Here is a 72,089-nt window from a genome sequence, read left to right as displayed (position 1 = left end):
CGATTATCTCCTTTGTTTTGTTGACATTGAGTGTGAGGTTATTTTCCTGACACCACACTCCGAAGGCCCTCACCTCCTCCCTGTAGGCCGTCTCGTCGTTGTTGGTAATCAAGCCTACCACTGTAGTGTCGTCTGCAAACTTGATGATTGAGTTGGAGGCGTGCATGGCCACGCAGTCGTGGGTGAACAGGGAATACTTGCAGCAAGGCTTAGTGCAACATGGCAGTGTTGCCATTGTTTATTAAAGATTTTCTTTGTAATGTAAAAAAAGACGTCTTCAACCCCCATATCACACACTCACAAACTGTAAATATATGTGTGTATGTTGTACTATCAATTGGTGAGAGAGAGCCTCAAATATCACATTCAATTGTACATATCCACTGTACATGAATCACAGCAATGTTGGTTCCTGTTTCAATCACATCTTTGCTCATGTTCTCGTGGGTCAAACAAAAACACCCTAATGATTGGTTGACCCACAATGCAGGTGATGGCTGCAGGATGAAGTTGGTGAAGATCAACTGAAGAAATTTGCAGTCGATTGCAGTCATGACCTTTGATCACATGCTTTTTGTCAATTTCATGCAGTTGTGGAGTAGGCTCAAGGCTTGACAAAAGGGATCTGCATAAACGCACTCACTCTTTTCACGACACTTCAAGACAGCTATGACTAAAAGTGATTTTCGTAGCAGGTTAGGAGAACATTTTCGCTAACCCTACCAAAGTAGGCAATGAAACAGAAACCAACTTTGCCACAATTCATGTATGCAGTGGATTATGGACAAATGAATGTGATATTTGGGTCTCTGTCACCAATTGATTGTACAGTACAATGTACACATACACTCCGGGGTGCTGGCCTTCTAGCCTTTCACGCCTCTCTAGCCCGGGTCCGGGAGCACCCACCACCCCCCCCACACTGAGTAGCATCGCTAGCATAGCGTCACAATTAAATAGTAGCATCTAAATATCATTAAATCACAAGTCCAAGACACCTAATGAAAGATACAGATCTTGTGAATAAAGCCACCATTTCAGATTTTTAAAATGTTTTACAGGGAAGACAAAATATGTAAATCTATTAGCTAACCACGTTAGCAAAAATCACCATTTTTCTTTGTCCACCATTTTTTCTCAACACCAGTAGCTATCACCAATTCGACCAAATAAAGATATTGATAGTGTAACAGATGTATAGTGTACTCTCCATGCGTTGTGTTTTCTCATAATAAATCACTTCGGCCAGTGGTCCCAGTTGAGCATCATTTATTTCTGCTGTTAAATGGGAAACAGCACGTTAGTTGTGCAGGGCTTAATTAACAGTGTTGATGGCTGTCGATGACAAAATCCCTTGCATCACATTTTCATACTGGGCGAACAAAATACAAAAATACAATACAAAATATAACATGTGTAAATACCTGTTGTTAAATGGGAAACAGCACGTTAGTTGTGCAGGGCTTAACAGTGTTGATGGCTGTCGATGACAAAATCTGTAGCATGAAGACAACTGTGTTAGCCGTGGCTTATGTGACCATGACATCGGTGTATGCTAGCTAACACAATTATTTACAGCAATCATATGCCAAAGCACATCCCAGAAAGCCCCTCAATCCCTAACAGGTACCATATACCCACACATGTATAAAATCAGTAACGTACAGCAAACTTGTACACATTGTAAAATAGAAAACAGTATTCAGAACGTGACCTACCCCTTGCATCACATTTTCATACTGGGAAGACCTGACGTTCGCGATCTCCCCCTATCTGCACGTGGGGCCAATCACAACACACCTTATTGTCATCAGAATTGAACTAACCAATAAGAATGCTTGAACATCAAATACACATTTCTTTAGAGGCAAGTGGAAACATAACCAACCCTGTTACATTAGCCACTAACCAAGAAAAAACCTCATCAGATGACAGTCTGATAACATATTTATGGTATAGGATAGGTTTTGTTAGAAAAATGTGCATATTTCAGGTATAAATCATAGTTTACAATTGCACCCACCATCACAACTCGACTAGAAAAAATACAGAGCAACGTGTATTACCTAATTACTAATCATAAAACATTTCGTAAAAATACACAGCGTACACTAATTGAAAGACACAGATCCTGTGAATCCAGACAATATTTCAGATTTTCTAAGTGTCTTACAGCAAAAACACAATAAATCGTGATATTACCATAGCACATGTGCAAACATTACCCCAGCATTGATTCACGGCAAAAAGAGCCACAGCATTATCACCACCAAAATGTATTAATTTTTTCACCAACCTTCTCAGAATTCTTCAGATGACACTCCTGTAACATCATATTACAACATACATATAGAGTTTGTTCGAAAATGTGCATATTTAGCCACCAAAATCATGGTTAGACAATGAGAAAAGTAGCCCAGCTGGTCAGAAAATGTCGTGCGCCATATTAAACAGTGATCTAGTCTTATACATAAATACTCATAAACTTGACTAAAAAATACAGGGTGGACAGCGATTGATAGACAATTTAATTCTTAATACAATCGCTGAATTACATTTTTAAAATTATCCTTACTTTTCAATACAGGTTGCGCCAAGCGAAGCTACACCTAACAAAATGGCGGCATAAGCGTTTAACATTTTTCGACAGAAACACGATTTATCATCATAACTTGTTCTTACTATGAGCTGTTCTTCCATCAGAATCTTGGGCAATGAATCCTTTCTTGGGTCTAATTGTCTTTTGGTCGAAAGCTGTCCTCTTGTCTGTCGAAATGCCCACTAACGTTCGACCGGGACCCCGAAACGTGCCCGGCGCTTCAAAGTGCACCACAAAGCAATGCCTCAAAATCGCACTAAACGGATATAAATTGCTATAAAACGGTTCAAATGAACTACCTTATGATGGTGTTAACACCTATAACGAGTAAAAACATGACCGGAGAAATATTACTGGCTAAACAACAGGTTGGAAGGAGGCGAGTCCGACGTCCTTCGTGCGTCAGGCGCAGGCAGCAAAAGGAAGATACTTCCGGTATTTGCTGTTTTATAAAGGCCCTGATTGCGCAATCGACTCCATTCAAAGCGTCACCACGTACTGACACCCAGTGGAAGACGTAAGCAGTGTCTGTTTCTCCATAGCATTTACAGGGACCTTTAAACCGACCCCAGATCAGGGGCCAAGATGTCTGAAATCAGACTCCCTGTCATGAAAAGTGCTGTAGAAGGAGTTCTGTTTCACTCAGAGACAAAATTCCAACGGCTATAGAAACTAGAGAGTGTTTTCTATCCAATAAAAATAATAATATGCATATTGTACGAGCAAGAATTGAGTACTAGGCAGTTTAATCTGTAGAGCAAATGATGCTAATGCGAAACAGCACCCCCTATATTGACAAGAAGTTAAGCAGAGTTGCAATAAAAATAAAGATTAAGATGGGCAAAATAACACAGACACTGGACAGAGGAACTGCCTAGAAGGCCAGCATCCCGGAGTCGCCTCCTCACTGTTGACGTTGAGACTGGTGTCTTCCGGGTACTATTTAATGAAGCTGCCAGTTGAGGACTTGTGAGGCGTCTGTTTCTCAAACTAGACACTCTAATGTACTTGTCCTCTTGCTCAGTTGTTCACTGGGGCCTCCCACTCCTCTTTCTATTCTGGTGCTAGACAGTTTGCGCTGTTCTGTGAAGGGAGTAGTACACAGCTTTGTACGAGATCTTCAGTTTCTTGGCAATTTCTCGCATGGAATAGCCTTCATTTCTCAGAACAAGAATAGACTGACGAGTTTCAGAAGAAAGTTCTTTGTTTCTGGCCATTTTGAGCTTGTAATCGAACCCACAAATGCTGATGCTCCAGATACTATTCTACAGAAGGACAGTTTTATTGCTTCTTTAATCAGGACAACAGTTTTTAGCTGTGCTAAAATTATTGCAAAAGGATTTTCTAATGATCAATTAGCCTTTTAAAATGATCAACTTGGATTAGCTAACACAACGTGCCATTGGAACACAGGAGTGATGGTGGCTGATAACGGGAAACCGTAGATACTTCATTAAAAATCAGTCGTTTCCAGCTACAATAGTCATTTACAACATTAACAATGTCTACACTTTATTTCTGTTCAATTTGACATTATTTTAATGGACAAAAAATTTGCTTTTCTATCAAAAACAAGGACATTTCTAAGTGACCCCAAACTTATGAACGGTAGTGTATATATTTTCAGTTTGTGATATGGGGGTTGGAGAAAAGGTTACTATAAACAATGGCACATTAACTTGTTGCACTGAGCTTTGCTGTTGGATAACCACATCAGTATCCGACTAGCAGCTGTCGCAGATGAACCTCCCCCCAACTTCACTCCTCGACTTTCGTCTGGAGTCGGTTGCTTTCACCTTACCAATCAAACTGGCCCAGTGTTTCTCTTTCATTCCATAGAGGAACGAGCACGTGAGGGTATGTCTTCCGGAAATCAAAAGTGATCGAATCCATGAAATCCATAACTAAATGTATTAGTTAGTCTCGAGCCAACATTGAAAACACTAGTGAATGTCCAGAACATTTGATTGGTCTTGTACAGTCCTACTGTAACAGGGTGGATGTGCCTCTCTTCTATGGCAGCCAAATGTCTGAGGGGGCACGAGTATGTGAGTATGGCTGAGGGATGGTCCAGAGTTTTTTTTTCTTCCAACACCTGAAACAGCTTTTCCTGCAATCTAGACTAATAATCATGATTTATTTTATTTATTAGGATCCCCATTAGGGAAAGGGAAAGGCGGACACCTAGTCAGTTGTACAGCTGAATGTGTTCAACTGAAATGTGTCTTCCGCATTTAACCCAACCCCTCTGAATCAGAGAGGTGCGGGCGGCTGCCTTAATCGACATCCACGTCATTAGCCGACGCCAATGGCGACTGGTTACAGAGAGAAGCTTCCTCTTCGGCGGACAGCTTGATGAAAACCAGTCAATGTTCAGGTCTCCAAGAAAATAGACCTCTCTGTTTACATCACATACACTATCAGGCATTTCACGCTTATTATTTAGCACTTGTCAAGAGAAGAAAAAAAGCAAGAGAAAAAATATACATTCAGTAATCCATGAATCAGTTGATGTGTGTAAGTGTGTGTGTGTTCTGCGGGGTTGAAGCTTCGAACCCATAGATGTGGCATGCTCATCCCTTCCAGGCTTTGGGAGGGAGGGTGGACAAGGAGCCTGTCATTCCATTTTCGTAACATTGCAAAAATCAGAAACCTTTTATCCAAAAATAATGCAGAAAAGCTTATCCATGCTAAACACTAAACACAATCCATGCTAGAATCCTGACTAGAACCAAAAAATGTGATGATATTACTCCAGTGCTAGCCTCTCCACATTGGCTTCCTGTTAAGGCTAGGGCCGATTTCAAGGTTTAACTGCTAACCTACAAAGCATTACATGGGCTTGCTCCTACCTATCTCTCCGATTTGGTCTTGCCGTACATACCTACACGTACGCTACGGTCACAAGACACAGGCCTCCTTATTGTCCCTAGAATTTCTAAGCAAACAACTGGAGGCGTTCTCCTATAGAGCTCCATTTTTATGGAATGGTCTGCCTATCCATGTGAGAGACGCAGACTCGGTCTCGACCTTTAAGTCATGACTGAAGACTCATCCCTTCAGTAGGTCCTATGATTGAGTGTATTCTGGCCCAGGGGTGTGAAGGTGAACGGCAAGGCACTGGAGCGACGAACCGCCCTTGCTGTCTCTGCCTGGCCGGCTCCCCTCTCTCTACTGGGATTCTCTGCCTCTGACCCTATTACAGGGATGAGTCACTGGCTTATTAGTGCTCTTCCATGCCGCCTTTAGGAGGGGTGCGTCACTTGAGTGAGTTGAGTCACAGACGTGATCTTCTTGTCCAGTTTTGCACCCCCTCGGGCTCGTGCGGTGGAGGAGATCTTCGTGGACTATACTCAGCCTTGTCGCAGGGTAGTAAGTTGGTGGTCTGTTAATATCCCTCTAGTGGTGTGGAGGCTGTGCTTTGGCAAAGTGGGTGGGGTTATATCCTGCCTGGTTGGCCCTGTCCGGGGGTATCGTCAGACGGGGCCACAGTGTCCACCGAACCAACACCTGTCTCAGTCTCCAGTACCTATGCTGCAATAGTCTACGTGCTGGGGGGCTAGGGTCAGTCTGTTATATCTAATGTAATTATCCTGTCTTATTTCGTGTCCTGTGTGAATTTAAGTATGCTCAAGCTTCAACTGTTCTGCCTGCGGCTAGGGACCCTGACCTGTTCACCGGATGTGCTACCTTGTCCCCGGACCTGGTGTTTTCGACTCTCACTCTACCACACCTGCTGCCTGAATGCTCAGCTATGAAAAGCCAAAAGCCAAGCCGACATTTACTCCTGAGGTACTGACCTGTTACACCCTCTACAACCACTGATTATTATTTGATACTGCTGGTCATCTATGAACATTTGAACATCTTGAAGAACAATCTGGCCTTAAATGGCCATGTACTCCTATAATCTCCACCCGGAACAGCCAGAAGAGGACTGGCAACCCTTCAGAGCCTGGTTCCTCTAGGTTTCTTCGTAGGTTCCTGCCTTTTAGGGAGCTTTTCTTAGGCACCGTGCTTCTACATCTGCATTGCTTGCTGTTTGGGATTTTAGGCTGGATTTCTGTATAACACTTTGTGTCATCTGCTGATGTAAAAAGGTCTTTATAAATACATTTAATTGATTGATTGATAGCGGATGTAAGCAATGTCCCCACGTCCTCTGGCAGCTTTCATGTCTGGGATCAATTCATTCCTCTTCTGGACAGTCCTTGTTGGTGAAGATGTATGTTCCTCTCAAGTTCTCGGCACTTTGCATAACAGATACCTTGTCCTTGAACCTCAGGAACTTGACCACTATTGGCATGGTTCTGTCACCTGGGCCTGTGGTGAGGTTTCCAGTCCTGTGGCCGCACTCCACCTCAACCTCCCTGTTTTCCATCTTCAGTTTTTCCGAGATCATTTTCCTCACTTTATCCTCAGACTCCATCCAGGTTTCATGTGGAGATTCTGCAATTCCATCCACAATGTTGATCCGCCTTGATTGTCCCTCGAGATAATCAGATTTCTCCGTCATTGTTATCATGGATTCACATACAGAACTGATGTCCTCTCTCAATGACTTTGCTGTCATCTTGCCATTCTTAATTAAACTCATCGAGCTGTCCCTAGGAGAACTGCAAACAGTTCTTCAGGTCCTGGACCTCTCTGGTCAGGTCGTCCATTCTTTTATTAGTTGACTCCACCAGTATTTGGACACAACATATGAAGCTATTTATGTTTGTTTAAAATAACCTTCTTTTAGGTTACGCTGTTACTCCTTGCAGTTCCAGACAGGGCAGGTCGCAGGGAAGATTGGAAACAACAACAACAAACAGCAGCGATCTAGACAGCCATAAGCCCGGGATAAACCGCGCTCCTAGCCACAATGGCTAACTGCGTTGCGGGCTGCGTTCAAGCCCTCTAGAAAATCCAGCTAGCTTGATCGGCAACTTGCTAGCAACTAGGCTAGCTTCTACACCAAGCAGACCTGGTATTGGTCAGCAGGATAACTGGACAGATAGTAGCTGTCCCAGCAACTGATGCCAACCGCATGGCGCGATTCAAATATTGGTAAAATATTGAAAGGAATGCAAGTCTTATTCAGTAGACTTAGTGATGGCTTACTTTTCTAAAGTCTACTAACCTTGTTAGCAGGCATGCCAGCTAAGATAGTTAGACAAGCAAGCTAATCTAACTTGATTGATAGCCTAAAAATGTATTCTTGGTAGCTAGTTATGACGTTGGGAGATTGGGAACCTATCTGGGCTAGCTAAGCCATCTTCATAAAATTGCTAGGTGGCTAGTAATGTGACAGGTCTTCAGGGTCTCTTGAGAACCTTGATGATCTCGAAATGGAGTCAGTCAGCAGTGGTGAGCGCTCTGAAGTTGAGCCAGTTCAGGATGTAGTGGGTCTACCCGCAGCAACAGGTGTGGTAGAGACTTCCAACGTTTGCCCTGAGAATCTTACCAGATATGATTTTGGGCCGGTAGGAGTGAGACTTTTGGAATGAGTGGATTCCATTTCCTGCCTTTTGGCCAACCCATATGTTGTGTCATGCTGGGTAAAGGACAAACTGGAAATGGTTACATCTGTGAATGTTTCGAGAAGTAGAATTGTTTAGATTTTTTGTGTATGCCAGAGCCGTCCGCCAGACAGGAGCTGCCAGAGCCGTCCGCCAGACAGGAGCTGCCAGAGCCCTCAGCCAGCCATGACCTGCCAGAGCCGTCAGCCAGCCATGACCTGCCAGAGTCATCAGCCAGCCATGACCTGCCAGAGCCGTCAGCCAGCCATGACCTGCCAGAGCCGTCAGCCAGTCCGGAGCTGCCCCTCAGTCCGGAGCTGCCCCTCAGTCCGGAGCTGCCCCTCAGTCCGGAGCTGCCCCTCAGTCCGGTGCTGCCCCTCAGTCCGGTGCTGCCCCTCAGTCCGGTGCTGCCCCGTAGTCCAGTGGGGTTTATATGGAGGGTCGCCATAAAGAGGAGGCCACGGAAGCGGGGATTAAGGAGAAGGGATGAACAGGCTACGGGTTCAGGAGAAGGGGTGAACAGGCTAAGGGTTAAGGAGAAGGGATGAACAGGCTAAGGGTTAAGGAGAAGGGAAGAACAGGCTAAGGGTTCAGGAGAAGGAATGAACAGGCTAAGGGTTCAGGAGAAGGGATGAACCGGCTGAGGGGAAAGGAGAAGGGATGAACAGGCTAAGGGTTCAGGAGAAGGGATGAACAGGCTAAGGGTTCAGGAGAAGGGATGTAAAAGCTAAGGGATGTAGAGATGGAGGAGTTTTCTACTGGGGATGATAGTGAGGATAAACAGGACGTAGAGATGGAGTTTCTACTGGGGATGATAGTGAGGATAAACAGGATGTAGAGATGGAGTTTTCTACTGGGGATGATAGTGAGGATAAACAGGATGTAGAGATGGAGTTTTCTACTGGGGATGATAGTGAGGATAAACAGGATGTAGAGATGGAGGAGTTTTCTACTGGGGATGATAGTGAGGATAAACAGGTTGCAGAGATGGAGTTTTCTAATGGGGATGATTGTAACGGCTGTCGACCTCCTCGTCTGAGGAGGATAAGTGAGAAGGATCGGAGGACCGATGCGCAGCGTGGTAATTGTTCATCTTACTTTAATAAAGGTGAACACTCAAAATACAAAACAACAAAAAGTGACAACCGAAACAGTTCTATCTGGTGCAGACACACAAAGACTGAAAACAACCACCCACAAAACCCAACACAAAACAGGCTACCTAAATATGGTTCCCAATCAGAGACAACACAAAACACCTGCCTCTGATTGAGAACCATATCAGGCCAAACAGAGAAATAGAAAACATAGAAATACAAACATAGACTGCCCACCCAACTCACGCCCTGAGCAACTAAATAAAGACAAAACAAAGGAAATAAGGTCAGAAACGTGACAATTACACTTTTTTATTTTAGGGTTTTAATATAGTAAGATACAGAAAATACAATAGCACTGTTTTTATTATGGGGTTTCAAAATAGTATATACAGAAAATACAATAACACTGTTTTTATTTTGAGGTTTCAATATAGTAAGATACAGAAAATACAATAACACTTTTTTTATTTTAGGGTTTTAATATAGTAAGATACAGAAAATACAATAGCACTGTTTTTATTATGGGGTTTCAAAATAGTATACACAGAAAATACAATAACACTGTTTTTATTTTGAGGTTTCAATATAGTAAGATACAGAAAATACAATAACACTGTTTTTATTTTGAGGTTTCAATATAGTAAGATACAGAAAATACAATAACACTGTTTTTATTATGGGGTTTCAAAATAGTAAGATACAGAAACTACAATACGACTGTTTTTATTTTGGGGTTTAATATAGTAAGACACAGGAAATACAATAACACAGTTTTTATTTTAGGGTTTCAATATAGTAAGATACAGAAAATACAATAACACTGTTTTTATTTTGAGGTTTCAATATAATAAGATACAGAAAATACAATAACACAGTTTTTATTTTAGGGTTTCAATATAGTAAGATACAGAAAATACAATAACACTGTTTTTATTATGGGGTTTCAAAATAGTAAGATACAGAAACTACAATACGACTGTTTTTATTTTGGGGTTTAATATAGTAAGACACAGGAAATACAATAACACTGTTTTTATTTTGGGGTTTCAATATAGTAAGATACAGAAATTATAATAACACTGTTTTTATTTTGGGGTTTCAATATAGTAAGATACAGAAAATATAATTACACTGTTTTTATTTTGGGGATTCAATATAGTATTATACAGAAAATACAATTACACTGTTTTTGTTTTTTGAGTATTCAATATAGTAAGATACAGGAAATACAATAACACTATTTTTATTTTGGGATTTCAATGTAGTAAGATACAGAAATTACAATAACACTGTTTTTATTTGGGGGTTTCAATTTAGTAAGATACAGAAAATACAATAACACTGTTTTTATTATGGGGTTTTAATATAGTAAGATACAGAAAATACGTGTTTGATACCATTCCACTTATTCCCCTCCAGCCATTACAAGCCTGTCCTCCCCAATTAAGGTCCCACCAACCTCCTGTGGTACAAACACAAACAGTAAAATATATCATAAAAAATGCAAAGTGGTAAAAGATCAGAAAAGGAACCAAAAGGTTCAGTCATGTTCTAATAGTCTGATGAAAACAGTTTAGGTTGATGATTTAACAGGCAGATAGAACTGGGATAGAAACTGTTCTAGAACCTGTGGTCCAGAAACTGATTTAACAGGCAGATAGAACTGGGATAGAAGCTGTTCTAGAACCTGTGGTCCAGAAACTGATTTAACAGGCAGATAGAACTACGATAGAAACTGTTCTAGAACCTGTGGTCCAGAAACTGATTTAACAGGCAGATAGAACTGGGATAGAAACTGTTCTAGAACCTGTGGTCCAGAAACTGATTTAACAGGCAGATAGAACTGGGATAGAAGCTGTTCTAGAACCTGTGGTCCAGAAACTGATTTAACAGGCAGATAGAACTGGGATAGAAACTGTTCTAGAACATGTGGTCCAGAAACTGATTTAACCTGTTTGGGCTGCAGGGGCAGCGCTGCGGAGTTAAGCCGGTTTGTCGAGCTAAGTAATCAGGCTATTCCTTTGGTTCTCAATAGACTGGAGGTCCGAGCCACCCGCTCTGACAAACGTAGGTTTGCAGCTCTCATGACCAGCTGGTTGGCCATATTTAATGTCAAAGGCGATCCCCAGTCACCATGTTCAGTGAGAGGGATTTTACGGAAGTAACCCCGGAAAGTGGGGGATACCAGCTGTGCTTTGCAAGCCACAAAACAGACTATAGCTTCGGGGAGTGCAGAATTGTGATGTCGGAGAAGGAATACACTTGGCTTAAACAATTCTCATCTGAGTGGCATGACCTCAGACACAGAGCCGTTCTTTTTCACGTCCTGTGGCAAAACGTAAGATAATCTCGGGGAGTATGTGGGCCAGATATTTGCCGAGTTCGGCATTGGAAGTAAAGTGACCTTCGGTACACTTCGAAGAAGTGTTGCTACAATGAACTTGAATCAAGAGTCGGTTACAGACCGCGTAGCCGTGGCTGACCATATGTGTCACTCCCTGGAAACGCAGGCACGGCACTAACGGTACCATAATTTGCCTCATAACGCCAGCCGGGCCCGGTCACTAATTGAGGGACAAATCAATCTATGATTCACTGATGAATAAAGTACATTTCTTTGAAATTCAACCTTGTATTTGTGTGTCATTTGGTCACGGTTGAGAATGTATGGAGGCCTGGGGGTCTGAATGACCAGGGTGTTATAGGATACCAGGTGCACCGAGCTGAAGTGACAGGCCGAGAGAGAGGGCAGGCAGGCGGGCAGGCAGGCAGGCAGGGCAGAGAGAGTATGCCCAGAGGCATGGAGATCTGGAGACACCTGGTAACCTGTTCAATCACCAGATACACAGCTGGACTTAGTCTCTAGAGTGAAAGCTGGACTTTGTCATTTTTCAGCATAGCTCTGTCATTGCATTACATTGGGTTCCCAGGTGCCCTTGGTGGGGGGTGTGGGGCCCCCCTATGGGGTCTCCCCAACCCTTGTATAGAGCCCCAGTCCAACCTTGGTGGCTCCAGGAGCCATCTCCCCCATCGACACCTGGTAACCCATTCAATCACCAGGTGCACAGCTGAATATAGTGCAATGAGAGAGAAGTTGGACTCTGTCATTGACTTACATTGGGTTCCCAGGTGCTGGTGATTAAAATCGGCTTAAAATGTCCAGTGGCACTCCCTTGTGTCCAATCCCGGTTGGGGGGTGCTCCCTACCCAGGCATGGAACACCCATGAAGGCTTTAAAAAACATTTTAAAATCTGCACCTGGTAACCCGTTCAATCACCAGGTGCACAGCTGAACATATCACAATGACAGAGAAGTTGGGACTTACATGGGAATGCGTGTCTATTGTGCCCTTTCGTGCAAAAAAGTTTGGATTTTTACTTTTTGAGTTATTAACGGTTAAAGACCAAAACGGGGGTTGGGGGACTTGACACCTGACGATGGCGCAACACTGAAGCCCTGTGGGAGACAGGGCTTATGTCGATAATGTACCTAGTCCGGTAGTGTACACACTTAGCTCCGGGTTGACTAGACAGGAACCGGACCGATTTGAGAAACCTGGGTTTCGACAAACAGATAACCATGTCCTAGAGATCCGGAGACGGTGGCAAACCTCTAGGCCCATGCAGATATTTAGAAACGAGCTGTTTTGAGGGTTCTGGTACCTTCAGAACCACGGTGCTAAGCCTCCGAAGGTGACCATCCCTTCGGCGACCGATTGGAGGTTGTTTAGCCCCGGGGAGGGACTGGCTTTTGAGCCCATGTTCTGGATTTTAAAAAGGCTGGGTCTTTTGTCCCATTTGGTTTACCAGGCGGAATCATTCCCTGAGTCCCAGTCAGAGTGCCTCTTGTCAGGCATAATGTCAAACGTGTATAGTCCTGGAAGACCATGAAAGGCCCAGGGCAGAGCTGGGCCTTTTGTCCCATTTGGGCTTTGGGCTTTGGGCCTTAAATCTTGGGCATTGGGCACATTAAGCACATGTTTAGGGTTAGGGGCTAATGTTTAGGGTTAGCATTAAGGTAAGGATACGGGTTAGGGTTAGGTTTAGGCTTAGGGGTAAGGGAAAATAGGATTTTGAATGGGACTGAATTGTATGTTCCCACAAAGTTAGCTGTACAAGATTGTGTTTGTGTTTGTGTGTGTGTGTGTCCAGTGTGTGTGTGTGTGTGTCCAGTTTGTGTATGTGTGTCCAGTGTGTTTGTGTGTGTGTGTGTGTGTGTGTGTGTATGTGTATCCAGAGTGTGTGTATGTGTCCAGTGTGTGTGTGTGTGTGTGTGTGTGTGTGTGTCTGTTTGATGACTCTGGGAAGACTGACCACTGAGAATCTCTGACTCTGATCTCTCCTGTTGGTTTCTGTGGACAAAACATGAGATTACATCTCCTCATCCAGGGAGTACACACACACGCACACGCACTCACTCACACTCACACTCACACTCACACTCACACTCACACTCACACTCACACTCACACACAAACACACACACACACACACACACACACACACACACACACACACACACACACACACACACACACACACACACACACACACACACAGGGAGGGAACGTTGTGTTTGTTTAATATTGTTTTAGGACTATGAAAATGGACAAAAGGATTAGCCTATGGATTATGAAAACAACCAAAAGAAATGGGAAAATGGGAGAGGAGAAATGACTAGAGACAGTGTTGTTTAACTCACTGACCATCACACATGAGTTCTTCTTACCTATGTTCAGTAGAAAAGTCTCCCTTTTTAAAGCTTAGAGGTTGATGCATAGACATGTCACTCTTCATGGACACACAGCTGGGTACAGGGGAGGCTGGTCTGGTAAATGTTGGTAAATTAGCTGTTATTGTTTAAAAGAAATTAAAGAGATTGGTGTGTTCTCACTAGCTTATCAGGCATGCGATTGTTCAATGACAGACATCTATTTGCTTAAAAATCTATCACTTGATGTTGTCCTTTCAGAGACATATAATCATGTTTTTTTGCTAAATGCTATTTATCTGCCTTACACTCAGTGAATTAAGTGTACTGCTAGGTTTTACACAGTCAAATATGACCGACCAGCTTGATTTGGTCTTTTGTCGCAAAATTTGAAATTGTTTTTTACTTTGGAAAAAAGCAGAGACTCAGAGCTAGAAAATAGTATATCATACATTACAGTTGAGGAACAATGGGAAAGTAATTCTGCTTTGTAAGATGATAAACTTGTAACCTCACTGTTGAAGAAATGGCCTCTGATTATTTCGGTACCTACTGGAGTGCTCTTCTTTGTCTACAGGGCTGTTATTTTGGCAGATAATGTCACCCATCTAAATATATAGTTGTTTATATATAATTATGGTGTTTTTGGGATATGTCAGTTTCATTGTTTGTTATGCTATAAATTGTTATTTTATGGTTGTAAGTGGGAAAATGAACTAGAAAATGTTATATTTTACAATTCTGAGTAATTATTAATTTAGTAAGGAATTACACATTATTCAGTACTACTGCAGTTGCTACACAATTCCAATAGATGGAAGCATAAGACCACAATTTTTTTTTCTGAAGATTAGTTTAGTTTTCTTCCTGGATACACAACCACTCCCCCTCACAGGAAAACTCCTGTGTGCTTCTTTCTGTCCCTTTCCACACTGCTAACGCAAGAGGAAGGACTGAAAAAGCATTTAACAGATTACTGTGAAGTAATATAATGATGATCCATGTTTATTATTACCTGTTTTTATGCTCATGTTTGGAAATTATTCTTCATTAATATAATGATTATCAATAAGCATGAACATTAATTCAGTCACCTCTGTTCGAGAAAAATTTATTTTCCTTGTACATTCATTGTCAAATTCATCAACCAGCATCAACCTTCTCGATGGATGCAATGAACTAGTTTTTACCAGATAAAGTTTTTATCAGAGTTAAAAATGTCATGTGTTCAGCCAATTTGAGGCGCCCCGAAAATAATATTCAAAAATCCTTGGGCACAGAGGGTTTAAACACTAAAGTTACCATCCATCTAGTGAAAAGAGGAGAACGGGACAGAGGTAGCCAGCATCGTCAACGAGAGAGGGGGAAGCCCTCCACGGGATTTAACAGGTGGAAGAAACAACCGGGGAGCTCCATCGGTCTACAAGAAATGCAGACAGCCGGTGATGATGTAGTGGTAGCTCGGTTAACTAGGATGCTGCTAGTAGAGGAGCTAGCTAGCTTACCTAGCTATACCGACTAGCTAGGATAACTAGCAGGTCATTCGTCTGTCCCTCATCTCGATGAAAATATCGAATCCAGTGAACCACAAAATGAAACAAGGATGGAGAGTGAAAAGGATCTGGCTACACTCATACTGTCCCTGACCGTAAAGCAAAAAGCAATTTGAACATTAAACTTTGGTGTCTCAACACTGTAGTAAACTCCATCGTTATTCCCCAAGATCCCCTCAGCCAACTCTGCGTGTAACAAGAAAATGGTAGACGAGGGGACGTAGACGTAGGACGTAGACGGCGGACGTAAAGGTAATGGCGGACTGAACGAAGTTATGTAGAGCACCTCAAGATAAAACATAATATTCGAAATATCTGCTAAATTAGACAAAAATATTAGCACTAAATAATCTGGTGGGTGATAACCTTCAATCTGGATAATAACACAAAACAAATCCTATGACTAGAGACATTTATCGACAAATATTACGAAAACAAGCAACACCCAAACATGACGGAGAATAAGACAGGGGAACCGAATCAAAAACGAAAACGTGACTCCTCAACCGACACGGATGATCTAATATTCTCAACACCGGCAATGGTAAAGGTCGAAACCGATCTGTTAAAATCAATAAATGACAAACTGGGTATACTTGAATTAGTTAGTAAAGATATAAAAGACTTGAAGGCAAGCCTAGAGATGAGTGATGAAAAAGCTGCGACATTGGAGAAGGAAACACACGCGCTAAAAGTGACGGTCAATAAGATTGAAACCGAAATGAATGAATTTAAAAAGGAGAACAACGTTCTGAAAGAATGCTTACTGGACATACAAACTAGATCCATGAGAGAGAATTTGGTACTTACAGGTATCCAAGAGAAAGAAGGAGAGGTTCCTGAATCTGTAGTTAGAGAGTTCCTTTTTGCGGCGCTTCAGATTCGCCTCGGACAGAGAGGGCAGAGGTACGAACGCCCAATCGTTGCCAAATTTGCTTCATTTAAAGATAAAATAATGGTTAAAAGCCTGGGTAAAAGACTTGCTGGGACCAAAATTGGCATGAATGATCAGTTTCCGAAAGAAATTGCAGAACGGCGCAAAGTTCTGTATCCAATTTTCAAAGAAAATAGATTAAAAGCGAAACGAGTAGCTCTCGTCGTGGATAAACTATATATTGATAACCAGTTGTTCAGAGACACAAAGATTACTCCATGGTTATTTAAAAAATTACAAAGTTCTCATAGATGAGGAAAATAAACACAATTCAAGCCCGGTTACTGATTGTAACAATACAATACAAAATATAGCTTTTCTATAAATCTTCACATATAACTAATTGAACACAAGCACTATTTCTACATAGTGAAGATAAAAACTAAGTAAACAGAAGGCACAGTATGTGTGGATGGTGTGGTGTGTGTTTATTTTTATTTGTTATGTTTGGAAAGTTGAGTGAGTGAGTAATGAAATAGTTGCATATCCCAGAGCCAGTGTATTGCTGTGGGCCGGGTATGAGAGGGCTTTCAATGTTGTTCAAATGATGGATATACTTTTATAATGAATTATACGTCTTATTTATTTATTGTCCTATCATGGGGAACTACATTTTTAAAATAAATTATATCTAATTATTTATTATCCTATTTTAATGGTACGGTCCATGGCCCTATACCCTAGACACCCACATGAATGGCCCAGATACTAAGGAGAAGTCCCTAACTGTTTTATGTGCATGCTGTAAACGGTCTGTATGCAGCCAAAATGAGGACAGGGACCATGAGCAGCACTGCCCCATCAAGATTCTGAGTCTGCTTGGCAGGGTTGGTCCTGCAAAGCCAAAGCCCCCTAAAGGGAGAGCATAATAAACAAGGAAATTCTCAAAGCTGCTAATGAGAACCTTGACGACCTTGTACCTAGCCGGTGGGGATTCCGGTGGGGTGCCCCCAACCAGGCAGTGGCAGTGCTGGCAACACTAGCTGCTGTAACCCATGGGGAGGGGGTCACACTCGGACATTCAGAGAGGGGGTATATTATTGTGGCCCTGGTGGCACGAAACCAATCGGACTGCATGGAGATGCTTGGGAACATGGTCAAAATGGATGACCGTATTGTGGGTGTTTCAGGAAGAAGGTGTACATTTGACCTCCATCATCTAGGATGTGACAATGGTAAATAAATCTCTACATTTATGCTCATTTTTTGCGCGGTCTTGCAGGCCTTCTCATGCAGCTGCAACTGCAAGTACATTTGTAAATCATGACCCATCTTGAGTTGGGCTCTGGGATGGTGCAATTGTTGAGAGGGTGAGCTTATGGTTGTGTGGGGGTAAGGGCTGAATGTGTGTGGGTGTATGTGTGTATCCCACAACTGTTGCGAAGGAAGAAGTAAAAGATGTTAGGGACTATAGAGGATGATTCACAGCAATATGTAATAAAAATCGAGGTGAGGGCGATGGAAATGCATTTGGCAATGGATCTGCTTCGGTTCGGTGGATGGTGCTGTGTGCACTTTTCGAAGGATGGATCCCAGTCGGTCCGGGGCTGTGCGATGCGGGGGGTCGGGGGTGGTCTGCCGGGCATTGGGATGACAACCCAACTCGAGATGGGGGCTTTTGGCGGGTGGAATAGTGGGGACCAATTGGAGGTTTGCTTAGTGGAGATGCAAATGTCATGGTACAACTATATAGACACTCAATCATTATGTTACTTTTTAATAGGACGTTTACAAACATATATTTTGATAAAAATAATTGAAAGGTGTGTCTCATTATGGTAAGTGGTGAAATAAGTATAGCCAGTTACAATTGTAATGGCTTAGCAGATAATAAGAAAAGACGATCAGTATTTACCTGGCTAAAAGAGAAGGATTATAATATCTACTGTTTACAGGAAACCCATTCGACAGTTTTAGATTAAGTTTTGTGGAAAAAGAACTGGGGGGGCAAAATATATTTCTCCCATGGGCAAAGAAATTCGAAAGGGGTGATGGTTTTAATTAATAATAACTTTGATCCAAATGTGTAACTTGTCCAAACAGATCCTCAAGGTAGATGGATTATTTTAAATATGTTATTGGACAATAAACATATATGGCTTATTAACCTATACGGTCCGAATAATGATGATCCAAGCTTCTTTGACAATATATATAAGAATGTATCAACTCTACAAGCAACACTAGACTCTATTATTATAGTGGGAGATTTTAATACGGTCTTAAATACCTCTATGGACCGGAAAGGAAATCACACTACAAACTATCACCCTCAGGCACTTAAGGAAATCAGGAATGTCATGGATGTATTGGAATTAGTGGATATATGGAGACTTAAATACCCTGACCTAGTGAGATATACATGGCGGAGGCTTAATCAAGCTAGTCGCCTTGACTACTTTCTTATATCATTCTCTCTGGCACCAAAAGTTAAAAAGTGTTTGATAGGGGACAGAATGCGGTCGGACCATCACATAATTGGCATATATATTACTCTTGCAGAATTTCCAAGTGGGCGAGGATATTGGAAATTTAATCAAAGCCTACTAGATGATAAATTGTTTAGAACTAGGACAGAAGAATTTATAACTGACTTTTTTAGACATAACATAGGTACAGCAGATCCCCATATTGTATGGGACACTTTTAAGTGTGCCTTTAGAGGCCATGCAATTCAGTACTCATCTATAAAACAAAAGCAATTTCGATCAAAAGAGTCCATATTAACAAAGGAAATTGAAGGACTAACAGTACAGTTAGGTAACAATAAAAACGGTACCATAGAGGCACAGAATAAGTTAGAGGAAAAACAAAAAGAAATGGAGGAACTTATTCAAGAAAGATCCAGTGTAATATATTACAAAAATAAAGCGAACTGGATGGAATATGGGGAAAAATGCACCAAATTCGTTTTCAATCGTCAATATAGAAATGCTACCAAAAAAAAACGTATTAAAACTTGTTACAAATGATGGAGTCACGCATGATTCACCAAATTATATTTTGAAAGAGGAAGTAAAGTACTTTAAGAATATATTTTCGTTTCAGGCTCCTCCATCTCCACTAACTGAAACTAATTGTATGGATTTTTTCCCTAATAATAATGTAAAATTAACATCTGTACAGAAAGACTCATGTGAAGGCCTAATTACAGAGGAGGAACTACTTGATGCAATTGGGGCCTTTAAGGATGGGAAAACTCCAGGACTGGATGGCATACCAGTGGAAGTATACAAACATTTTTTTGATATACTCAAAGGACCATTATTAGCTTGTTTTAACCACTCCTATATAAATGATAGATTATCAGACACGCAACAAGAAGGTCATTATCATTATTCAATAATGTAGTAATAATGATAGGGGACAGAATGCGGTCGGACCATCACATAATTGGCATATATATTACTCTTACAGAATTTCCACGTGGGCGAGGATATTGGAAATTTCCAATATCCTCGCCCACGTGGAAATTCTGTAAGAGTAATATATATGCCAATTATGTGATGGTCCGACCGCATTCTGTCCCCTATAATTATTACTACATTATTACTGAAACAGGACCCAAGTGGTATATATAAAGATCCAGTCCATTTAAAAAATTGGAGACCTCTTACACTTCAGTGTTGTGATGCAAAAATCCTAGCAAAATGCTTGGCGCATAGAATAAAAAAAGTTTTGTCAGATATTATTCATCCTAATCAGACAGGTTTTTTACATGGACGATACATTGGAGATAATATAAGGCAAGTACTGGAAACAATGGAACACTATGAAATATCGGGGACACCAGGCCTGGTTTTCATAGCTGATTTTGAAAAGGCTTTTGATAAAGTACGACTGTAGTTTATATATAAATGCCTAGAATATTTCAATTTTGGGGAATCTCTTATAAAATGGGTAAAAATTATGTATAGTAACCCTAGGTGTAAAATAGTAAATAATGGCTACATCTCAGAAAGTTTTAAACTATCTAGAGGAGTAAAACAAGGTTGTCCACTATCGGCATATCTATTTATTATTGCCATCGAAATGTTAGCTGTTAAAATTAGATCAAACATTAATATTAAGGGATTAGAAATCCAGGGCCTAAAAACTAAGGTGTCATTGTACGCTGATGATTCATGTTTTCTTTTAAAACCACAACTAGAAACTCTCCACGGCCTCTTAGAGGATCTAGATACATTTGCTATTCTCTCTGGATTAAAACCAAATTATGATAAATGTACCATATTACGTATTGGATCACTAAAAAATACACATTTTACATTGCCATGTAGTTTACCAATTAAATGGTCTGACGGTGATGTGGACATACTCGGTATACAAATCCCAAAAGAAAGAAATGATCTCACTCCAATAAATTTTTATAGAAAGTTAGCAAAAATAGATAAGATCTTGCTACCATGGAAAGGAAAATACCTGTCTATTTGTGGGAAAATCACCCTGATTAACGCTTTAATCATATCACAGTTTACCTATTTGCTTATGGTTTTGCCTACACCTAGTGACCTGCTTTTTAAATTATATGAACAAAAAATATTCAATTTTATTTGGAACGGCAAGCCAGATAAAATTAAAAGGGCCTATTTATATAACAAATATGAATTCGGAGGGCAGAAATTATTAAATATTAAAGCATTAGACCTCTCACTAAAGGCATCAGTCATACAAAAGTTATACTTAAATCCAAACTGGTTCTCTAGTAGATTGGTACGAATGTCTCATCCTATGTTCAAGAAGGGCCTTTTTCCCTTTATTCAGATTACACCTGCTCACTTTCGGTTGCTTGAAAAGGAAATAATCTCCAAAATATCTTTATTTTTTAAACAAGCCTTCGAAAGTTGGTTGCAATTTCAGTTTAATCCACCTGAAAGGACGAAACAAATAGTACAACAAATCTTGTGGTTAAATTCAAATATAGTAATTGATAAAAAAAATGTATTTATCGAAGAAATGTTTAAAAAAGGTATAATTTTTGTGAATGATATCATAAATAGGACTGGTGGAGTAATGTCACACATGCAGCTAACACAGACATATGGAAATGTCTGCTCTACCCAAAATTACAACCAATTAATTGCGGCATTACCACAAAAATGGAAGAGGCAGGTGGAAGGGGATAAAAGTAAGGAACTTGTATGTCGGCCTTATATTAAAGAACATAAATGGTTAAAGAAAAGTGTGATAAATAAAAACATATACCAATTTAATTTAAGGACCAAAAAACTTACAGCTGTGCCATATAAATTGCAAAATAGTTGGGAAGAAATTTTCGATGTACCCATTCCATGGCACATGGTTTATGAATTGATACGCAAAACAACGCCGGATTCAAAACTTCGAATTTTTCAATTTAAATTATTGTACAAAATTCTTGCAACTAATAGAATGTTATATATATGGGGGATACAATCTTCCCAGCTCTGTAGATTCTGCTGTGAGGAGGCAGAGTCATTAGACCATTTATTTTGGTATTGTCCGCATGTAGCTCGTTTTTGGTCACAGGTCCAGGAATGGTTGAAGAATTGCAACATTTGCGTAGAACTAACGCTACAGATAGCAATACTGGGGGATTTGAAAAGCCATAGTCAATCAATCAATAATATAATAATTATTTTAGCAAAAATGTTTATTTTTAATTTACAATCCGTGGAAGCTATGAGAATAGGAAGATTCAAATCTTTTGTGAAGCATCACAGCACAGTTGAAAAATATATGGCAAATAAAAATCCGAAATGGATGATGTTGGAAGATAGATGGGAAAGGTTGAGTGGAGCTGAAGGGTGGGACTAATAACAAGATAAACAATGTAGGGCATACGGGATCTGTGAAATGTGTATAGGTGCGGAGCTATTGTGAAATAGCACAGTTACAAGTGGAAATCAAACTGGATGGACAACAGAAATAGAGGAAGGACAAAGAACAAACAAGAGAGAACTATTATAAAGTAGACTGTGTCTGTAAAATGTGTATAAGATGTATAAATTGAAGGTAAAAACAGAAATGTTTATCAGTTTACTCCAATTGGGGGAACGGTGGTAGGGTAAAAAAAAAAAGAAAAAAAAAAGCCTGCGTGTAACTGTTCTGTACAGGAACGTGAGAAGTTCCGGAACGCGGACATGAGCAGTGCAACACAATCAACTAAACCCAGTCTTTACAGTGGGTTACACTAGTAATATTAATTTTTTACATTTTGTATAACAAAATTTCTACGTTTTTTATAACAATATTTTGACATCTGGGCCCATATCCACAAAGCGTTTCACAGTAGAAAATTGGTCGTATGAGTACTGAGAATAAAGACATTTTACATTTATGGGTTAAATTAAAGCTATGCATGAAGTCTCTAGTCCCACCTAGTCGGCAGATATTTATGACACCTCGTGACCTGTCCTAAGTAGTTAAGAGTTAAGAGCAGGTGTCTTGATCATACTATAGAATAATGCAGAGACTCAGTGGTTCCTGCGCCACATGTAATTGCTTTGGAGTAGTTCAAATTAATGTTTTGATATTTCTATCAAATCAATCCATAAATAATATAGACCTACATACAACAGTATGTCTTGTGCTTTTGACTTATGTAAAATAATTATGTATAACAAGTGATACCATGTATGTCTGCATCACATTTTGTCTTCATTTTGGCAGATTAACTCATGCCTTTTTCTGAAGATTAACTCAGGTTTTCGACCAGCGACTAAGGAGTTGGAGCTGTGGCAGGAGTTGGACCTGGGGCCGACAGGTGGCTGGTTTGAATCCCGGGCCGGGTGCTGGCCCGGGAATTGAGGCGGAACAGGCGGAATTGATCTGACCACTGGAGTGCTGCTGGGTTCACATCCTCAAAACATTAACCTTTTGTTGATCAGAACTCTAGAGGTTCTTCTTCACTGAACCCAAATATATATATAACTTTTAGTGATTCCATACATTGAGGAAGTGATAGAAGCCTTTTTGGTTCAATTAAGAACCTTCTTTTCTAAGAGTGTATAATAATCACGTTTTTCTTTTGATTATTTAATTATCTACATCATGTTATTTCAAGTTCTCCCTTTGGAGCACAACATCACATTGTTAAAAAAGAATCCTAAATTGGGCATGGCTATAAATTGGGCATTTGAAGGCATCTAGGGCGTAATATGTGTTCGATGAAAATGAACATTGTATGCAACGTTGTATGCAACATTATTGGCAAGGGACTTGATGCCTACTATGCCAAAGATATTTAGAGTTGTTAAAAACGGGTGTGAAGAATTTGTTGATATAACGGTAATATTGTCAAAATTCAGCTTGTAACAATGATCACAATTGGTTAAAAACAAAAATGCATTCCATTATGTTAGGCAATAATTAAGAGTAGGCAAAGTGGTCGTGTCATGTGAAAATTCTATCAAATGTCATACATTGCAACGAGTACAGTCAGGGTGCCGCGGAACCCCTGCAGTACCTCCACAGACCCCGGATTGAGAACCCCTGATATAGCAGATGCTCTTATCCAGAGAGATTTACAATAAGTACATTCATCTTATAATAGCTATTTATTTTAGAAACAAACTCAATAAATTCTTCATAAAATTGTAATTTTACCTCTTAGCTTTGGTGTCATGTCCCCCAGAGAGATGCATTTTAGAGGCAGGGTCCCCCTCCTCTCTCTCCCCAGAGAGACTCATTTTAGAGCACTGAGCCCTAAACAGAGATCCAGCATGTTGGTTGTGGTTAACATGGTGACTACTAATTATTGATTGTCAATTGTTCTCATTCATTCATTATCTCTTTGAGAAATAACATTTACTAACAGACATATAGAAACAGTCAGGTGATTTAATGCAATCACATGAGGATGTAGTTGACATTTCATCTCCATGGTAACTGTCAACAATAATAATAAGTCACTGTTTGTAAAAATGGGTTTATCAACTAAGGATTGTAGCTTTTAGGGTTCAGTATGTAGCCTACAGAGAAACACATTTAGAGATCAAGTCTTGTAGACTTGTCATTTCATATACCTTTACTTTGCAGGAGAGGGGAATCACTATTTCAATTTGTCTGCAGATACTATAGTATTTGCATTTCAAAATGCAATATTCTCATTCATTTTGATGATGTTTTTCTTACATTCACTAAAAGGATATAAGTTGTTCAGACCAATGTGCTGCTCTAACATTTTAACACTGAGCCATGTGACTATCCAGTGGCCTACATCTATAGTCTACTGTAAAATCAGATGCTGCTTTAGGCTAAATACTATAGTTTTCTGTGTGTTTCAATAGGACAAATGGAAAGAGTTCCTACTGTATTCGAAATTGTGGTGTAGTGTATCTACAATGTTACCCTACATAAATAATGCAAAAGTTACATTTTAACTTCATTCATGAGGAGAGAATGCAAGAGACTAATAAAGCAGGCAGAGGACCATTTTGTGGTGTTGAAACCTAAAGCGGAAACTGCAGCGCAATCAATAGGAGGTGAACAGCGCCTGGTGCTGAAAATATAGATAACTTGTTATGCAAGTGGCGCCAAGCAACAGATGGAGAAAACTACACCAGTCGAGTAATTCATTTCAACAATCATCTTCATTTTAATGTGACTTTTCAAACAACAAGAGGGCTTAATTGGAGTCTATTTCTTCAGAGCGACGGCCCAATATAAAATAACTGAACTGGCTGAGCTAGGCTATGTGGCTTAACATCTTTCACAAGACAACAACATGGTCTCATAAAAGAGGGATTTGTATTTATTTATTACACCTACTTACAACTGCAACATGGCCAAAAAGGTAGCATCCTACATAAAACAATATTTTAAAGAAAAAAAGGCGATGTCTGTGTCTGAATGTCTGTAGCCCTGTATCAGGAGTCTCGGGATATCCTACTCCTGTAACAACAAATCAAACAGAAAATACTGTCAGCATGAGACATAAAATAGCCATGGATAAGGACTAATAATCACAATAATAATAATAACAACAATAATAATAATGATCATAAAAAGAATAATAATAATAATAATCACAATAATAATACTACTAATAATAATAATCACAACAATAATAATAATAATCACAATAATAATACTACTACTAATAATAATCACAACAATAATAATAATAATCACAATAATAATACTACTACTAATAATAATCACAACAATAATAATAATAATCACAATAATAATACAAATTATAATAATCACAATAATAATAATGATAATAATAATAATCACAATAATAATACTACTGATAATAATAATAATAATAATCACAATAATGTTAGCAGCCTATATGACTATTTATTAAATACTAAGTTACTTACTTAATGGGAAAAGTTGCATTTCCCCTCGGACACGATCTTCTGGATGTCAGGTGAGAGAGATGTGATGTTAATGAGCATGCAGTCCTTGATTTACTTATTTGAATGCCGGGTCCTGTCGTGAGTCTTGATTGACTTATTTGAATGCCGGGTCCTGTCGTGAGTCTTGATTGACTTATTTGAATGCCGGGTCCTGTCGTGAGTCTTGATTGACTTATTTGAATGCCGGCTCCTGTCGTGAGTCTTGATTGACTTATTTGAATGCCGGCTCCTGTCGTGAGTCTTGATTGACTTATTTGAAAGCCGGGTCCTGTCGTGAGTCTTGATTGACTTATGTGAAAGCCGGGTCCTGTCGTGAGTCTTGATTGACTTATGTGAAAGCCGGCTCCTGTCGTGAGTCTTGATTGACTTCTGTGAAAGCCGGTTCCTGTCGTGAGTCTTGATTGACTTCTGTGAAAGCCGGTTCCTGTCGTGAGTCTTGATTGACTTCTGTGAAAGCCGGTTCCTGTCGTGAGTCTTGATTGACTTCTGTGAAAGCCGGTTCCTGTCGTGAGTCTTGATTGACTTATTTGAAAGCCGGTTCCTGTCGTGAGTCTTGATTGCGTTTATAGAGGAAATGAGGGACTCGCAGGTATAAGTCGATCCAAACATCGTTTGTACATAAAAGACATGTTTTTTTATTGTGCTGTATTCCTCTGAACATGTCACCCAAAACGCACACAAGGACTCAGCACTCCTGAGCGCATCCCTAATTTGGTTCAAATTCAATTTCGAATTCAATCAGCTCAGTTTGAATTGTGGCCTCATCCAGCGAGGGTATCGTTTTCTTAGAAAGGGAGGATAATTCTCCACCTGGGTGGACTGTGAAAGGATCTCGTACAAGCGCACTCATATCAGATCTGGTGGAGAAGTTGTCCCTCAGCTGCTTGATGAAATCTTCCAAATCGGCCTGGTCCCTCTGCCTGTCGTTTCTTCAGTGTGCTGAAATGCAGTAGCCTTCCAGAGGACAAGTCCAAATCCAACAACTCAAGCTTCCTAGTAAAGGTCTCAAGTCCACGACTGTTTTCCCTCTTCCTTGTAACTGCAGATTTAACCCGTTTAAATTACAGAATGTTGCCAAGAAAGCAACATCTGACAGGAATTCCTCAATTTCCAGAACACGAAGGTGATCAGCTGCTGCTGTCATTCAGGTTTTTCTGACGTAATCCACAACCTGGTCATGCAGCTCACAAAATGGCTCTGGAGCTTTTCCTTTACTCAGCCAGCGCACATTGTCGTGAAGCAAGAGATCATCCTGGATGGCCTCCTCTGATTCTGTCACAAGCTTGCTTTTCCTTTACTCAGCCAGCGCACATTGTTGGCCCGAAGCCAAATCTAGTTGACGAACCCTGTTTTATAGTATGCCATGGCCTTTACGGGCCAGCTACTGTTATGTTTATGATATACTATGGTGATGTGTCACTAGACTTTGACCAGATATTATTGCATCCAAAGATCAACTGTACCTAGAACATAGATACAGATCCACTTGTCATCAGGAAGCTGCTCTCTCAGCACAACGGAAAATATCTCAATGACTTGACATGTTCTGGTTGTGAATTCAGGCTACAAGGTAAGAATCTTCCCAGGGATTATTGTAAAGTGTGTAGATAAATTAAATGTATGGTGTTATTTTAGTATAGTTAATGACAGTAAAACACTCAGATCTAACAGTCCATTTCACCTGGGACAGCTACGTGACAGTTCAGTCATACAAAATGGTGGTAACTGGGTGTAGGCAAGTCAAATTCAAAAATATATTGTTCATATATTTTATCGAATATCGTGGTTATTTTACCATTTGTAAAAATGTTAATGAATCATAGTTCTAAATCATCTTTCAGAATATCAGAACATTTGTTGTTTTCTAAATTACAATGAGCTCCTGCTTCCTGTTTAGTTTGGTATGAAACCACTGAACAAACTTTTCTTAACATTATTCCCCAATGAATTCAGTAATTGCATAATAATATCGTACCTGTTGAACAAAGCAACACACTAGAATGAGAGAAATTATTAAAAGAGAAAGTGAGACATTATTATTATTAATGTTATATTGTTAATATTATTATTATTATTATTATTATTAATGTTATATTGTTATTATTATTATTATTAGTTCCACTACATGGAGAAAAGGTGAAACATTTCAGTCACAACTCCATGTTCATGTGATGCATTAAATCACCTGACTGTTTGGATGTTACTGTTAGTAAATGTTTTATTTATAAGAGTTAATTAATAAAACGGAACAATTAACATTCAAGAATTAGTTGTCACTGTGTTAACCACAACCAACATGCTGGATCTCTGTTTAGTTGTCACTGTGTTAACCACAACCAACATGTTGGATCTCTGTTTAGTTGTCACTGTGTTAACCACAACCAACATGTTGGATCTCTGTTTAGTTGTCACTGTGTTAACCACAACCAACATGCTGGGTCTCTGTTTAGTTGTCACTGTGTTAACCACAACCAACATGCTGGATCTCTGTTTAGTTGTCACTGTGTTAACCAACATGCTGGATCTCTGTTTAGTTGTCACTGTGTTAACCACAACCAACATGTTGGATCTCTGTTTAGTTGTCACTGTGTTAACCACAACCAACATGCTGGATCTCTGTTTAGTTGTCACTGTGTTAACCAACATGCTGGATCTCTGTTTAGTTGTCACTATGTTAACCACAACCAACATGTTGGATCTCTGTTTAGTTGTCACTGTGTTAACCACAACCAACATGCTGGATCTCTGTTTAGGGGTCACTGTGTTAACCACAACCAACATGTTGGATCTCTGTTTAGGGGTCACTGTGTTAACCACAACCAACATGCTGGATCTCTGTTTAGTTGTCACTGTGTTAACCACAACCAACATGTTGGATCTCTGTTTAGTTGTCACTGTGTTAACCACAACCAACATGCTGGATCTCTGTTTAGGGGTCACTGTGTTAACCACAACCAACATGTTGGATCTCTGTTTAGTTGTCACTGTGTTAACCACAACCAACATGCTGGATCTCTGTTTAGGGGTCACTGTGTTAACCACCACCAACATGTTGGATCTCTGTTTAGTTGTCACTGTGTTAACCACAACCAACATGTTGGATCTCTGTTTAGTTGTCACTGTGTTAACCACAACCAACATGTTGGATCTCTGTTTAGTTGTCACTGTGTTAACCACAACCAACATGTTGGATCTCTGTTTAGTTGTCACTGTGTTAACCACAACCAACATGCTGGATCTCTGTTTAGTTGTCACTGTGTTAACCACAACCAACATGTTGGATCTCTGTTTAGTTGTCACTGTGTTAACCACAACCATCATGTTGGATCTCTGTTTAGTTGTCACTGTGTTAACCACAACCAACATGTTGGATCTCTGTTTAGTTGTCACTGTGTTAACCACAACCAACATGTTGGATCTCTGTTTAGTTGTCACTGTGTTAACCACAACCAACATGTTGGATCTCTGTTTAGTTGTCACTGTGTTAACCACAACCATCATGTTGGATCTCTGTTTAGTTGTCACTGTGTTAACCACAACCATCATGTTGGATCTCTGTTTAGTTGTCACTGTGTTAACCACAACCAACATGTTGGATCTCTGTTTAGTTGTCACTGTGTTAACCACAACCAACATGCTGGATCTCTGTTTAGTTATCACTGTGTTAACCACAACCAACATGCTGGGTCTCTGTTTAGTTGTCACTGTGTTAACCACAACCAACATGTTGGATCTCTGTTTAGTTATCACTGTGTTAACCACAACCAACATGCTGGGTCTCTGTTTAGTTGTCACTGTGTTAACCACAACCAACATGCTGGATCTCTGTTTAGTTGTCACTGTGTTAACCACAACAAACATGTTGGATCTCTGTTTAGTTGTCACTGTGTTAACCACAACCAACATGTTGGATCTCTGTTTAGTTGTCACTGTGTTAACCACAACCAACATGCTGGATCTCTGTTTAGTTATCACTGTGTTAACCACAACCAACATGTTGGATCTCTGTTTAGTTGTCACTGTGTTAACCTCAACCAACATGCTGGATCTCTGTTTAGTTGTCACTGTGTTAACCACAACCAACATGTTGGATCTCTGTTTAGTTGTCACTGTGTTAACCACAACCAACATGCTGGATCTCTGTTTAGTTGTCACTGTGTTAACCACAACCAACATGTTGGATCTCTGTTTAGTTGTCACTGTGTTAACCACAACCAACATGTTGGATCTCTGTTTAGGGGTCACTGTGTTAACCACAACCAACATGTTGGATCTCTGTTTAGTTGTCACTGTGTTAACCACAACCAACATGCTGGATCTCTGTTTAGTTGTCACTGTGTTAACCACAACCAACATGTTGGATCTCTGTTTAGTTGTCACTGTGTTAACCACAACCAACATGTTGGATCTCTGTTTAGGGGTCACTGTGTTAACCACAACCAACATGTTGGATCTCTGTTTAGTTGTCACTGTGTTAACCACAACCAACATGTTGGATCTCTGTTTAGTTGTCACTGTGTTAACCACAACCAACATGTTGGATCTCTGTTTAGTTGTCACTGTGTTAACCACAACCAACATGTTGGATCTCTGTTTAGTTGTCACTGTGTTAACCACAACCAACATGTTGGATCTCTGTTTAGTTGTCACTGTGTTAACCACAACCAACATGCTGGGTCTCTGTTTAGTTGTCACTGTGTTAACCACAACCAACATGTTGGATCTCTGTTTAGTTGTCACTGTGTTAACCACAACCAACATGTTGGATCTCTGTTTAGTTGTCACTGTGTTAACCACAACCAACATGCTGGATCTCTGTTTAGGGGTCAATGTGTTAACCACAACCAACATGTTGGATCTCTGTTTAGGGGTCACTGTGTTAACCACAACCAACATGTTGGATCTCTGTTTAGTTGTCACTGTGTTAACCACAACCAACATGTTGGATCTCTGTTTAGGGGTCAATGTGTTAACCACAACCAACATGCTGGATCTCTGTTTAGTTGTCACTGTGTTAACCACAACCAACATGTTGGATCTCTGTTTAGTTGTCACTGTGTTAACCACAACCAACATGTTGGATCTCTGTTTAGTTGTCACTGTGTTAACCACAACCAACATGTTGGATCTCTGTTTAGTTGTCACTGTGTTAACCACAACCAACATGTTGGATCTCTGTTTAGTTGTCACTGTGTTAACCACAACCAACATGCTGGATCTCTGTTTAGTTGTCACTGTGTTAACCACAACCAACATGTTGGATCTCTGTTTAGTTGTCACTGTGTTAACCACAACCAACATGTTGGATCTCTGTTTAGTTGTCACTGTGTTAACCACAACCAACATGTTGGATCTCTGTTTAGTTGTCACTGTGTTAACCACAACCAACATGTTGGATCTCTGTTTAGTTGTCACTGTGTTAACCACAACCAACATGTTGGATCTCTGTTTAGTTGTCACTGTGTTAACCACAACCAACATGTTGGATCTCTGTTTAGTTGTCACTGTGTTAACCACAACCAACATGTTGGATCTCTGTTTAGTTGTCACTGTGTTAACCACAACCAACATGTTGGATCTCTGTTTAGTTGTCACTGTGTTAACCACAACCAACATGTTGGATCTCTGTTTAGTTGTCACTGTGTTAACCACAACCAACATGTTGGATCTCTGTTTAGGGGTCACTGTGTTAACCACAACCAACATGTTGGATCTCTGTTTAGGGGTCACTGTGTTAACCACAACCAACATGTTGGATCTCTGTTTAGGGGTCACTGTGTTAACCACAACCAACATGTTGGATCTCTGTTTAGGGGTCACTGTGTTAACCACAACCAACATGTTGGATCTCTGTTTAGGGGTCACTGTGTTAACCACAACCAACATGTTGGATCTCTGTTTAGTTGTCACTGTGTTAACCACAACCAACATGTTGGATCTCTGTTTAGGGGTCACTGTGTTAACCACAACCAACATGCTGGATCTCTGTTTAGTTGTCACTGTGTTAACCACAACCAACATGCTGGATCTCTGTTTAGGGGTCACTGTGTTAACCACAACCAACATGTTGGATCTCTGTTTAGGGGTCACTGTGTTAACCACAACCAACATGTTGGATCTCTGTTTAGGGGTCACTGTGTTAACCACAACCAACATGTTGGATCTCTGTTTAGTTGTCACTGTGTTAACCACAACCAACATGTTGGATCTCTGTTTAGTTGTCACTGTGTTAACCACAACCAACATGTTGGATCTCTGTTTAGTTGTCACTGTGTTAACCACAACCAACATGTTGGATCTCTGTTTAGTTGTCACTGTGTTAACCACAACCAACATGTTGGATCTCTGTTTAGGGGTCACTGTGTTAACCACAACCAACATGTTGGATCTCTGTTTAGTTGTCACTGTGTTAACCACAACCAACATGTTGGATCTCTGTTTAGTTGTCACTGTGTTAACCACAACCAACATGTTGGATCTCTGTTTAGTTGTCACTGTGTTAACCACAACCAACATGTTGGATCTCTGTTTAGTTGTCACTGTGTTAACCACAACCAACATGTTGGATCTCTGTTTAGGGGTCACTGTGTTAACCACAACCAACATGCTGGATCTCTGTTTAGTTGTCACTGTGTTAACCACAACCAACATGCTGGATCTCTGTTTAGGGGTCACTGTGTTAACCACAACCAACATGTTGGATCTCTGTTTAGGGGTCACTGTGTTAACCACAACCAACATGTTGGATCTCTGTTTAGGGGTCACTGTGTTAACCACAACCAACATGTTGGATCTCTGTTTAGTTGTCACTGTGTTAACCACAACCAACATGTTGGATCTCTGTTTAGTTGTCACTGTGTTAACCACAACCAACATGTTGGATCTCTGTTTAGTTGTCACTGTGTTAACCACAACCAACATGTTGGATCTCTGTTTAGTTGTCACTGTGTTAACCACAACCAACATGTTGGATCTCTGTTTAGGGGTCACTGTGTTAACCACAACCAACATGCTGGATCTCTGTTTAGTTGTCACTGTGTTAACCACCACCAACATGTTGGATCTCTGTTTAGTTGTCACTGTGTTAACCACAACCAACATGCTGGATCTCTGTTTAGTTGTCACTGTGTTAACCACAACCAACATGCTGGGTCTCTGTTTAGTTGTCACTGTGTTAACCACAACCAACATGCTGGATCTCTGTTTAGGGGTCACTGTGTTAACCACAACCAACATGTTGGATCTCTGTTTAGTTGTCACTGTGTTAACCACAACCAACATGCTGGGTCTCTGTTTAGTTGTCACTGTGTTAACCACAACCAACATGTTGGATCTCTGTTTAGTTGTCACTGTGTTAACCACAACCAACATGTTGGATCTCTGTTTAGTTGTCACTGTGTTAACCACAACCAACATGCTGGATCTCTGTTTAGTTGTCACTGTGTTAACCACAACCAACATGTTGGATCTCTGTTTAGTTGTCACTGTGTTAACCACAACCAACATGTTGGATCTCTGTTTAGTTGTCACTGTGTTAACCACAACCAACATGTTGGATCTCTGTTTAGTTGTCACTGTGTTAACCACAACCAACATGCTGGATCTCTGTTTAGTTGTCACCGTGTTAACCACAACCAACATGCTGGATCTCTGTTTAGGGGTCAGTGCTCTAAAATGAGTCTCTCTGGGGAGAGAGAGGAGGGGGACCCTGCCTCTACAATGAGTCTGTCTGGGGGACATGGCACCAAAACTAAGAGGTGAGCTGACAATATTGTTTAAGAAATTGTGTTCCAAAACGCTATATACAAAGAAAATTGACATTTGTGTTTTTTCATCAGAAATGATTGCTTATTGGAAACTTCAATATTTCTGTTCCAGATATTAAAAAATGTTTTTTTGGCAAAACACTATATATCCATTGTTTAGCTGGAATTGAATGTTTGTGTCCTGTATATTTGACTGTGATGTATGGTTGTCTCACCTAGCTACCTTAAGATGAATCAAATCACATTTTATTGCTTGTAACTGTTTCAGGTAATGCAAGTTCTTGTGCTGTTAGGGGAATAACCTATGTGTAAATGTAATAATCTGCTGCTGTATTTTTTTGTGTTATCTGTGATCGTTTTGTTTGTCTGGTGTAGTTTCTTAATCATTGTACCTAAACTGTATTTGTAAACATGTATACGCAGGGCCCAGCTGTCAAAGAGACCTTGGTCTCAGTCTGTGTCCCTTGTAATAATAATAATAATTGGTAACATACATATTTAGCAGATGTTTTTGCTGGTGTAGCGAAATGCTTGTGTTCTTAGCTCCAACAGTGTAGTAATATCTAGCAATTCACAACAATACACGCAGATCTAAAAGTAAAAGAATGGAATTAAGAAATATATAAATATTAGGATGAACTATGTCGGAGTGGCATTGATTAAAATACAGTAGAATATAATACAGTATATACCTATGAAATGAGTAAAGCAGAATGTCAACATTATTACATTTACTAGTGTTCCATTATTAAAGTGACCAGTGATTCCATGTCTATGTATATAGGGAAGAAACTTCTAAGGTGCAGATTTGAGTAACAGGGTGGTAGCCGGCTAGTGATGGCTATTTAACAGTCTGATGGCCTTGAGATAGAAGCTGTTTTTCAGTCTTTCAGTCCCAGCTTTGATGCACCTGTACTGACCTCGCCTACTGGATGACAGTGGGGTGCACAGGCAGTGGCTTGGGTGGTTGATGTCCTTGATGATCTTTTAGGCCTTCCTGTGACATCGGGAGGTGTAGGTGTCCTGGAGGGCAGGTAGTTTGCCCCTGGTGATGCGTTGGGCAGACCTCACTACCCTCTGGAGAGCCCTCCGGTTGCAGGCAGTGCAGTTGCCGTACCAGGCGGTGATACAGTCTGACATGATGATCTCGATTGTGCATCTCTAAAAGTTTTTTAGGGTCTTAGGGCTCCTGAGGTTGAAGAGGCACTGTTGCACCTTCTTCACCACACTGTCTGTGTGGGTGGATCATTTCAGATCGTCAGTGATGTGTAAGCCGAGGAACTTGAAGCTTTCCACCTTCTCCACTGTGCTCCCATCAATGTGGATAGGGGGGTGCTCCCTCTGCTGTTTTCCTGAAGTCCACGATCAGCTACTTTGTTTTGTTGACATTGAGGGAGAGGTTATTTTCCTGGCACCTCTCCACCAGGGCCCTCACCTCCTCCCTGTAGACTATCTCGTCATTGTTGTTAATCAGGTCTACTATGGTTGTGTCGTCTGCAAACTTGATGATTGAGTTCGAGGCTTGTGTGGTCATGCAGTCATTGGTGAACAGGGAGTACAAGAGGTGGCTGAGCACTCTTGAGTCAGTGAAGGGGAGGTCTTGTTTCCAATCTTCACAACCTGGAGGGGGTTGCGAACTGCATTCTTACATAGGTATTCCTCTTGTAGAGGTGGGACAGGACAGTGTGCAGTGCAATGGCGATTGCATCATCTGTGGATGTCTTGGGGCGTTTAGCAAATTGAAGTGGGTCTATTTTTTCATGCGTGTATTTAACCTTTATTTAACTAGGCAAGTCAGTTAAGAACAAATTCTTATTTTCAATGACAGCCTAGGAACAGTGGGTTAACTGCCTTGTTCAGGGGCAGAACGACAGATTTTTACCTTGTCAGCTCGGGGGAATCGTTCTTGAAACCTTTCGGTTACTAGTCCAACGCTCTAACCACTAGGCTACCTGCTGCCAGGTAGCCCTAGTGTTAAGGTAGAGGTGATATGATCCTTAACTACCCTCTCAAAGCACTTCATGATGACAGAAGTGAGTACTACGGGGCGATAGTCATTTAGTTCAGTTACATTTGCTTTTTTTGGGTATAGAAACAATGGGGGACATTTTGAAGAAAGTCGGGACAGCAGACTGGGATAGGGAGAGATTGAATATGTCCGTAAACACTCCAGCCTCCTGTTCAGCGACGTTGTTCCCTTTGTAATCCGTGATTGTCTGTTGACCCTGCCACATACATCTCATGTCTGAGTCCACTTTGTCTCTGTACTGACGTTTTTCCTGTTTGATGACCTTGCGGAGGGAATAACTACACTGTTTGTATTCGACCATCTTCCCAGTCACTTGCCACAGTTAAATGCAGTGTTTCACGCTTTCAGTTTAGCGGGAAAACGGCCCTCTATCCACGGTGTCTGGTTTTAATATTCACAGTGGGAACAACATCCCCTATACTTCCTGATGAACTCAGTCACCGTGTCCGTGTAAACATCAATGTATAAACAGACACTTACAGATGCCATATCTTAATTTGACACAGTTTCTCAGAGCAGGAATGTAATCCTGCAGCAACAGCAAATGTGCATTGTGGATTTTAATTAAGGGTCATTTTTTGTAGGGGCTGATCCATTTTTTCTCAAATCAAGTCTGACATTTTGAAGTGGAAATTACCCACTTTAGAAACCTTTAGAAACCTTGTAGTGGTTCAATAATTTCTTTCAAAAATAAAAGCTAATTTACCAACATTCCTGAAAATGGATTTATAACACTTTGGAATGAAACTCTTGTTTCCCCATCTGAGCACAGAGTAGATGAGAGATGTAATGTTTGTCTCTTTTGTGTTGAAGCCCAATCAAGCAGGAGAGACCAGCCTCCCCTGTACCCAGCTGTGTGTCCATGAAGAGTGACCGGTCTATGGAACTACCTATATTCTTTAGAGAGGGAGACTTTTCTACTGAACAAAGGTAAGAAGAACTCATGGGTCATGGTAAGTGAGTTAAACTACACTGTCTCTAGTCATTTCTCCTCTCCCCTTTTCCCATTTCTTTCATAATCCATAGGCTAATCCTTTAATCCATCTCATAGTCCTTAACAATATTAAACAAACACAACGCGTGCAAACATGTGTGCAAACTCCCTGGATGAGGAGATGTAATCTCATGTTTTGTCCACAGAAACCAACAGGAGAGATCAGAGTTAGAGAGTCTCAGCGGTCAGTCTTCCCAGAGTCATCAAACAGACCTGGCCTCCATATTCACTGTATGTGGTCCTGTTATGTATATTTGTTTTTGTTTACCTCATGTAAAGTTAATCTATCAATCATTCATTAATGTGTTAATGAGAAAGCATTTTGTCTCTTGCTTAACCTATTTACTTGATTTATTTCAGTTGCTTGAAGAGAATATTTTGACATTTGTGAAGAACGAGCTGAAGTTGTTCAAGAGGATTCTTAGTCCAGAACTCCCAGAAGGCTTTGAGAGTCTGAAGCAGGATAAAGAAGTGGTGGATGCTGAAGATGAGAAGCAGGAGAGCAGTGCCAGAGAGGGGGCTCTGAAGATCACACTGCACGTCCTGAGGAAAATGAACCAGAAGGAGCTTGCTGACACACTGGAGAAAAGTAAGAGCTGTCTGCCTCATGTTGAATGCTGTTTTATAACATTTAAAAGCTGTAGCTAAAGTATAGCTAAAGTAGCTGTGTAACTCAATGACATTGTAGCAACCTTGACACAACACCTAGTGACCTCATCAAGTAGCAGCAGGGATGTGTCAATAATAGAATGTTACATCAGTCTGTAATGCATTATGAAAATATTTACACATTTATACAGTCAGTTAAAGAGAATAAATTATTTAATTTTAAACTTTATAACAGTCCTACAATACTGTAGGCATTAAAACAGACGTAATATTAATATCCTCTGTGTTATTTCTTCATTCAGATGAACTTGCTGTGATTTGCCAACGTGAACTCAAGTCTAATCTAAAGAAGAAGTTTCAATGTGTATTTGAGGGGATCGCTAAACAAGGAAACCCAACACTTCTCAATAAGATCTACACAGAGCTCTACATCACAGAGGGTGGAACAGGAGAGGTCAATAATGAACATGAGGTGAGACAGATTGAGACAACAACCAGGAAACAAGCAAGACCAGAGACTGCAATCAAATGTAGCAACATCTTCAAACCCTTAACTGGACAAGACAAACTTATCAGAACTGTGCTGACAAAAGGAGTCGCTGGCATTGGAAAAACATTCTCTGTGCAGAAGTTCATTCTGGACTGGGCTGAAAGAAAAGCAAATCAGGATGTCCAATTTGTATTTTCATTCCCTTTTCGGGAGCTGAATTTGATGAAAGAGAACAAACACACTTTCATTGAACTTCTCAATCATTTCTCAATGGAAACCAAACAATCAAGAATCTCCAACTACGACAATTACAAAGTTCTGTTCATCTTTGATGGTCTGGATGAGTGCCGACTGCCCCTAGACTTCCAGAAGAACAAGATCTGTTGTGACGTCACAGAGTCAACCTCCGTGGATGTTCTGCTGACAAATCTCATCAAGGGAAATCTGCTTCCCTCTGCTCTCCTCTGGATAACTACCCGACCTGCAGCAGCCAATAAGATCCCTTCAGTGTGTGTTGACCAGGTGACAGAGGTACGAGGCTTCAATGACCCACAGAAGGAGGAGTACTTCAGGAAGAGATTCAGTGATGAGGACCTGGCCAGCAGAATCAACTCACACATAAAGACATCAAGGAGCCTCCACATCCTGTGCCACATTCCAGTCTTCTGTTGGATTTCTGCAACAGTCCTTGAACACATGCTGAAACATAAGAGAGAAGAGATGCCCAAGACTCTGACTGAGATGTACACACACCTTGTGGTGTTTCATACCAAACAGAAGAATGAAAAGTATCTTGGGAGAGAACAGACAGGTCCACACTGGAATAACGAGAGCCTTCTGTCACTGGGAAAACTGGCTTTTCAACAGCTTGTGAATGGCAATCTGATTTTCTATGAAGAAGACCTGAAAGAGGCTGGCATTGATGTCAGTGAAGCCTCAGTGTACTCAGGATTGTGCACACAGCTCTTTAAAGAGGAATGTGGGCTGTACCAGAGCAAGGTGTACAGCTTGGTTCATCTGAGCATTCAGGAGTTTCTGGCTGCTGTATATGTGTTCCTCTCATTCATCAACAACAATGAGAATCTAATGGACAAACTGCAAACAAGCGACAAGTCTGAAGTTACTTTCTACAAGAGTGCTGTGGATAAAACCTTACAAAGTGAGACAGGAATCCTGGACCTTTTCCTCCGCTTCCTTCTGGGCCTCTCACTGGAGTCCAATCAGAAGCACTTACGAGGTCTACTGCCAAAGACAAGAAGCAGCTCACAGAGCCATGAAGAAACAGTCAACTACATCAAGAAGAAGATCAGGGAGAATCCTTCTCCAGAGAGGAGCATCAATCTGTTCCACTGTCTGATTGAACTGAATGACCATTCTCTAGTGGAGGAGATCCAAAGATACCTGAGCTCAGGAAGTCTCTCAAAACCCAACCTGTCACCTGCACAGTGGTCAGCTCTGGTCTTTGTGTTGCTGACTTCAGAAAAGGAGCTGGATGTGTTTGACCTGAAGAAATACTTCCAGATCAGAGGAAGGTCTTCTGAGGCTGCTGCCAGTGGTCAAAGCCTCCAGAGCTGTTCTGTGAGTAAATAAAATGACATATAAGAACTAATCATCAGCATGAAATATTATGTTTAGAGAAAAATATGTCATATAATATGTATATAATATTATATTGAATAACGTATTGAATCAATGCTTTGGTGTTCACATTAGTATAACAATATGACCATACAATTCTAGGAGACGGAAGATTAATCTATATGTTGTTTGAGAGAATAAACCAAATGCATCTGCCATTGTCCTTCTACTCTACTCGTTAAATTAACAGTGTGTTTGTGAATTCATGATGATCTCTTTGTCAGGCTGTCAGGTTGTCTAGTCACAGAGGAAGGCTGTGCTTCTCTGGTCTCAGCTCTGAGGTCAAACCCCTCACACCTGAGAACTGGATTTGAGTAACAATGACCTGAAGGATTCAGGAGTGAAGCTGCTCTCTGCTGGACTGGGGAATACCCACTGTAAACTGGATAATCTGAGGTCACACACACAATGGACACACTGAACACACACACTGGACACACACACTTGACACACACACACACACACACACACACACACACACACACACACACACACACACACACACACACACACACACACACACTGGAAACACACAGGACAAACACGCACACTGGACAAACACGCACACTGGACAAACACACACACTGGACACAGACACAGACACACACACACACACACACACACACACACACACACACACACACACACACACACACACACACACACACACACACACAGGACAAACACACTAGACACACTGGACAGACACACACACACTGGACAGACACACACTAACAATGGACACGCACACACACAGACTGGACAAACGCACACACAACCACACACACTAGACACACCCACAGACATTGGACACCCACACACACTGGACACACACAGACTGGACACACACACACACTGGACACACACAAACACACACACACTGGACACATACACACACACTGGATCAGGGTTCATTTAGTTGTGTTTAGAAACATGTTATCTACTTACTTAGAAAGACAATTTCTCCAGTCATCATCCAACATTCAGTTACTTTTGGACAAAACATAACCCAAAACACAACCAAAACAAACTGCAAATTTAACCAACGTGTTTGGGACCAAATACTAAACTTTTGACTACTTTAATACACTATAAGTGAATGAGTCGGAATACTTTTAAAATATTTAAAAGGGGGACTACTGTAGATACATAAAGTGCATTAATTTCTAAACGGTGAAACAGATATGTTTTAAAATACCCTCAAATAAAATATGACATTATATACTGTCACCTCATATGAAACATTTGATCTGAAATTCAAAATGTTGGAGTATAGAGTCACATTTAAAATGATAGCTTCACTGTCAAAATAGATATGGTGTGGACTGTGTACTCAATAGAATCTAAATCTGATACCTCACTATCTGTCTTTTGACTGATACTGCTTTTTAAACTGGTCTGGTCAGTCTACTAAAATATTCGTACTATACATTTTTCTCTCTGCATGCAGCACTTTGATAATTTGTCATTTTTAATAATGACACATTAATGTATGAATAGATATAAGGTGAATGCACCAATTTGTAAGTCGCTCTGGATAAGAGCGTCTGCTAAATGACTTAAATGTAAATGTAATGTAAATGATATGCAGGTTTCAGGACACTGATGTATCTGAAAATGTTAAAAAAAATATACTTTCTATTTTCACCACCAAAGAATAGCAGTGTGATTTTAATATGATTTTCTTCTTTGCAGGCTGTCAGGCTGTCTAGTCACAGAGGAAGGCTGTTCTTCTCTGGTCTCAGCTCTGGAGTCAAACCCCTCACACCTGAGAGAGCTAGATCTGAGTAACAATGACCTGAAGGATTCAGGAGTGAAGCTGCTCTATGCTGGACTTGGGAATCCCCACTGTAAACTGGAGACTCTGAGATCAGTATTCCTGTAGTTGGTCAACAAGTGATAACTGTTCACCAGATCCACGTGTGTTTACCAGACACACATAGTCCACACCATATGTGTTTGGACAGTGAAGCTTACAGTTGTAAATTTGGTGCTATGCTCCAGCATTTTGGATTTGAGATAGAATGTTTCATATTAGGCGACAGTACAGAATGTCACATTTTATTTAAAGGTATTCATACATTTCTGTTTTACAGGTTAGAAATGAAAGCACATTATGTATGTAGTTGTCCCATTTGAAGAGGTCTAAATTATTTGGACAAATTCATTTTGTCAAAAGTTGAGTATTTGGTCCCATATTCCATGCCTGCAGTGATGACATCAAGCGTGTGATTCTACAAACTTGTTGAATTCATTTGCAGTTTGTCTTGGTTGTGTTTTAGATGATGTTTATCCTAATAGAAACTGAATGGTGAATAATGTCCTGTCTTTTTGGAGTCACTTCACTTGTATTGTCAGGAAGAATAGAAGATGTTTCTGAACACATCTACGTTCATCTGGATGCTACCATGATTATGAATAATCATGAATGAATCGTGAATAATGACAAATAACAAAGTTCTAGAGTCACAAATATCAGAAAAAATGCTAACAATGCTAACCCTGTTATTGGTAATGGTGAGAGGTTAGCATGTTTTGTTGTATCCTCTGTTATTGGTAATGGTGAGAGGTTAGCATGTTTTGTTGTATCCTCTGTTATTGGTAATGGTGAGAGGTTAGCATGTTTTGTTGTAGCCTCTGTTATTGGTAATGGTGAGAGGTTAGCATGTTTTGTTGTAGCATCTGTTATTGGTAATGGTGAGAGGTTAGCATGTTTTGTTGTAGCCTCTGTTATTGGTAATGGTGAGAGGTTAGCATGTTTTGTTGTAGCCTCTGTTATTGGTAATGGTGAGAGTTTAGCATGTTTTGTTGTAGCCTCTGATATTGGTAATGGTGAGAGGTTAGCATGTTTTGTTGTAGCCTCTGTTATTGGTAATGGTGAGAGTTTAGCATGTTTTGTTGTAGCCTCTAACTTTCACACTCATTATTATTCATGATTCATTCATGATTTTTCTTAATCATGGCATCATCAGGATTAATTTAGTAGTGTTTAGAAACATGTTAACTACTCACCTAGACACAAGATTTATCCAGTCATCATCGACCATTCAGTTAATATTGGGCAAACACAACACAAAACACAACCAAAGCAAACTGCAAATAACTAGTTTGAGTCACAAGCTTGATGTAGTCATTGCGTTCAAGGAATGTCAAACCAAATACTGAACTTTTAATACAATATAAGTGAATTTTTTTTTTTTTTATTTTTTTTTTTTTTTTACCTTCATTTAACTAGGCAAGTCAGTTAAGAACAAATTCTTATTTTCAATGACGGCCTAGGAACAGTGGGTTAACTGCCTGTTCAGGGGCAGAACGACAGATTTGTACCTTGTCAGCTCGGGGATTTGAACTTGCAACCTTTCGGTGACTAGTCCAACGTTCTAACCACTAGGCTACCCTGCCGCCCCAATTTGACAGAATACTTATGACTTCTTCAAATTTGGGACTAGATGCATAAAGTGCTTTTATTTAAAAACGTGAAACAGATATGTATTAAATACCCTCAAATAAAAGGTGACATTATATACTGTCACCTCACATGAAACATTTGATCTGAAATCCAAAATATTGGAGTATAGAGACACATTTAAAATGTTAGCTTCACTGTCAAAAATAGATATGGAGTGGACTGTTTACTCAATACAATCTAAATCTGATACCTCACTGTCTGTCTTCTGACTGATACTGCTTTTTAAACTGGTCTGGTCAGTCTACTCAAATATTTGTAATTTACATTTTGCTTTTTACAAGTAATATTATGAACATGTATAATAATAATACATGCATTCATTTATGAATAGATATGTTGAAAAATATACTGCCACTATTTTCACCACCAAAGAATATCAGTGTGATTTTAATATGATTTGACTCTTTACAGGCTGTCAGGCTGTCTAGTCACAGAGGAAGGCTGTGGTTCTCTGGTCTCAGCTCTGAGGTCAAACCCCTCACACCTGAGAGAGTTGGACCTGAGCTACAATCACCCAGGAGACTCTGGAGTCAGACTGCTCTCTGCTAGACTGGAGGATCCACACTGCAGACTGGAGAAACTCAAGTATGTAGAGGGTTTATGTCAATGTTCATATCAGACATGTTTGACTTATCAGGCTAGTTAAGACAAACATTCTTACCACCACTTGGACAAATTATATGCTGACTGTGTGTGTGTGTGTCCAGTGTGTGTGTCCAGTGTGTGTGTCCAGTGTGTGTGTCCAGTGTTTGTGTGTGTGTCCAGTGTTTGTGTGTGTGTCCAGTGTTTGTGTGTGTGTCCAGTGTTTGTGTGTGTGTGTGTGTGTGTTCGTGTGTATCCAACAATGACTGTTTGTTCTTCTGCTTACCGCTACAGTGTGGAACATGGTGGAGAGTACACAATGAAACCTGGGCTTAGAAAATGTGAGTGTTGACTGCTGTGAAGAATATGACTAAGAATAAGTCTTAATTCAAGTCGAAGACCACCATCATTACTTACTTGGTCATATTAAAGCACAAATCAGGGACACCATTGTTTACAAAGAGTTGCTTTGACAATGTGTGTGTGTGTGTGTGTGTATGTGTGTTTAATTAATGGGAATAAGTGTGTTTTATATTACCATACCGTATAACATATGATCATTCAACAAGTCTCAAGTTACCTGAACTTCTCCTTTTGATACCTAGAAACATCTACATTAAATGTATTAGTGAAAAGTGAGTTAACATTCTAATGTGAATGATGATGATTTCTAAAATTGTGTCTGGTTTCATCCATCAGATGTCTGTGATCTCACACTGGACCCAAACACAGTAAACAGACTCCTCTCTCTGTCTGAGGAGAACAGAAAGATGACATGGAGGAGAAAGAAGCAGCCGTATCCTGATCACCCAGAGAGATTTGAGGTCTGGCCACAGGTGCTGTGTAGCGAGGGTCTGACTGGGCGCTGTTACTGGGAGGTAGAGTGGAGTGGGAGACAGGTTGGTATAGGAGTGACATATAAAGTAATCAACAGGAGAGGAGAGTTTAATGACTGTTGTCTTGGATACAATGACAAGTCCTGGAGTCTGCGCTGCTATGACAACAGTTACATTGCCAGGCACAATAATAAACCCACTACCATAGACGTCCCCTCCTCCAGCTCCCACAGAGTAGGAGTGTATCTGGACTGGCCAGCCGGCACTCTGTCCTTCTATAGAGCCTCCTCTGACACTGACCCACCTGATCACATTCACCTCCACATTCACTGAGCCACTCTTTCCAGGGTTTAGGGTTTATGATGACTCCTCAGTCTTAATAATAACCTGACACACACACTGGACACACACTGGACACACACACACTGGACAAACTGACACACTCACACACACACAATGACACACACACACACACACACACACACACACACACACACACACAATGACACACACAGGACTCACACACAGACAATGACACACACACACACACTGAACACACACACACACAGAAAACTAACAAACACACACACATACTGAACACACACACACTGGACACACACTGGACACACACACAGACACGCTGGACACACACACTGAACACGCGCACACACACACACACCGGGGACACACACACACGGTACTGAAACACACATGACAGACACACACACACACCTTACACACGCACACACACACCGGAAACACACTCACTGACACACACACACTGAACACACACACACACACACACTGAACACACACACACACACTCTGAACACACACACACACACACTGGACACACACACACACACACTGGGCACACACACTGGACACACACACTGGACACAAACTGGACGCACACACACAATCACACACACACACACACACACACACACACTGGACACACACACACACAATGACACACACCCACACACAGTGACACACACTCACACTGGACACACACACACACACTGGGGGGGGACAGACAGGACCCACACACACAAACACACACTAGACAGAAACACACTGGACACACACACCGGAAACACACACACACACACACACACTGAACACACACAAACACACACACACAGCGGGGACACACACAGGACTCTCACTCTGATACACAAACACTGACACACACACACACAAAGAAATGAACACACACACACTGACACACACACTCACACACACACACACACAGCGGACAAACACACACACTGGACACACACACGGAGACACACACGCTGGACACACACCGACACACACACAGTGTGATTTTATGATATATTTTACTGTTTGTGTTTGTACCACAGGAGGTTGGTGGGACCTTAATTGGGGAGGACAGGCTTGTAATTGTTGGAGGGGAATAAGTGGAATGGTATCAAACACGTGCTTTCCATGTGTTCCATTTCATTCACTCTGTTCCAGACATTATTATGAGCCGTCCTCCCCTCAGCAGCCTCCTCTGGTATGTACTGTCCTATATGTGAGAGAGGTCCAACAAGGAATTACAATGTATGTATTACTTTTAAAACCTGAAAATGGCAAATGAACTACTTGAACTCCTTATGAATGTCTGCAGCCGACTAGGCTGTTGGCGTCTGACAAGAGGTGAAAATATTACAGGAATATTCTCCAAATATTGATGACGACGTCACTCAATACACCCAAAACAACATGCAGTCTTTAAACAAGACTCCCAGGTGTGACGTTATGCGTTGACGTTAAAGTAACATTCTCAGAACATACTGCACTTGTTTTATACTGTTTTAGATGGATCCTCTGTTTAAACTCTTACAAAAACACCGTTAAAATACCAATGTGATCATTTTTGGTGCGTCTTTTATGTTGAATAACAAATTGTACAATTATATATGGACATATGCTCCATAGTTGTACAAGTATACAAGGATATATTGAACTTTTCATAATAAAACAAACTTGAAACAAGAAAAGGCATGTTAATTGTCAAAACAATTTTGTTATCGATTTTGCGTTGCCTCTGCCAGTCGCAGGTTGACGTTTGTCATGAATCTTGACCTGGAGGCAGAACTGCTCAATTTCCTCTAGATATGTCAGCTGCAAAGTCAAAATTGGCTGTTGAAAATAATGTTGTTTTATGGTCTTAATTTAAGGGAAGGATTAGCAGTGTGGTTAGGGTTGAGGTTAAAATCAGATTTGTAATACTTTGTGCCTGTTCCAGCTTGTCACCACTTTGCTGAAATGCCTCCAGGGCAAGATTCATGACAATAATTGCCAATCTGCCTCTAGGGCAAGATTCATGACAATAAATGACAACCTGCCTCCCAGTCATCCCCTCCTTATCTGTACAAGGCTGCAGAACATACAAACTAGTGATGTGGGGGTTCTCTCATAACCCTCAGTCCCCAGGTGGGTAGATGGCAGGTTGAATAAAGAGAAGCTAGTGATGTGGGGGTTCTCTCATAACCCTCAGTCCCCAGGTGGTTAGATGGCAGGTTGTATAAAGAGAAGCTAGTGATGTGGGGGTTCTCTCATAACCCTCAGTCCCCAGGTGGGGAGAAGGCAGGTTGAATAAAGAGAAGCTAGTGATGTGGGGGTTCTCTCATAACCCTCAGTCCCCAGGTGGGTAGATGGCAGGTTGAATAAAGAGAAGCTAGTGATGTGGGGGTTCTCTCATAACCCTCAGTCCCCAGGAAAGTAGATGGCAGGTTGTATAAAAAGAAAAAAATCCATAAATGTCTAATTATTGTGCAATTTACACTAAGTGTACAAAACATTAAGGACACCTTTCTTTCCATGACAAACTGACCAGGGGTAACTCAATATTAGAACGGTTGTCACGACTTCTGCCCAAGTCGTTGCCTCTCCTTGTCCGGGCGGTGTTCGGTGGTCGACTTCACCGGTCTTCTAGCCATCATCGATCCATTTTTCATTTTCTATTGGTTTTGTCTTGTCTTCCCACACACCTGTTGTCAATCCCATTCATTACCTGTTGTGTATTTAACCCTCTGTTTCCCTTCATGTGTTTGTCAGAGATTGTTCGTTGTCAAGTGTTGTGTTGATTGTGTATAGGTGTGCGATGGGTCTTCGTACCCAGATTTGTTTTATGTTTTTTTTCCCGTGAGTGTTATGGAGCAGATTACTGGGACTTTAATTAAAGTACTCCATTCTACACTCTATTTTGACTCTCCTGCGCCTGACTTCCTCTGCCACTTATACACGCCATTGTGACAGAATCTCTGACCATAAAATATGAAGTCAGCAGGAGAGGACACGACGCCCATGGAGGTGGAAAAGCACGTTATAGACCAAGCGAAGGAGATTGACTGTTTGAGCGCCCTCATGGATCGCATTGTCCAGAATATGGATCGCTGGGAGAGACAGGGAGTTTCTCCAGCGCCTCCACTGCCACAACGGGGATTTACCTTTAACGCGTTTTCCCCACCTGAACCTAACAAAATCCGTTTACCCCTACCCACGGGTTACAACGGTGATACTGCAGGCTGCCAGGGTTTCCTCCTTAAACTGAACTTATATCTGGCCACGGTCTCCCCAGTACCATCCGACCGGGAGAAGAGTTCCGCCCTCGTCTCATGCCTCACCGGGAAAGCCCGGGAGTGGGCCAGCGCTGTGTATAGAGAGGAGAATGCGGTGTTGGACCATTTTGAGGAGTTCACCCTTTATTTTCGGAGAGTATTCGACCATCCTCCCGAAGGAAAAACGGCGGGTGAGCTCCTCTATCATCTGAGGCAGGAGACGAGGAGTGCCCAGGAGTTTGCTTTGGAGTTTAGGACCTTGGCTGCCGGCGCTGGATGGAGCGACAGGGCCCTGATCGACCACTACCGTTGTAGTCTACGCGAGGACGTTCGTCGGGAGCTGGCCTGTAGAGACACCACCCTCAACTTCGACCAGCTGGTGGATATGTCCATCAGGCTGGACAACATGCTGGCTACTCGGGGACGTCTAGATCGGGGTCTGGTTGTTCCATCCTCCCGCACTCTCTCTCCCGAATCTATGGAATTGGGAGGGATGGTGCGCAGGGAGACCGGAGGGGGTACCCACTCGAGCACCATCTATGATCGCAGAGATCACACTGCTGATCGGTGCCGGGTTGGTTCCTCTGGGAATAGAGAAGGCAGGCAGGGCACTCTGGCATCACCCCAGGTGAGTAGGCACCATACTCATCCAGAGCCCTCTGCTGCACTTATGTTTGTCTCTGTCACTTTTCCGGATTTTTCCTTGCATTCCCAGTATAAGGCGCTAGTAGATTCAGGCGCGGCTGGGAATTTCATTAATAAAAATTTAGCTCATAGTTTAGGGATTCCTATTGTTTCTGTGGATATGCCTTTCCCTATTCATGCCTTAGATAGTCGACCAATAGGGTCAGGGTTTATCAGGGAGGTCACCGCACCTTTGTCTATGATAACGCAGGAGGGTCACAAGGAGAAGATTAGTCTTTTCCTTATTGATTCCCCTGCGTATTCTGTGGTGCTAGGCCTACCCTGGTTAACTACTCATAACCCCACTGTTTCTTGGCCACAGAGGGCTCTCACGGGGTGGTCGCGAGAGTGCTCAGGTAGGTGTGTAGGGGTTTCCGTTGGTGCTACTACGGTGGAAAGTCCAGACCAGGTTTCCACCGTGCGCATTCCCCCAGAATATGCCGATTTGGCACTCGCCTTCTGTAAAAAGAAGGCGACTCAATTACCACCCCATCGACAGGGGGATTGTGCGATAGATCTCCTGGTAGACGCTGCATATCCCAGGAGTCATGTGTATCCTCTGTCGCAAGCGGAGACAGTGGCTATGGATAATTATATCTCTGAATCCCTGCGTCAGGGGTTCATTAAGCCATCCATTTCACCCGCCTCTTCGAGTTTCTTTTTTGTGAAGAAGAAGGATGGCGGTTTACGCCCGTGCATTGATTATCGAGACCTTAATAAAATCACGGTAAAATATAGTTACCCGCTACCCTTGATAAATACAGTAATGGAGTCAATGCGCGGGGCCCGCTTCTTCACAAAATTGGATCTCAGGAGTGCGTACAATCTGGTGCGTATTAGGAGGGGTGATGAGTGGAAGACGGCATTTAGCACCACCTCAGGTCATTATGAGTACCTGGTCATGCCATATGGGTTGATGAATGCTCCATCAGTCTTCCAATCGTTTGTAGATGAGATCTTCAGGGACCTGAACGGGCAGGGTGTAGTGGTGTATATCGATGATATTTTGATATACTCTGCTACACGCGCTGAGCATGTGTCCTTGGTGCGCAAGGTGCTTGGTCGCCTGTTGGAGCATGATTTATATGTCAAGGCTGAGAAATGCTTGTTCTTCCAACAATCCATCTCCTTCCTAGGGCATCAGATTTCCACTTCAGGAGTGGAGATGGAGAGCGACCGCATTACAGCCGTGTGTAATTGGCCGACTCCAACCACGGTAAAGGAGGTGCAGCGTTTTTTAGGGTTTGCCAATTACTACCGGAGATTTATCCGGGGTTTTGGTCAGGTTGCAGCTCCCATTACCTCACTGCTAAAGGGGGGACCGGTGCGCTTGCAGTGGTCGGCCGAGGCGAATAGGGCTTTTTGTAAACTGAAGGCTCTGTTTACCTCGGCGCCTGTGTTGGCTCATCCGGATCCCTCTTTGCCATTCATAGTAGAGGTGGACGCATCCGAAGCTGGGATAGGAGCAGTGCTCTCTCAGCGTTCGGGTGTGCCACCGAAGCTTCGCCCCTGTGCTTTCTTTTCGAAGAAGCTCAGCCCGGCGGAGCGTAACTATGATGTGGGGGACCGAGAGTTGTTAGCTGTCGTAAAAGCCTTGAAGGTGTGGAGGCATTGGCTTGAGGGGGCTAATCACCCTTTTCTCATCTGGACTGACCACCGCAATCTGGAGTACATCCGGCAGGCGAAGAGACTAAATCCTCGCCAGGCAAGGTGGGCCATGTTTTTCACTCGTTTTGTGTTTACGCTTACTTACAGACCAGGCTCCCAGAACGTCAAGGCAGACGCATTGTCTCGGCTGTATGACACAGAGGAGCGACCCATGGATCCCACTCCCATACTCCCAGAGTCGTGTTTGGTGGCGCCAGTAGTGTGGGAGCTGGACGCGGACATTGAGCGGGCGTCACGTGCAGAGCCCTCTCCTCCTGAGTGTCCAGCTGGTCGTCTGTACGTTCCGTCTGCTGTCCGCGACCGATTGATCTATTGGGCTCACACATCACCCTCCTCTGGTCATCCCGGGATAGGTCGGACGATGCGCTGTCTTGATGGGAGGTACTGGTGGCCCACTTTAGCTAAGGACGTGAGGATTTATGTTTCCTCCTGTTCGGTGTGCGCCCAGTGCAAGGCTCCTAGACACCTGCCTAGAGGTAAGCTTTTACCTTTACCCGTTCCTCAACGGCCGTGGTCGCACCTGTCAGTGGATTTTGTGACTGATCTTCCACCTTCACAGGGTTACACCACGATCCTGGTCGTTGTGGATCGGTTCTCTAAGTCCTGTCGTCTTCTCCCTTTGCCCGGTCTCCCTACGGCCTTACAAACTGCGGAGGCTCTGTTTACACATGTTTTCCGGCATTATGGGGTGCCTGAGGATATAGTGTCTGATCGGGGTCCCCAGTTCACGTCAAGGGTCTGGAAGGCGTTCATGGAACGTCTGGGGATCTCGGTTAGTCTTACCTCAGGTTTTCAACCCGAGAGTAATGGGCAGGTGGAGAGAGTTAACCAGGATGTGGGCAGGTTTCTGCGGTCCTATTGCCAGGACCGGCCAGGGGAGTGGGCGAAGTTCGTGCCCTGGGCAGAGATAGCCCAGAACTCGCTACGTCACTCCTCCACTAACCTTACCCCTTTCCAATGTGTATTAGGGTATCAGCCGGTTCTGGCTCCTTGGCATCAGAGTCAGACCGAAGCTCCTGCGGTGGACAATTGGTTTCGGCACGCTGAGGAAACTTGGGAGGCAGCCCACGTCCACCTTCAGCGTGCCATAAGGCGCCAGAAAATTGGCGCAGACCGTCGCCGCAGTGAGGCCCCGGTGTTCGTACCAGGGGACAGGGTCTGGCTCTCGACCCGAAACCTGCCCCTCCGCCTGCTCTGCCGGAAGCTGTGTCCGCGGTTTGTGGGGCCGTTTAAAGTCCTGAGGAGAGTGAACGAGGTATGTTATAGATTACAACTGCCCACTAATTACCGTATTAACCCCTCGTTCCATGTGTCTCTCCTCAGGCCGGTGGTGGCTGGCCCGCTCCAGGAGGCTGAAGTGCGTGAAGTTCCTCCGCCTCCTCTAGACATCGAGGGGGTCCCGGCGTACGCTATTCGATCCATTTTGGATTCGAGACGTCGGGCGAGGGGCCTTCAGTACCTCGTGGACTGGGAGGGGTACGGGCCGGAGGAGAGATGCTGGGTTCCGGTGGAGGACGTTTTAGATCCTTCCATGTTAAAAGAATTCCACCGCCTCCATCCGGATCGCCCTGCACCTCGCCCTCCGGGTCGTCCCCGAGGCCGGTGTCGATGCGCTGCTGGAGCCGCGCGTCAGGGGGGGGGGTAATGTCACGACTTCTGCCGAAGTCGTTGCCTCTCCTTGTCCGGGCGGTGTTCGGCGGTCGACTTCAATCAATCAATCAATCAATTTTATTTTATATAGCCCTTCGTACATCAGATAATATCTCGAAGTGCTGTACAGAAACCCAGCCTAAAACCCCAAACAGCTAGAATGCAGGTGTAGAAGCACGGTGGCTAGGAAAAACTCCCTAGAAAGGCCAAAACCTAGGAAGAAACCTAGAGAGGAACCAGGCTATGAGGGGTGGCCAGTCCTCTTCTGGCTGTGCCGGGTGGAGATTATAACAGAACTATGCCAAGATGTTCAAAAATGTTCATAAGTGACAAGCATGGTCAAATAATAATCCTGAATAATTTTCAGTTGGCTTTTCATAGCTGATCATTAAGAGTTGAAAAACAACAGGTCTGGGACAGGTGGGTGTTCCATAACCGCAGGCAGAACAGCTGAAACTGGAATAGCAGCAAGGCCAGGCGGACTGGGGACAGCAAGGAGTCACCACGGGCGGCAGTCCCGACGCATGGTCCTAGGGCCCAGGTCCTCCGAGAGAAAGAAAGAGAGAAGGAGAAAATTAGAGAGAGCCAAGATTTTCAAAATGTTCATAAATGACAAGCATGGTCAAATAATAATCAGGAATAAATCTCAGTTGGCTTTTCATAGCCGATCATTAAGAGTTGAAAACAGCAGGTCTGGGACAGGTAGGGGTTCCATAACCGCAGGCAGAAGAGTTGAAACTGGAATAGCAGCAAGGCCAGGCGGACTGGGGGCAGCAAGGAGTCACCACGGCCGGTAGTCCCGACGTATGGTCCTAGGGCTCAGGTCCTCCGAGAGAAAGAGAGAAGGAGAAAATTAGAGAGAGCCAAGATTTTCAAAATGTTCATAAATGACAAGCATGGTCAAATAATAATCAGGAATAAATCTCAGTTGGCTTTTCATAGCCGATCATTAAGAGTTGAAAACAGCAGGTCTGGGACAGGTAGGGGTTTCGTAACCGCAGGCAGAAACAGTTGAAACTGGAATAGCAGCAAGGCCGGGCGGACTGGGGACAGCAAGGTGTCAGCATGCCCGGTAGTCCTGACGTATGGTCCTAGGGCTCAGGTTCTCAGAGAGAAAGAGAGAACGAGAGAATTAGAGAGAGCATACTTAAATTCACACAGGACACTGGATAAGACAGGAGAAGTATTCCAGGTAAAACCAACTGACCCTAGCCCCCCGACACATAAACTACTGCAGCATAAATACTGGAGGCTGAGACAGGAGCGGTCAGGAGACACTGTGGCCCCATCCGAAGAAACCCCCGGACAGGGCCAAACAGGAAGGATATAACCCCACCCACTCTGCCAAAGCACAGCCCCCACACCACTAGAGGGATATCCTCAACCACCAACTTACAATCCTGAGACAAGGTCGACTATAGCCCACAAAGGTCTCCACCACAGCACAACCAAGGGGGGGCGCCAACCCAGACAGGAAGTTCACGTCAGTAACTCAACCCACTCAAGTGACGCACCCCTCCTAGGGACGGCATGAAAGAGCACCAGCAAGCCAGTGACTCAGCCCCAGTAACAGGGTTAGAGGCAGAGAATCCCAGTGGAGAGAGGGGAACCGGCCCTGGAGAGACAGCAAGGGCGGTTCGTTGCTCCAGAGCCTTTCCGTTCACCTTCACACTCCTGGGCCAGACTACACTCAATCATATGACCTACTGAAGAGATAAGTCTTCAGTAAAGACTTAAAGGTTGAGACTGAGTCTGCGTCTCTCACATGGGTAGGCAGACTGTTCCATAAAAATGGAGATCTATAGGAGAAAGCCCTGCCTCCAGCTGTTTGCTTAGAAATTTTAGGGACAATTAGGAGGCCTGCGTCTTGTGACCGTAGCGTACGTGTAGGTATGTACGGCAGGACCAACTCGGAAAGATAGGTAGGAGCAAGCCCATGTAACGCTTTAAAGGTTAACAGTAAAACCTTGAAATCAGCCCTTGCCTTAACGGGAAGCCAGTGTAGGGAAGCTAGCACTGGAGTAATATGATCAAATTTCTTGGTTCTAGTCAGGATTCTAGCAGCCGTATTTAGCACTAACTGAAGTTTATTTAGTGCTTTATCCGGGTAGCCGGAAAGTAGAGCATTGCAGTAGTCTAACCTAGAAGTAACAAATGCATGGATTAATTTTTCTGCATCATTTTTGGACAGAAAATTTCTGATTTTTGCAATGTTACGTAGATGGAAAAAAGCTGTCCTTGAAACAGTCTTGATATGTTCGTCAAAAGAGAGATCAGGGTCAAGAGTAACACCGAGGTCCTTCACAGTTTTATTTGAGACGACTTTACAACCATCAAGATGAATTGTCAGATTTAACAGAAGATCTCTTTGTTTCTTGGGACCTAGAACAAGCATCTCTGTTTTGTCCGAGTTTAAAAGTAGAAAGTTTTCAGCCATCCACTTCCTTATGTCTGAAACACAGGCTTCTAGCGAGGGCAATTTTGGGGTTTCACCATGTTTCATTGAAATGTACAGCTGTGTGTCATCCGCATAGCAGTGAAAGTTAACATTATGTTTTCGAATAACATCCCCAAGAGGTAAAATATATAGTGAAAACAATAGTGGTCCTAAAACGGAACCTTGAGGAACACCGAAATGTACAGTTGATTTGTCAGAGGACAGACCATTCACAGAGACAAACTGATATCTTTCCGACAGGTAAGATCTAAACCAGGCCAGAACTTGTCCGTGTAGACCAATTTGGGTTTCCAGTCTCTCCAAAAGAATGTGGTGATCGATGGTGTCAAAGGCAGCACTAAGGTCTAGTAGCACGAGGACAGATGCAGAGCCTCGGTCTGACGCCATTAAAAGGTCATTTACCACCTTCACAAGTGCAGTCTCAGTGCTATGATGGGGTCTAAAACCAGACTGAAGCATTTCGTATACATTGTTTGTCTTCAGAAAGGCAGTGAGTTGCTGCGCAACAGCTTTTTCTAAAATTTTTGAGAGGAATGGAAGATTCGATAAAGGCCGATAGTTTTTTATATTTTCCGGGTCAAGGTTTGGCTTTTTCAAGAGAGGCTTTATCACTGCCACTTTTAGTGAGTTTGGTACACATCCGGTGGATAGAGAGCTGTTTATTATGTTCAACATAGGAGGGCCAAGCACAGGAAGCAGCTCCTTCAGCAGTTTAGTAGGAATAGGATCCAGTATGCAGCTTGAAGGTTTAGAGGCCATGATTATTTTCATCATTGTGTCAAGAGATATAGTACTAAAACACTTAAGTGTCTCTCCCGATCCCAGGCCCTCGCAGAGCTGTGCAGATCCAGGACAGCTAAGCCCTGGAGGAATACGCAGATTCAAAGAGGAGTCCGTAATTTGCTTTCTAATGGTCATGATCTTTTCCTCAAAGAAGTTCATGAATTTATTACTGCTGAAGTGAAAGCCATCCTCTCTTGGGGAATGCTGCTTTTTAGTTAGCTTTGCAACAGTATCAAAAAGAAATTTTGGATTGTTCTTATTTTCCTCAATTAAGTTGGAAAAGTAGGATGATCGAGCAGCAGTGAGGGCTCTTCGGTACTGCACGGTACTGTCTTTCCAAGCTAGTCGGAAGACTTCCAGTTTTGTGTGGCGCCATTTCCGTTCCAATTTCCTGGAAGCTTGCTTCAAAGCTCGGGTATTTTCTGTATACCAGGGAGCTAGTTTCTTATGACAAATGTTTTTCGTTTTTAGGGGTGCAACTGCATCTAGGGTATTGCGCAAGGTTAAATTGAGTTCCTCAGTTAAGTGGTTAACTGATTTTTGTCCTCTGACGTCCTTGGGTAGGCAGAAGGAGTCTGGAAGGGCATCAAGGAATTTTTGTGTTGTCTGAGAATTTATAGCACGACTTTTGATGCTCCTTGGTTGGGGTCTGAGCAGATTATTTGTTGCGATTGCAAACGTAATAAAATGGTGGTCCGATAGTCCAGGATTATGTGGAAAAACATTAAGATCTACAACATTTATTCCATGGGACAAAACTAGGTCCAGAGTATGACTGTGGCAGTGAGTAGGTCCAGAGACATGTTGGACAAAACCCACTGAGTCGATGATGGCTCCGAAAGACTTTTGGAGTGGGTCTGTGGACTTCTCCATGTGAATATTAAAATCACCAAAAATTAGAATATGATCTGCTATGACTACAAGGTCTGATAGGAATTCAGGAAACTCAGAGAGGAACGCTGTATATGGCCCAGGAGGCCTGTAAACAGTAGCTATAAAAAGTGATTGAGTAGGCTGCATAGATTTCATGACTAGAAGCTCAAAAGACGAAAACGCCATTTTTTTTTTTGTAAATTGAAATTTGCTATTGTAGATGTTAGCAACACCTCCGCCTTTGCGGGATGCACGGGGGATATGGTCACTAGTGTAACCAGGAGGTGAGGCCTCATTTAACACAGTAAATTCATCAGGCTTAAGCCATGTTTCAGTCAGGCCAATCACATCAAGATTATGATCAGTGATTAGTTCATTGACTATGACTGCCTTTGAAGTGAGGGATCTAACATTAAGTAACCCTATTTTGAGATGTGAGGTATCACGATCTCTTTCAATAATGGCAGGAATGGAGGAGGTCTTTATCCTAATAAGATTGCTAAGGCGAACACCGCCATGTTTAGTTTTGCCCAACCTAGGTCGAGGCACAGACACAGTCTCAATGGGTATGGCTGAGCTGACTACACTGACTGTGCTATTGGCAGACTCCACTAAGCTGGCAGGTTGGCTAACAGCCTGCTGCCTGGCCTGCACCCTATTTCATTGTGGGGCTAAAGGAGTTAGAGCCCTATCTATGTTGGTAGATAAGATGAGAGCACCCCTCCAGGTAGGATGGAGTCCGTCACTCCTTAGCAGGTCAGGCTTGGTCCTGTTTGTGGGTGAGTCCCAGAAAGAGGGCCAATTATCTACAAATTCTATCTTTTGGGAGGGGCAGAAAACAGTTTTCAACCAGCGATTGAGTGCTGAGACTCTGCTGTAGAGCTCGTCACTCCCCCTAACTGGGAGGGGGCCAGAGACAATTACTCGATGCCGACACATCTTTCTAGCTGATTTACACGCTGAAGCTATGTTGCACTTGGTGACCTCTGACTGTTTCATCCTAACATCGTTGGTGCCGACGTGGATAACAATATCTCTATACTCTCTACACTCGCCAGATTTAGCTTTAGCCAGCACCATCTTAAGATTAGCCTTAACGTCGGTAGCCCTGCCCCCTGGTAAACAGTGTATGATCGCTGGGTGATTCGTTTTAAGTCTAATACTGCGGGTAATGGAGTCGCCAATGACTAGGGTTTTCAATTTGTCAGAGCTAACGGTGGGAGCCTTCGGCGTCTCAGACCCCGTAACGGGAGGAGTAGAGACAAGAGAAGACTCAGACTCAGACTCCGACTCGCTACATAATGGGGAAAACCGGTTGAAAGTTTCTGTCGGCTGAATGAGCGACACCGGTTGAGCATTCCAACAGCATTTCCCTCCAGAAGCCATGAGAAAGTTGTCCGGCTGCGGGGACTGTGCGGGGGGATTTATACTAACGTTACTATCTGTACTTACTGGTGGCACAGACGCTGTTTCTTCCTTTCCTACACTGAAAATACCCTTGCCTAACGATTGCGTCTGAAGCTGGGCTTGCAGCACAGCTATTTTCGCCGTAAGGCGATCGTTCTCCTGTATATTATGAGTACAGCGACTGCAATTAGAAGACATCATGTTAATGTTACTACTTAGCTTCGGCTGTTGAAGGTGTTGACGAACCATGTCCAGATAAAGCGTCCGGAGTGAAAAGGTTGAATGAGGGAAAAAAGTTGCGATGGAAAAACTAAAAATATAAACGGTAATTAAAAACAGAAACAAAACAAAAAACGTAAAGTTGTCAGCTAGCAAAGTAAAGTAAAGTTCGCAGCAAATCGCACAGCAACAAAACGCACAGCAACACGTCTGCAGATTCAACAGGAAGTGACGTCACAGGTTACAATGAACTCACAATCACAATGAACTCACAAAAACATGATCACCGGTCTTCTAGCCATCATCGATCCATTTTTCATTTTCTATTGGTTTTGTCTTGTCTTCCCACACACCTGTTGTCAATCCCATTCATTACCTGTTGTGTATTTAACCCTCTGTTTCCCTTCATGTGTTTGTCAGAGATTGTTCGTTGTCAAGTGTTGTGTTGATTGTGTATAGGTGTGCGATGGGTCTTCGTACCCAGATTTGTTTTATGTTTTTTTTCCCGTGAGTGTTATGGAGCAGATTACTGGGACTTTAATTAAAGTACTCCATTCTACACTCTATTTTGACTCTCCTGCGCCTGACTTCCTCTGCCACTTATACACGCCATTGTGACAAAGGTATCCTTAATATTTGGTAGACTTAGTGTCTCTGACCCTTTATGTAACAGTCATCCTCTTTGCCAGGAACCTTCTTTAGTGCTTTAAATGTTCCCAAATACTTCCACACTGATGCTCTCTCACAGCTGCCTCTCTTCTAACCTAATCACAGCTGCTCCAGGGCCTCCTGGGTTGAGGAGTCATTCTGTTCTAACCTAATCACAGCTGCTCCAGGGCCTCTTGGGTTGAGGAGTCATTCTCTTCTAACCTAATCACAGCTGCTCCAGGGCCTCCTGGGTTGAGGAGTCATTCTGTTCTAACCTAATCACAGCTGCTCCAGGGCCTCTTGGGTTGAGGAGTCATTCTCTTCTAACCTAATCACAGCTGCTCCAGGGCCTCCTGGGTTGAGGAGTCATTCTCTTCTAACCTAATCACAGCTGCTCCAGGGCCTCTTGGGTTGAGGAGTCATTCTCTTCTAACCTAATCACAGCTGCTCCAGGGCCTCTGGGGTTGAGGAGTCATTCTCTTCTAACCTAATCACAGCTGCTCCAGGGCCTCTTGGGTTGAGGAGTCATTCTCTTCTAACCTAATCACAGCTGCTCCAGGACCTCTTGGGTTGAGGAGTCATTATCTTCTATCCTAATCACAGCTGCTCCAGAGCCTCTTGGGGTTGAGGAGTCATTCTCTTCTAACCTAATCACAGCTGCTCCAGGGCCTCTTGGGGTTGAGGAGTCATTCTCTTCTAACCTAATCACAGCTGCTCCAGGGCCTCTTGGATTGAGGAGTCATTCTCTTCTAACCTAATCACAGCTGCTCCAGGGCCTCTTGGGTTGAGGAGTCATTCTCTTCTAACCTAATCACAGCTGCTCCAGGGCCTCTTGGATTGAGGAGTCATTCTCTTCTAACCTAATCACAGCTGCTCCAGGGCCTCTTGGGTTGAGGAGTCATTCTCTTCTAACCTAATCACAGCTGCTCCAGGGCCTCTTGGGTTGAGGAGTCATTCTCTTCTAACCTAATCACAGCTGCTCCAGGGCCTCTTGGGTTGAGGAGTCATTCTCTTCTAACCTAATCACAGCTGCTCCAGGGCCACTTGGGTTGAGGAGTCATTCTCTTCATTCTAATCACAAACAAATAAAAGATTCAAAAAAAATAAACATGATGGTCCAACACAGTAGGGGAGGGGGGGCATAGGGAAGGTAGGGAAGAAGAGGAGGGGGGCATAGGGAAGGTAGGGGAGAGGAGGGGGGCATAGGGAAGGTAGGGGAGAGGAGGGGGGGGAAAGGGATGGTAGGGGAGAGGAGGGGGGCATAGGGAAAGTAGGGGAGAGGAGGGGGGCATAGGGAAGGTAGGGGAGAGGAGGGGGGGGGGCATAGGGAAGGTAGGGGAGAGGAGGGGGGACAAAGGGAAGATATGGGAGAGGAGGGGGGGACAAAGGGGAGGTATGGGAGAGGAGGGGGGCATAGGGAAGGTAGGGGATAGGAGGGGGGGGGGGGTGGGAAGGTAGGGGAGAGGAGGGGGGCATAGGGAAGGTATGGGAGAGGAGGGGGGGCAAAGGGAAGGGAGAGGAGGGGGGCAATGGGAAGGGAGAGGAGGGGGGCAAAGGGAAGGTAGGGGAGAGGAGGAGGGGCATAGGGAATGTAGTAGAGAGGAGGGGGGCGTAGGGAAGGTAGGGGAGAGGAGGTGGGGGTGCATAGGGAAGGTTGGTGAGAGGAGGGGGAGTTGTAGGGAAGATAGGGGAGAGGAGGGGGGCATAGGGAAGGTAGGGGAGTGGAGGTGGGGGCATAGGGAAGGTATGAGAGAGGAGGGGGCATAGGGAAGGTAGGAGAGAGGAGGGGTGGCATAGGGATGGTAGGGGAGAGGAGGGGGGGCATAGGGAAGATAGGTGAGAGGAGGGGGGCATGGGGAAGGTAGGGGAGAGGATGGGGGGCATAGGGAAGGTAGGGGAGAGGAGGGGGATATAGGGAAGGTAGGGGAGAGGAGGGGGGGGCATAGAGAAGGTAGGGGAGAGGAGGGGGAGTTATAGGGAAGGTAGGGGAGAGGAGGGGGCATCGGGAAGGTAGGGGAGAGGAGGGGGGCATAGTGAAGGTAGGGGAGAGGAGGGAACATGGGGAAGGTAGGGGAGAGGAGGGGGCATAGGGAAGGTAGGGGAGAGGAGAGGGGCATAGGGAAGGTAGGGGAGAGGAGATAAAAAGGAAAGACTTCCTCCGTGTCAGGTGAGCAGCCTCAGTCTACCCTCACCAATTTACTAGACTGAGTGAGTTGTGAACATCCCTCGATGTCCTCTGGTCCTGTCAGGTAAGCAGCCTCAGTCTACCCTCATCAACTTACCAGACTGAGTGAGTTCTGATCCTGCTTCCATCTTCTTGGGGCTCTTTCTGGTGACTCCGTCTTGACTCTTTAGTGTTTTTTCAGTTCTTTCCCAGGCTGCCTGAAAAACACACAAAGAGGACATATACATAAGAGTTATAAACTATCAAAATAAATAGAGTCGCACACTCCATATATGAAATCCCAGTAATTTATTGGGTAAATCACTAACGTTTAGGCATCACAGTGCCTTCTTCAGGGTGATGTCATGAATTCTTGAACCAGGTTATGTAGACTAACAGTGCAATTAGTGCAACCAATGACAATAGTGAGGGGTGTGTCATAATTATTAAGTTAATTAGAATGAATTAATGAAATTGTTAAAAAAACAATTGTTTATGGTATATTAAATATATTAGGCTAAATTATATATATCCCCCTCTCCATGAAATCTGATTCATTATGATCTAGGATCATGTACCTCCTTTCCATGTAATCTGATTCATTATGATCTAGGATCAGGTCCCCCTCTCCATGTAAACTGATTCATTATGATCTAGGATCAGGTCCCCCCTCTCCATGTAATCTGAATCATTAAGATCTAGGATCAGGTCCTCCTCTCCATGTAATCTGATTTATTATGATCAAGGATCAGATCCCTCCTCTTCATGTAATCTGATTCATTATGATCTAAAAGGCTAAACTGATCCTAGATTGCCACTCCTACTCTGAGATTTTATGGATACAGGCCCAGGACTGATATTCCTCTCTCTGTGTTGGGTACTCTTAGGTCGATGGTCGGTATGGAGCAGTCAGTGTGGTAACTGTAATACTCCAACAAAATATTACACTTCATTTCATTGACTGTCACAAGTGTCCAGAATTAAAATGACCTGGTTGCAATCATGAAAAAACAAACAATCAGGCTTCCATCGTTTGACATTGAGAACATTGGGAGAGATGAGATCTGACGTTTTAGTAAATGTGCAGATTACGTATCTCAGTCACAGACAAGAAGCTCAATGAAGACATCATCTTCACCACTGGGACTGGGGACAACAGGACTACAGGTCAAATAATACAGCTCAACACTTCCACACTACAACAGTGAGGAGAATCAGGCTTCTGTACACATAAAACTGGCATTATTAATTATCAAATCAAATCAAATCAAGTTTATTTTATATAGCCCTTCGTACATCAGCTAATATCTCGAAGTGCTGTACAGAAACCCAGCCTAAAACCCCAAACAGCAAGCAATGCAGGTGTAGAAGCATGGTGGCTAAGAAAAACTCCCTAGAAAGGCCAAAACCTAGGAAGAAACCTAGAGAGGAACCAGGCTATGAGGGGTGGCCAGTCCTCTTCTGGCTGTGCCGGGTGGAGATTATAACAGAACATGGCCAAGATGTTCAAAATGTTCATAAGTGACAAGCATGGTCAAATAATAATCAGGAATAAATGTCAGTTGGCTTTTCATAGCCGATCATTAAGAGTTGAAAACAGCAGGTCTGGGACAGGTAGGGGTTCCATAACCACAGGCAGAACAGTTGAAACTGGAATAGCAGCAAGACCAGGTGGACTGGGGACAGCAAGGAGTCATCATGCCCGGTAGTCCTGACGTATGGTCCTAGGGCTCAGGTCCTCCGAGAGAGAGAAAGAAAGAGAGAAGGAGAGAATTAGAGAGAGCCAAGATTTTCAAAATGTTCATAAATGACAAGCATGGTCAAATAATAATCAGGAATAAATGTCAGTTGGCTTTTCATAGCCGATCATTAAGAGTTGAAAGCAGCAGGTCTGGGACCGGTAGGGGTTCCATAACCGCAGGCAGAACAGTTGAAACTGGAATAGCAGCAAGGCCAGGTGGACTGGTGACAGCAAGGAGTCATCATGCCCGGTAGTCCTGACGCATGGTCCTAGGGCTCAGGTCCTCCGAGAGAGAGAGAGAAAGAAAGAGAAGGAGAGATTTAGAGAGAGCATACTTACATTCATACAGGACACTGGATAAGACAGGAGAAGTACTCCAGATATAACCAACCGACCCTAGCCCCCCGACACATAAACTACTGCAGCATAAATACTGGAGGCTGAGACAGGAGGGGTCAGGAGAAACTGTGGCCCCATCCGATGATACCCCCGGACAGGGCCAAACAGGAAGGATATAACTCCACCCACTTTGCCAAAGCACAGCCCCTGCACCACTAGAGGGATATCTTCAACCACCAACTTACAATCCTGAGACAAGGCCGAGTATAGCCCACAAAGATCTCCACCACAGCACAAACCAAGGGGGGGTGCCAACCCAGACAGGAAGATCACGTCAGTAACTCAACCCCCTCAAGTGACGCACCCCTCCTAGGGACGGCATGAAAGAGCACCAGTAAGCCAGTGACTCAGCCCCTGTAATAGGGTTAGAGGCAGAGAATCCCAGTGGAGAGAGGGGAACCGGCCAGGCAGAGACAGCAAGGGCGGTTCGTTGCTCCAGAGCCTTTCCGTTCACCTTCACACTCCTGGACCAGATTACACTCAATCATATGAACCACAGAAGAGATAAGTCTTCAGTAAAGACTTAAAGGTTGAGACCGAGTCTGCGTCTCTCACATGGGTAGGCTGACCGTGCCATAAAAATTTAGATCTATAGGAGAAAGCCCTGTCTCCAGCTGTTTGCTTAGAAATTCTAGGGACAATTAGGAGGCCTGCGTCTTGTGACCGTAGCGTACATGTAGGTATGTACGGCAGGACCAACTCGGAAAGATAGGTAGGAGCAAGCCCATGTAACGCTTTATAGGTTAACAGTAAAACCTTGAAATCAGCCCTTGCCTTAACAGGAAGCCAGTGTAGGGAAGCTAGCACTGGAGTAATATGATCAAATTTCTTGGTTCTAGTCAGGATTCTAGCAGCCGTATTTAGCACTAACTGAAGTTTATTTAGTGCTTTATCCGGGTAGCCGGAAAGTAGAGCATTGCAGTAGTCTAACCTAGTAACAAAAGTAACAAATGCATGGATTCATTTTTCTGCATCATTTTTAGACAGAAAATGTCAGATTTTTGCAATGTTACGTAGATGGAAAAAAGCTGTCCTTGAAACAGTCTTGATATGTTCGTCAAAAGAGAGATCAGGGTCAAGAGTAACGCAGAGGTCCTTCACAGTTTTATTTGAGACGACTTTACAACCATCAAGATTAATTGTCAGATTTAACAGAAGATCTCTTTGTTTCTTGGGACCTTTTGTCCGAGTTTAAAAGTAGACAGTTTTCAGCCATCCACTTCCTTATGTCTAAAACACAGGCTTCTAGCGAGGGCAATTTTGGGGCTTCACCGTGTTTCATTGAAATGTACAGCAGTGTGTCATCCGCATAGCAGTGAAACGTAACATTATGTTTTCAAATGACATCCCCAAGAGGTAAACTATATAGTGAAAACAATAGTGGTCCTAAAACGGAACCTTGAGGAACACCGAAATGTACCGTTGATTTGTCAGAGGACAAACCATTCACAGAGACAAACTGATATCTTTCCGACAGATAAGATCTAAACCAGGCCAGAACTTGTCCGTGTAGACCAATTTGGGTTTCCAGTCTCTCCAAAAGAATGTGGTGATCGATGGTGTCAAAGGCAGCACAAGGTCTAGTAGCACGAGGACAGATGCAGAGCCTCGGTCTGACGCCATTAAAAGGTAATTTACCACCTTCACAAGTGTAGTCTCAGTGCTATGAGGGGGTCTAAAACCAGACTGAAGCATTTCGTATACATTGTTTGTCTTCAGGAAGGCTGTGAGTTGCTGCGCAACAGCTTTTTCTAAAATTTTTGAGAGGAATGGAAGATTCGATATAGGCTGATAGTTTTTTATATTTTCTGGGTCAAGGTTTGGCTTATTCAAGAGAGGCTTTATTTCTGCCACTTTTAGTGAGTTTGGTACACATCCGGTGGATAGAGAGCCGTTTATTATGTTCAACATAGGAGGGCCAAGCACATGAAGCAGCTCTTTCAGTAGTTTAGTTGGATTAGGATCCAGTATGCAGCTTGAAGGTTTAGAGGCCATGATTATTTTCATCATTGTGTCAAGAGATATAGTACTAAAACACTTAAGTGTCTCTCTTGATCCTAGGTCCTGGCAGAGTTGTGCAGACTCAGGACAGCTAAGCTTTGGAGGAATACGCAGATTTAAAGAGGAGTCCGTCATTTGCTTTCTAATGATCATGATCTTTTCCTCAAAGAAGTTCATGAATTTATTACTGCTGAAGTGAAAGCCATCCTCACTTGGGGAATGCTGCTTTTTAGTTAGCTTTGCAACAGTATCAAAAATCAATTTTGGATTGTTCTTATTTTCCTCAATTAAGTTGGAAAAGTAGGATGATCGAGCAGCAGTGAGGGCTCTTCGATACTGCACGGTACTGTCTTTCCAAGCTAGTCGGAAAACTTCCAGTTTGGTGTGGCGCCATTTCCGTTCCAATTTTCTGGAAGCTTGCTTCAGAGCTCGGGTATTTTCTGTATACCAGGGAGCTAGTTTCTTATGACAAATGTTTTCAGTTTTTAGGGATGCAACTGCATCTAGGGAATTGCGCATGATTAAATTGAGTTCCTCAGTTAGGTGGTTAACTGATTTTTGTCCTCTGACGTCCTTGGGTAGGCAGAAGGAGTCTGGAAGGGCATCAAGGAATCTTTGTGTTGTCTGAGAATTTATAGCACGACTTTTGATGTTCCTTGGTTGGGGTCTGTGCAGATTATTTGTTGCGATTGCAAACGTAATAAAATGGTGTCCGATAGTCCAGGATTATGAGGAAAAACATTCAGATCTACAACATTTATTCCATGGGACAAAACTAGGTCCAGAGTATGACTGTGGCAGTGAGTAGGTCCATAGACATGTTGGACAAAACCCACGGAGTCGATGATGGATCCAAAAGCCTTTTGGAGTGGGTCTGTGGACTTTTCCATATGAATATTAAAATCACCAAAAATTTGAATATTATCTGCTATGACTGAGGTCCAATAGGTCCGATAGTAATTCAGGGAACTAAGTGAGGAACGCTGTATATTGCCCAGGAGGCCTGTAAACAGTAGCTAGAAAAAGTGATTGAGTAGGCTGCATAGATTTCATGACCAGAAGCTCAAAAGACGAAAACGTATTTTTTTTTTGTAAATTGAAATTTGCTATCGTAAATGTTAACAACACCTCCGCCTTTGCGGGATGCACGGGGGATATGGTCACTAGTGTAACCAGGAGGTGAGGCCTCATTTAACACATTAAATTCATCAGGCTTAAGCCATGTTTCAGTCAGGCCAATCACATCAAGATTATGATCAGTGATTAGTTCATTGACTATGACTGCCTTTGAAGTGAGGGATCTAACATTAAGTAACCCTATTTTGAGATGTGAGGTATCACGATCTCTTTCAATAATGGCAGGAATGTAGGAGGTCTTTATCCTAATAAGATTGCTAAGGCGAACACCGCCATGTTTAGTTTTGCCCAACCTAGGTCGAGGCACAGACACAGTCTCAATGGGGATAGCTGAGCTGACTACACTGACTATGCTAGTGGTAGACTCCACTAAGCTGGCAGGTTGGCTAACAGCCTGCTGCCTGGCCTGCACCCTATTTCATTGTGAAGCTAGAGGAGTTAGAGCCCTGTCTATGTTGGTAGATAAGATGAGAGCACCCCTCCAGCTAGGATGGAGTCCGTCACTCCTCAGCAGGTCAGGTCAACCAGCGATTGAGTTGTGAGACTCTGCTGTAGAGCTCATCACTCCCCCTAACTGGGAGGGGGCCAGAGACAATTACTCGATGCCGACACATCTTTCTAGCTGATTTACACGCTGAAGCTATGTTGCGCTTGGTGACCTCTGACTGTTTAATCCTAACATCGTTGGTGCCGACGTGGATAACAATATTTCTATACTCTCTACACTTGCCAGTTTTAGCTTCAGCCAGCACCATCTTCAGATTAGCCTTAACGTCGGTAGCCCTGCTTCCTGGTAAACAGTGTATGATCGCTGGGTGATTCGTTTTAAGTCTAATACTGCGGGTAATGGAGTCGCCAATGACTAGGGTTTTCAATTTGTCAGAGCTAATGGTGGGAAGCACCGGCGTCTCTGACCCCGTAACGGGAGGAGTAGAGACAAGAGAAGACTCTGCCTCAGACTCCGACTCGCTACTTAATGGGGAAAAACCTGTTGAAAGTTTCTGTCGGCTGAATGAGCGCCACCGGTTGAGCATTCCTACAGCATTTCCCTCTAGAAGCCATGAGAAAGTTGTCTGGCTGCGGGGACCGTGCTGGGGGGATTTATACTACTATCTGTACTTACTGGTGGCACAGACGCTGTTTCATCCTTTCCTACACTGAAATTACCCTTGCCTAACGATTGCGTCTGAAGCTGGGCTTGCAGCACAGCTATCCTCGCCATAAGGCGATCTTTCTCCTGTATATTATGAGTACAGCGACTGCAATTAGAAGACATCATGTTAATGTTACTACTTAGCTTTGGCTGTTGAAGGTGCTGACGAACCATGTCCAGATAAAGCGTCCGGAGTGAAAAAGTTGAATGAGGGAAAAAGTTGTGAGGGAAAAACTAAAAATATAAACGGTAATTAAAAAGTAAAAAGTAAAAACCGTAAAGTTGTCAGCTATCAAAATAAGGTTGGCAACAAAACGCGCAGCAACACGTCTGCAAGTTCAAGAGGAAGTGACGTCCTACATGACAGTAGGGAGCCTCCCATAATTTATACCCCTACCTGTACCAGTGATACAGCTGTAATTTCCCCCATACGCCTTAACCCCCCATGGTGCCTTCTAGGGAGGGACTTCTGGGAACACAAGACTCAGAGTTTTAAACACGGTTGAGTTTGGCTTATTATGGTAGAAACTTTCCAATATGCACATCCAACCTTCCACATTGCTTAGGGGAAATGGGTGAGTGGCCAGAACAAGTCCAGCATGTCCACAGATCACACAATCTTTTCTGTTAAGTGTTTTGGCTGTATACCTCATATAGGCTAACCACATATTATCCCTACCCTCATAGCCAGTTTCAGTCCCCAATTGGTCGCTATCTGAGATATCCTTTACATATATTACCTGTACCGGATTGGAGAGCTTAGGTGATGATGTGGAACCCGGTCTTGAAGTGATGGAGGAGCCCGGCTGAACCTGGCCTTGGCCTGTTGGAACTGGTGGTGGTTTTGGCAGCACTGTGATGGTAACCATCCCCATCGTATCCCAATCAGACAGCTCAGGACGAACACCAGTCCTGTAAAGCCCCACCCTTTCCCAGAGAACACATCATCAGCCAGAGGCCAAGTAACACTTTCACTTCTATGAACGCTCACAGCGGGGAAAGGTCGGGTATAAGGGAATCTTCAGTAGGAGTTGGCCCCCAGTACCCTGTTGGTTCTGGTTCTGCTCCTACCCCTGTGATTGTTCGACAGTGTCAGTGTGTCTTACCCTCCTACAAGTGTGATATGCCCCCAGGTAGCTCTTTCAGCTATTCTCACCGCAAAGGCTGTCACCAGGAATACTTGGTCTGGCCCCTCCCAACGTGGCTGCATTCCACCTATTCTCCTGTAATTCACCTGTAGTGCATAAAATCTTGGACATACAGGTTTGGTTAACAAACAATTTCTCATTTATTCTATCTGATTATCTAGAATGTCCTCCATTATTATCCTATTCCATCCCCCTTTTGATACATGGCCCCGCCCTTGTATCAATACTGCCGCAAATCTAACAATTCTCTGTCAAGTGTCTTATCTACTTTAAAATCATATGCTTTCTGTACTAATGAAATATATCCTTCAGGAGCCCACTCTTTTTTATCTAACAATAACATGAACCTCCATAAGTTGACCAATGGCGCCCTCAAGTGACTTTTCATCCTCCACCAATATCCACAATATTAATTTTGTATCACCTCAGAAGCCATCAGCCATACCACCACTTCAAAGAAGTGTTATTTATTATATTATACAAAATAAACAACCCTTTATCTAAAAAAAAATTAAGTATTTATGAAAACAAAAACTTCTAATATTCCATATGCGAGTGTGTCCCTTTAAGATATTTAAACATGGAAATCCCCTCTGACCCAAACGTTTACTACAAACAAAACCTAGTAATTATAACTGTCCCTTCAACATGAAATCAGCTCAACCGGCATGTTAATATACCTTAACTTTCTGTTAAATTTCACTGGTGTTACCTAGACATTCGAACTAAAAATCAATGAAGAGCTATCATAAACCTTTACGATTCAACTATTCTGACCTTCCTATCTTATAGCCAAATACAGCCCAGTGAGCACCAACAATCCGTGATGGCCACCTAGCAATTTTTGTTGCTAGTTTTAGCATCTTTTTAGACTACCGGACGATATTAGTTTTACATTTCCTTAATGGTTATATCTAAAAACCCATTCATGGTGTATTCTACTTTATGAAACAGTTTTACGTTAGAACTCAATGATATCACAACGTTAGTTAGCAACAACCAAACCTTTAAGTCTATCACAAGCTTTTAAAACACCATGTACCTCGCTAAATTTATATCGCATGTCAGTCAATCCATAACAATAATAACATTCGTCTTTAAATTTAACCTAAACAAGCTATTAAAACGTTCAGTTTATATCCTAAACAGACACTAACTAACCGTATCTTTCCCTCTTGTTTCCACTCGGAACTGGATTTATATTTTTTACTGTTTAGTGAGTCTAGTATTCTTCCGGGCTCCCCGTCGACTGGGAGCCCGCTATGTGAGGCAATGCTGCCCTCCTCAGTCCATTCTCTATAAAAATTAAAATTAAAAATAAATTCTCCTCTCTTCCTCCATTAGTTTCTAATGTTGACTTCAATGTTTTCAACACTTTTTCAACCTCCTGATTGACCATTATACTATCTGAACCTTATATGGTGTAACTATCAGGGTAGAAAATTCAGCAATGGTCAATTGGCTGGCACTCCAATGTCCAGCGAAGTCCTTTCACCAGATCACGTCGGGGTCACCATATAAGGGATTTGCGTCAATTCAAATCTGGTATCAGGACAAAATGTGGTTCAGAGTCACCAAATATACTTTAACTTCTTTGGGCTGCAGGGGCAGTATTGAGTAACTTGGATGAAAGGTGCCCATTTCAAACGGCCTCGTACTTAATTCTTGCTCATACAATATGCATATTATTAGTACTATTGGATAGAATACACTCTCAAGTTTCTAAAACCGTTTGAATTATATCTGTGAGTAAAACAGAACTCATTTTGCAACTTCCTGTCAGAAAGTGAAAAATCTCAAATCGAGGCTCTGTTCCAGGGCCTACCTAATCTTTTGCTTGAAATCTATTAGTATACATGCACTTCATACGCCTTCCACTAGATGTCAATAAGCAGTGAGAGAAGAAATGGAGTGTATAGCTTGATCTGAGGTCGAATAAGAGCTCTTGGCATGACGTGACACCAATTTCCTGTTTTCAGGAAGGTGCGAGAAGGAACCAGGGATTGCCTTCTGAAAAGCTGTCGTTATAGACGGCTACTATCTCCGGCTTTGATTTTATTTGATAAACGTGACAATATCATCGTAAAGTATGTTTTTTCAATATAGTTTAATCAGATTATTGAATTTTTTTCGGGAGTTTTGGCGTGTTCCGTTCTTTGCGTTTGTTCACGATGGACAGCTTTGCGCCACTTGGCAAGTTTTGCGATTGTTATGGACAAAGGACCACTTGTACAACATTCTGATGGAAGATCAGCAAAAGTAGTACCCATTTATGATGTTATTTGCTATTTCTGTGGAAAATGTGTCGTTGTGTTTTCCGCTTTGATTTTGGGCGCTCTCTCGCAAAAACGTAAGCTGGATGTCGTACTGAAGTTATTTTTAGAATTCTAACACGGCAATTGCATTAAGAACTAAGCTATCTTGGCATGTATTTTTTAGTAATGTTTATGAATAGTTATTTGATTAGATTAGGTGCCTCTCCAAGATTTCTCCGGACATTGTTATTGCATTTTGCCTAGTATTCACATTGTATAACCACGATTTGTGCCGCTAAATATGCACATTTTCGAACAAACAATATATGTATTGTGTCAGACTGTCATCTGATGAATTTTGAGAAGGTTAGTGAAAAAATTAATATCTTTTGCTGGTTTATTCGTTATCGCTACTGTTGGCTTGAATCAATGCTGTTGTGCTTTTGGCTATTGTAGTAAGCTAATATAATGCTATATTGTGTTTTCGCTGTAAAACACTTAAAGAATCGGAAATATGTACAACATGTATTTTTCATAAATGTTTTATGATGAGTATTTGGGTATTTCAATTTTGTCTCTGTAATTGTTCTAGCTGCTTCGGTGCTATTTCCGATTGTAGCTGCAATGTAAAACTATGATTTATACCTCAAAAATGTACATTTTTCGAACAAAACATAGATTTATTGTATAACATGTTATAAGACTGTCATCTGATGAAGTTGTTTCTTGGTTAGTTTGGTTGGTTCTTGGTTAGTTAGGTTGGTTTTGTGCACGCTACCTGTGCTGTGAAAAATGTCTTTGCTTTTTTGTATTTGGTGGTGAGCTAACATAAATATACGTGGTGTTTTCGCTGTAAAACATTTTAAAAATGTTGGCTGGATTCACAAGATGTGTATCTTTCATTTGCTGTATTGGACTTGTTAATGTGTGAAAGTTAAATATTTCTAAAAAATATATTTTGAATTTCGCGCCCTGCACTTGGCCTGGCTGTTGTCATAAGTGTACCGACGTCGGGCTTGCAGCCCAAAGAAGTTAAGTATTTTTATTAAACTCAAGCGATAAATGGTAAATGCAATTTTTGTATATACGGGTTCTCTGTATCACCTCGCAGGGCAGAACAGAGAACTGGCAGGATGTAAGTAAACAGCTGTTCTTATACGGTGACAGTAGTTCCAACCCGTCTGTTGGCCTATCACCATAGAGGCTGAGCGTGGTTTAAACTTTGCTCAGCCTATCGCCGGCGCTCAGGCTAGTCCCAGCCTCTCTGCGCTCTTTGGTGTCCCGGCGCTGTTGCTGTAAAGATTACGCTCCCTCACCCCAGAGGCTGAGGTCAGACAGCTCTGCAACATTGTCTGAGCTATTTGCACCTGCATACAAAGCACACTGTTCTCGCTCAAGGATAACCACAGCTTCCCAGCAACTGTTACTTCCAGCACACACACACAGACACCCAGGCGCCCAGGCCAACAGTTGCTAATATTATATCACATGTGATATAGCATTGGGTTATAGTGCAATAAACACAAATCTTAACAATTGATGGACAGTAACTTTAGTGTTTAACCCCTCTCTGTCCAAGGACCAAACTTTTGAATATTATTTTCGGGGTGCCTCAAACACATGACATTTTAAACAACGCTTTCTTTTGTTGATAAAAACTAGTTCATTGCATTCGCCATGGAGCCCAGTTTCATAACATTACCTTATGTCCCTACTTATGAAGTAGTTATGAAGTAATCGCTAAAAAAATAGGCCTTATTTCAGATCATGTTTCACCCTGCCATCTCCTATTAGTTCTATTGAGCACCGTGGCACCAACTCACCTTCTGGACATTCTATTCCCAGCTCATTGTTCTGCATCACAATGCCAGCTTCTCTATTGTTGTCAATGAGACCTGTCGGCATGAACCGTGAACGCTGACCTCATGTAACTAATTATTTACAGTGCTACGCTGCTTACTA

General features: G+C 42.5%; 1 protein-coding gene and 1 long non-coding RNA gene across 2 annotated transcripts; both read left to right on the top strand.

The window, feature by feature from the left end:
- Positions 1 to 36,354: 36,354 nt before the first annotated feature.
- LOC129832849 (NLR family CARD domain-containing protein 3-like) lies at positions 36,355 to 41,166 on the top strand. Its single transcript, XM_055896915.1, has 5 exons — positions 36,355 to 36,476; positions 36,687 to 36,771; positions 36,901 to 37,129; positions 37,452 to 39,217; positions 40,973 to 41,166. Exons 1-5 carry the CDS (start codon positions 36,409 to 36,411, stop codon positions 41,066 to 41,068), a joined length of 2,244 nt encoding a protein of 747 aa, XP_055752890.1. The 5' UTR covers positions 36,355 to 36,408; the 3' UTR covers positions 41,069 to 41,166.
- A 1,688-nt stretch (positions 41,167 to 42,854) lies between these two features.
- LOC129832719 (uncharacterized) lies at positions 42,855 to 46,129 on the top strand. The gene is made up of 3 exons (XR_008755999.1): positions 42,855 to 43,331; positions 43,623 to 43,669; positions 44,028 to 46,129. It is a non-coding gene; the product is annotated as an uncharacterized LOC129832719 (long non-coding RNA).
- Positions 46,130 to 72,089: the final 25,960 nt, after the last annotated feature.

This window comes from Salvelinus fontinalis, chromosome 34 (genome assembly GCF_029448725.1).
Source record: "Salvelinus fontinalis isolate EN_2023a chromosome 34, ASM2944872v1, whole genome shotgun sequence".
In the NCBI taxonomy this organism is placed as follows: Eukaryota; Metazoa; Chordata; class Actinopteri; order Salmoniformes; family Salmonidae; genus Salvelinus; species Salvelinus fontinalis.
The sequence above is the reverse complement of the archived record's forward strand: the minus strand, read 5'-3'. Positions and strand labels throughout refer to the sequence as shown.

Excerpts from the sequence above, each read along its gene's own strand:
- LOC129832849 (XM_055896915.1), top strand. The coding sequence starts at position 36,409 with ATGAAGAGTGACCGGTCTATGGAACTACCTATATTCTTTAGAGAGGGA. Across the intron at positions 37,130-37,451 it reads TGCTGACACACTGGAGAAAA|ATGAACTTGCTGTGATTTGC; the intron begins GTAAGAGCTGTC and ends TTCTTCATTCAG. Across the intron at positions 39,218-40,972 it reads AAAGCCTCCAGAGCTGTTCT|GCTGTCAGGCTGTCTAGTCA; the intron begins GTGAGTAAATAA and ends TCTTCTTTGCAG.